General features: G+C 32.4%; 1 protein-coding gene across 3 annotated transcripts; it reads right to left on the minus strand.

Annotated features, from left to right (window-relative positions):
- Positions 1-5,758: 5,758 nt before the first annotated feature.
- LOC127719989 (17-beta-hydroxysteroid dehydrogenase type 6-like) lies at positions 5,759-51,791 on the minus strand. Of its 3 annotated transcripts, XM_052226376.1 has the most exons (7): positions 51,752-51,791; positions 50,535-50,587; positions 45,958-46,085; positions 12,713-13,031; positions 11,470-11,728; positions 10,194-10,357; positions 5,759-6,379 (listed from the first exon to the last, which is right to left on the minus strand). In XM_052226376.1, exons 4-7 carry the CDS (start codon positions 13,029-13,031, stop codon positions 6,153-6,155), a joined length of 969 nt encoding a protein of 322 aa, XP_052082336.1. In that variant the 5' UTR covers positions 45,958-46,085; positions 50,535-50,587; positions 51,752-51,791; the 3' UTR covers positions 5,759-6,152. The 3 variants fall into 3 exon arrangements, with proteins under 3 accessions (XP_052082336.1, XP_052082338.1, XP_052082337.1); XM_052226378.1 differs by lacking the exon at positions 45,958-46,085; XM_052226377.1 differs by lacking the exons at positions 45,958-46,085; positions 50,535-50,587 and having other exon boundaries at positions 51,752-51,786.
- Positions 51,792-64,481: the final 12,690 nt, after the last annotated feature.

Below are 64,481 nucleotides of genomic sequence, written 5' to 3' on the forward strand. Positions count from 1 at the left end.
TATAGCAAATACCGAATTCCCTCACAAAATCTTGTCACACACTATTGTTGAAAATTAAAATGTATGAAATATGGTATTATATCCAGGTGTGCTTATCAGAATCTACGCATATCGAACTGAATTCAGTGGCCCGAATTCAGCAGCGATATTCAACAAACTATTCCTTTCCACAAAACAAATAAAACTTCGAACTTGAACAAGTCAGAAAGATATAGATATCCTCATTCAGCCAGAACAATTTTTTCATTGGAAATATAATTAGATTTATGTTTTCCTGATGCACTGAGTCCTGATGTTTGAGGGTCTAGATGAGATATACAGAATACAGAATAATGGGCCAACGCTATTGTGATAGTCAATATTGTCAAAAAAATATAGAACAGATATAAATAGACAAAAAATAGAGAATAATGTATGCGGTTAAAATGTAAAGAATAGAGAAAAACGGGCAAAATTTACAAAAAATAAAGAGAAAAATGGCTTAAAAGTCAGAATTGAAGGATCCTATTCAGACACTCGTGTTTCTCCTACCAATTGCTAATTTTTTTAGGCAGATAATTGATTATTTTCAAGCATTTAAAAAAAAATTTTTTTTTAAAAATCGTACCACAAAGAAAACAAAATTGAATCTTAAGGTTTTACTCCGTTCCTATTTATTTTTTATATGTCTGTTCTATCGATGCAAGCAAAATCTAGGTACGTGTATAGTTTTTGTTTAAGACAATAGAGTTCAAGGTCATCAGTGGAGTTTCAGGCAAGCCATTTGTTTTTATATCCGCAACAAGGTGGAAAACAAATTTTATTAATCATATTTTCTGTTTATAATTTTTTTTAATTTATCAAAAATATAAAGGAGATATGAAATCTTTCATAATTATGTAGTCAAATATACATAAAAAATTTAGTCCGAACCTCCATTCTCTGCTCATGTGATCTGATGATATAAAAGTGTTCGCAGCTCCTATGACCATTGCTAATTACATGTAAACAAGATATTTTGAAATGATAAGATGTGTTATTGTCTTTTTGTTGATTTAATGCTCGCGTCTACAGCTGCCTCCAAATTTTAACAAGAATAGGTCCTTGCTTGATGTGTACATCATACTTTGAAATTTATAACTTGAAAAATTTATTATGATAATTTATATATACGTAACAGTTCAACTTTCTAATTTAGAAATAATTCATTCAGATCAATTTCTGATTGGGATTGATTATTAAGCATTTAAACTTGGCTATGCTTTGATGAATAGTATTTTTTCACACTTCAATAACTTTGTCAAAATTTCATGGAATTTTACGAAACTTGGCCAGCAGCTTCTTTATGATCAACAGACAGTTTTCAGAGTACATTTTTAAAATATTAAAGAAATAGCATCAGAAGAAACAATTTTATTTTTGATTTTTCTGTAGTTAACCGATAAATTGACTTCATTTTTTAACTGTCAAAATTATACTTTATACTGACAGCAGGCATCACAGACGAGAGACATGTTTCTGTGGAACCCTTTACGAATTTTAAACCCTAAAGTTGGTTAAAGTTTGCGGGATTTTTACTAACTTCGTGGTCTTTTCTACTGCGTAATTGTTAGCATCGTTTCTTTCGTATTGATTTCAAATTGCTTCCATGCCTGAATTCTTAATAAGCGAATTTCTATTGTCTATTTATTTGTAGAAAAATGATATTTTATTGCAAATTGTTTTATATATAAAAATAAGAAGATGTGGTATGATTGCCTATGATACAAATCTCCACAAGAGACAAAATGACACAGAAAATAACAACTGTAGGTCACCGCATAGTCAGCTATAAAAGATCATAAAAGGTCCCGAAGTATGCACACTGCGATTCCCAGTCGGCTTAAATACAAGACATTATATTAGATGAAATAATGAGTTTACAAACAGCCGTGGTATCAGTGATGATAATTGTTCTGTTCAATGTATTGTTGTTTGATAATTTTGTTCTATTTTGTAAACACTTGTAAGTATATGTTCATTTGTAATTGTCATTTGATGATAGTCCAATGTCTGGACTTTATTTCAATAAAAATTACTTATTATGAATTATGCATGGTATAATATTGTAAATGTCTTTTCATTTATGGGGAATTTGACCTAGTTTGATCGGTTTCTCTTTAACTGAAATGATAAACGAACTAAAGTGGAACTTAGGTGTATTCTTGAAACTTACTTTAAAGAGATATTTATTGCTCAATTTATATAGAAAATTCCGCCAATCTACACATCTTGAACTCTTGCGCTTGGGTTATCGTTCTTTGGAAATATTAATCTTTTGACTTTTTATTATTGGAAATTAGGAATGTATGTGCTCGTTTAAAGTTGTATAAAATTATTTCTGAATTGCATGATAAGGTAATATTCTATGATGAAACTGAAAGAAGGTATTATAGTTTTACTTTGTTTTCAAGGCTATTAATTCCGCGAAACAATTTGCATAGCGGGAAACGGGGCGTGATTTACGCATCTGGTGCAGCAAATTGGTACCGTTAATGTTATTACTACCACTGGGTCGATGCCTCTGCTGGTGGACTGATAGTCCCCGAAGGTATCACTAGCAGTAGCCAGTACTTCGGTACTGGCATGCAAATACGGATTTTGTGTTATTGAAAATATTTTAAATTAAAGAATATATATCTCCCTCATGCAAAGCTCTGATTCCTTGCCCGGCTTTGGCTATACTTTTTTGTCTTTTTTGGTTAATAGCTCTTCATCTATTTAATAAGCTTTGAATTTTCAAATGTTTTGGCCTCGAGCCTCACTAAAGAGACATTGATTGTCGAAATGCGCATCTGGTACAGCAAATATCGTACCGTTTATGTTATTACGTTGTCAATCAATGGATGAAAAACAAAACGGTAAGAAGAGTTTAGATTGCCCAGAGCTCGGACGTTAAACTTTGAGCATTTCACCATTTTGGAAAATTGGGTTAAATATAAGATAAAGAAATAATATAAGGTAAATATTTTTAGTAAATAATTATTTCCTATATTCTTATATATTTTTAAGTCATAAAGCGATGAAGTTCGCGACTTGAAAATAAACAGAATCTAGGTTTTATATTGAAAGTAATTTTACAGTCCGGGAATTTGTCCTCAGCTAAAATTGTTATTACTGTTATTTATATATAGTTAATATTTAATACCGGGTTGGGCAAAATTCACTGACACACATGTTGATTATTTTGTATTTTGTATTTTGTCAGCTGTACTAATTTATTGTTTAATATTCGTAAATATCCATGTAAATAAATTATATTGATTTTGTACTTTGATTTCGTGAATAATTTGCCATCATATTCTTTTCTTAACGTATTCAAACCGCTCGGAAGCAAAATTTCACCACAGTGGTTGCAACGATGGGATATTTGGTAAGGGATATGACAATATTGGAGCTTTACACAAGACATTTTTCAGATTTTCAAAAGCAGTCTGACATTCTGTATTTCATACAAAAGGAACATCTTTTCTAGTGAGTCTGCTGAATAGAGATGCAACCTCACTAAATTTTAATTTAAAATGAATTGTCTGTAGTAATTACAAAGGCCAATAAACTGCTGAACCTTCTTTATATTGCTTGGGGTCTTCCAATTTTTAACAGATTCTACAATTTTGGGATTAGAATGGACCCCATTCTTGGACATGAAATGTACTAAGTAAAGAACCTCATTTTTCAAAAAATCACATTTAGATGGTTTCAATTTTAACCCTGAGTTTTCTAATCTTGACAGAACTTCATCAAGTCGCCAAAAGTGCTACGTTGGAACTATAGATAATAATGTCATCTAGATAAATGAGCAATGTTTTCCACTGAAGCCCTAAAAAAATCAACTCCATACACCTTTGAAATGTACTAGGAGCATTGCAAAGACCAAAGGCCATTTTAATATACTCATACAATCCGTACATGTTATAAAAGCAGTTTTATTACGATCTTCCTCCGCCCTACGAAGCTGCCAATAACCTGACTGAAGATCACAGACTGAAAATTAACTTGCGTTTGCTAGACAATTAAGGCACATAGATATTTTTGGAAGTGGGTACGCATCCCGTACACTAAACTGATTTAATTTCCGGTAATCAACACACCAGCGAACTTAGCCGTCTTTCTTCCTAACGAGAATCATCCCTGATGCCCAAGCTGATTTTGAAAATCTGATAAATGCCTTGTGTAAAGCTCCATTATTGTCATATCCTTTACCAACTATCCCATCGCTACCACCACTGTCGTGAAGTTTGCCTCCGAGCGGTTTGAATACTTTGAGAAAAGAATCTGATAGCAAATTATTCACAATATCAAAATACAAAATCAATATACAATCAATATAATATGGATATTCACGAATATTAAACAAATAAATTAGTGCAGCTGACAAAATACAAAATAAAAATATTTAACCTGTGTGTCAGTGAATTTTGCTTAACCCGGTATTAAATATAAACTATATATAAATAACAGTAATAACAATTTTAGCTAAGGACAAATTCCCGGACTCTAAAATAACTTTCAATATAAAACCTAGATTCCGTTTATTTTCAAGTCGCGAACTTCATCGCTTTATATGACTTAAAAATATAGAAGAATATAGGAAATGATTATTTACTAAAACTGTTAACCTTATATTAATTCTTTTATCTATTAATTAACCCAATTTTCCAAAATGGTGAAATGCTCAAAGTTTAACGTCCGAGCTCTGGGCAATCTAAACTCTTCTTACCGTTTTGTTTTTCATCCGTTGATTGACAACGTAATAACATAAACGGTACCAATTTTGCTGTACAAGATGCGCATTTTGACAATCAATGTCTCTTCAGTAATGCTCGAGGCCAAATCATTTGAAAATCGAAAGCTTATTAAATAGATGAAGAGCTGTTAACCAAAAAATTGATGAGCTCAAAATTTAAACTCCGAGCTCTGGGCAATCTAAACTCTTCTTACCGTTTTGTTTTTCATCCGTTGATTGACAACGTAAAAACAAAGTAAAACAATAATAACATCTTTAAATTTCATCATAGGATATTACCATATCATGCAATTCAGAAATAATTAAATACAACTTTACAACGAGCATATACATTCCAATAATAAAAGGTCAAGCGATAATGTTTCAAAGAACGATAACTCAAGCGTAAGAGTTCAAGATGTAGATTGGCGGAATTTTCAACACGAACATGAAACTATGTAAATTGAGTAATAAATATCCCTTTAAACTAAGTTTCAAGAATACACCTAAGTTCCACTTTATTTCGTTTATCATGTCAGTTAAAGAGAAACCGATCAAACTAGTTCAAGTGATTAATATTGTGCAAATTCCCCATAAATGAAAAGACTCGCGTCAATTTTACAACACATGGTATTGGGAGCTTTACTGACGGGTTGACATTACCACCCCTTTTGTTTGTTTCACAAAAAAAAAATCTTACAACTAAAACTGATCGTCAGTATACTGTGCTGTTCATGACTTACGATCAATTTTAGTTGTCAGATATTTTTGTGAAACGAGGACCAAAGCTTACAGAAAAAAATAGATTGAAGTGAAACATGTTTAGAAATTTTTTAATAAAATCATGGCATGCCTAAAATTATAGCACAGACTGAACTGCGTACATTGAAGTTACACTAATTTAATTGTTACAATTCAAAGTATTTTAATGATATGTTCAGGTTGCTAAGCTTACTCAGATTTAATTTCTAGTCATTTTAGCTTCACTTTTTTACATATAATTATAACAATATCAATAATAAATTCTTTATTTTCTGAAATTAACACAGATAACACAGGTATACGGTTACTTGTGGTATACATTTTGTTTCCGGATATGGGTAATTTGTCAAATAGAGTCAGAAATAATCCGAATTATTCCGAGTCTCTGAGTTTATCGAGGGAAAACAAAACAATGACAGTATGTCGTATCGATGCTGTATTTTCGGCTACCATCTTGACATGTATTTAAGAAAATTAACCAGTCTTTGGTGGCCTTGGGCTGTTTTCTGCTCTTTGACACATTCCCCGTTTCCATTCTCAATTTCATTTAAATATTCAGAGAAAGTGAAGTCACAATAGTTATAAAAGGATAATAAAAACGTACTGACAGATTAATTCAGCCCAAAGTTGTGTATTATGATAGTGATCAGAGGTCTTGTTCTGCCTGTGGTATTTTAACCTTTCTTGTAAGTATGTAGTCCGAAGCCCATTCTGGTAGATTCCACAGAAGTCTGAAGGTAAACTTGGCATCTTTGCCAACTATGTAACGATATTTTGGATATTTAGATGTCAGTGCGTGGACATAAGCATCAACGACTAAATTCGTGTGGGGTGATACAATCCTTTGTAAAAAGTCTTTAATTTCATCTTTAACTGAAAGAAAAAAAGTTTATATATATCCGTTGTTCGACCTGTTAGTCAAATACGTTTTGTTTAAATATACTTTTTCACTTTTTTGGTATTTTGGAAAATGTTGTTTGTGCTGTACAAACCCCTCTACCAAGAAATTTGTTTTTCATGCACACTTATTAAACTTGCTGTTTTTATCCAACGCAATCATAGGTTTGAACGTTGTTTTCAATTTAGACTTATTCATATATATATATATATATATACATATATATATTACATCTGGTGATCAATTTATTTGGCAATCGCCAATGGCAGTCAGCAGGGTTTAAAAACATCCGTTGTTCAACCTGTTAGTCAAATGCGTTTTGTTAAAATATACTTTTTCACTTTTTTTGGTCTTTTGGAAAATGTTGTTTGTGCTGTATTTAGACCTCTCTACCTAGAAATTTGTTTTACATGCACACGTATAAAAATTGCGGTTTTTATCCGACGCAATCATAGGTTTGAACATTGTTTTCAATTTAGACTTGTACATATGAAGAGACATTAATTGTCGAAATCCGGATATGGTGTACACATTTTTGTACCTCATGTTTGTGGTATACCATCTTTTCCACAAATTTATTGTTTTCTGTTTGGTATTAAATTAACATTAATATCCATTTTGTACTGGTGATCAATTTATTTGGCAATGGCAGCATATAGATATATATAGGTGTTGTTGTGTACACTTTTTAGGCGTTTATATATATATATATATATATATATATATATATGAGTCTAAAAGATTGTGTAACAATACCGATAAATAGATGGAAAACAAAACACTAATAAGTGTTGAATATCATCGCACAAAGATGGAAAAACTGAACAGATGATATAAATTATACAATAATAGCAAATATTTCGGCTCAACAAATGGCCTACCTCAGTGTTAAAAGATTTAACAATACTGATGTATAATGTATAAGGTGTAAACATAGATCAGTAATAATACAGGTAAGTTTTGGTCGATTGATTTTAATCCAAAATCCTGAATATCATAATATAAACATTAGACTGTAAATTTAATTATTTCTTTCTATTGATTCCATCTGGATGGAGGACACCCAGTGTTTTTATCCAAAACTTCTCCCGATTCTCTCTTTGCCTATTTTGCCATGTACAATCCTGTTCGATCACAAGGATCTTCATGTGATCAAAATCTTTCAGATTGTGATCTGGTAACCTGAAATGTTGGCTGACAGGAATATACGGTTTTTTTGTGAGGTCACTCCTGTGGCCATTAAGGCGTTTGTGAAATGGCTGCATAGATTCACCAACATATTGGAGACCACATATAGGACACTCAAGAACGTAACTCACGTTTGAGCTTTTGCAGTTGACATTGCAGAAGATCTTGTATGTCTTTTCTGTGGTCTTACTGTGAAATGTTGATGAATGCTGAAATTTGTTGCAACATTTGCAGCGCTTATCCCTACAAGGCTGGCAATTACCTACAGTATGGTTAGGTTTGGAAAGGTCAGCACGGACAAGTATATTTCTCAGGCTGTTAGGTTGTTTGAAGGCAATCAATAAACCTACAGATACTCATCAATACTTGTCGCCTGAAAGTTGCCATCCTCCACACTGCACGAAGAGCATTCCATACAGCCAAGCTCTCAGAATAAGGCGAATCTGCTCCTCTGAAGACACTGCAAAACAACGTCTGGGGCAGTTCAAAGGACATTTGAAAAGAAGGGGATATAAACACAAAAACATCAAAAATAGTTTTCGAAAAGCAGAATCCATCCCCAGAAGCAGTCTGCTAACTTACAAAGAAAAACAGAAAAGTAAAAGAATCCCATGTGTGCTCACCTTCCATCCATGCCTGAGAAATAGTTTCAAGACCATTCGTGATAATTGGACAGCAATCGAGAAACATTCTAAGCTATCCAAAATCTTTCCTGAGCCTCCCATGATTGCCTTCAAACAACCTAACAGCCTGAGAAATATACTTGTCCGTGCTGACCTTTCCAAACCTAACCATACTGTAGGTAATTGCCAGCCTTGTGGGGATAAGCGCTGCAAATGTTGCAACCAATTGCAGCATTCATCAACATTTCACAGTAAGACCACAGAAAAGACATACAAGATCTTCTGCAATGTCAACTGCAAAGCTCAAACGTGATTTACGTTCTTGAGTGTCCTATATGTGGTCTCCAATATGTTGGTGAATCTATGCAGCCATTTCACAAACGCCTTAATGGCCACAGGAGTGACCTCACAAAAAAAAAAACGTATATTCCTGTCAGCCAACACTTCATGGTTACCAGATCACAATCTGAAATATTTTGATCACATGAAGATCCTTGTGATCGAACAGGATTGTACATGGCAAAATAAGCAAAGAGAGAATCGGGAGAAGTTTTGGATAAAAACACTGGGTGTCCTCCATCCAGATGGAATCAATAGAAAGAAATAAATAAATTTACAGTCCAATGTTTATATTATGATATTCAGGATTTTGGATTAAAATCAATCGACCAAAACTTACCTGTATTATTACTGATCTATGTTTACACCTTATACATTATATATCAGTATTGTTAAAAGTTTTAACACTGAGGAAGGCCATTTGTTGAGCCGAAATATTTGCTATTATTGTATAATTTATATCATCTGTTCAGTTTTTCCATCTTTGTGCGATGATATTCAACACTTTTTAGTGTTTTGTTTTCCATCTATTTATCGGTATTGTTACACAATCTTTAGACTCATATAATTTTCTCTGTTTGTGTAGTATTGTCAATTTTGATGATCCAATACCTATTAAGTTTACTGGTTGGTAGATTCTTATAGACTCTATATATATGATATGTATATTATAAATAACAGGTATTTCCAAAAAAATGGACAGGTGAAAATAGACTACCAACAACCAATTACTTCGAGGAAATAGACAAAAATTAACGCATTGATAATGACAAAAAACAACAAACCCTTTGTCCAGACAGCTTGACTTGGTACAGGCTCAAAATGCGGTGTGGTAAAACCAGCTGTACATGCGCACAACTCTGATTTGTACATTTAAGTCATATGTGTTCTTGTTATCCTTTATACAGCAAATGCAACTGGTCTTCGTCATATCTTGAGTTACAATTAGGGTCAGTTGAGAACACACTATCATAACTAAAGAGATGGTTTCAATTTGTCCATTGTGAACTTCCCTTTTTATGTAGGAACATTTCAACAGAATGGCATAAACAAATCCAAGTTGACACGATGTTTCAGGCTATGTGTTACTTTAATGATTACTTTTATAAAGGGTTACTATTTACTAGCGAGGAAGCCAAGGAATTCTAATGGTAAAGATGGAGTCTTAATATTTAAAAGCTTGATTTGGTTGACCATTAAGGAAAAGATGACCACTGGTACATTCTGCTTGTCATAATCACAATCATATCCCCAATTCCTCTCGTTTGAGGTATTTTCTATTTTTTAATCAAATGTTTTTAAAGAAGAGTACTACTGAAAGCACATCTGGAATGTATGGTTACATGCAGGAAGACTTTTGTTTGGTTTGAAAATATTGCACAATGTAAAATATTGATTGCCAATGAGACAATATCCAACAGGGTCCAAATGACGTGAATTTAAGCATCATATTTAGGTCATTGTACGGGTCTTCAACAATGAGAAAAGCCCACATCGCATAGTCAGTTATAAAAGGCCCTGAAATGACCAAATGTGAAACAATTCAAACGGGGGAAAACAACGGTCTGATTATGACAAAAGAATAAACAACGACTATAATGTATTTTAGACACTATCAAATGAATAAAGGAATACGTACTGGTATTTAGATAGCTCTCTCCATAATATTTTTGCATTTCTCCAGATGTTTTTCTGAATGTACCGTCGACAGATTTACATGCAGTTTCAATATCTGTTATACTAGTCCGGAAAAAACCTGGTTCTAAAATATGCACTGAAACACCCCTCTTATATAGTTCACGTCTACAATAAGAATAGAAATGGTACATTTTATTATTTTTTTTTAATGTATGAAAGTTATGTGGACTTGTAGATTTATTTACAGGTCTCTATGTGTTTGTGATAAATAAATCTTTTATGCAAATAATTCAGTGGCGGATCCAGAACTGTTTGTAAGGGGGGCCTGACTGACCTAAAAGGGGGGGGGGGCGCGCCAGTCACGCTTCAGTGATTCCCTATATAATCAACCAAATTTTTCCCCCTCCCCTGGATCCGCCTATGGCAATTGTCTTTTTAATGATACCAAACATGCTTATGTTCATATATACCATTACAATCTGTGAATTAACCATGGCGTCCCGTGTCCAAACTGTTACACAAAATCATAATAAATCAAATGCTTAACATATATGTATGTTAATTTATTGATAACATATATGAAATTAATAAATTCCATATTTGTTTCAGTGAAAAGTTTTAAAATCGGAAGGTCAAGAAATCTAGTACAATATGAATATTAAAAAAGTCTAAATGGTATTTTAGATTTTTTCATAATTTTCTGTTCTTTATCTCGAAATGCTACTTTGTGCTAAACGCCGTTGTCGAAATCAATTTTGATATATACCTTATTTCAAACTAACAGGTTATTGTATTAATTTTAAAACGTAGAAATTCATAAACAAAAGCTAACTAGTTTGTGTCTTAGCGGTAATGCACATTTTACAGCAGAAATAACTAGAGTCCCGTCTATCCTTGTTTTAAGGAGATGGATTCAGTTTTAAAAATCTGCTAAAATTTATCATAGTTTAAGTCTTCTGTAATCTTTTTAATAATACCTTCAGAATTACGAAATAATGTACTTCGAAGCTCATATCACACACATGATGAAAACAATGGATTTAAATAGTTTTTTGCATTTTTTCGAAAAAAAATAGTCTCTTATGTTAAAAAAAACATAAAGTCTTTTGCTTGTTACTTTCAGTGATGAACTTTAAAATAAATATTATATTACTTTATGTATCATAACAAGCAGTTTTCTAATTGAACAATGTAAATAACCTATTCTTCAATATGAAAAAAGTCCTTTTTATCTGAGTTCTGTTTTTCTATATTTGATTAAGGCTTGTTATACCTACCTTAAAACATCTAAATATCCCTCTGCTGCAAATTTGGACACGACGTAAGTCGAATTAGCCGCTGCAATTCTACCCATCATGCTTGTAATATTTACTATTCTGCCCTTTTCTTTTAATACTAGGGGAAGAAATATTCGTGTAGTTTCAACAATACCTAAAGTATTGATTTCAAACGTGGACCTATAGTCTTCTCTCGTTAACCATTGCACAGGTCCTATGGTACCGACTATTCCTGCATTGTTGACAATACTCCACAAACCTGTGACATAGTAAACAGCTCTTTTGTTTATGAATTTGTTTGCTAATTAACAGATAATCGTTTGGAATATAATAATAATAATTATCTTTATTGTCGTAAAGCTTACAGCTTATGACAAACAACATACAAAATATCATCAATAAACAAATAAAGTAAAAGTAAATTGGATACATAACTTCTTCATCCGCTTTGTATTAAGCCTCTCTCTCTCTCTCTCTCTCTCTCTCTCTCTCTCTCTCTCTCAAAAATCCGTCCGTTCGGAACAAATCTTAACTTAAGTAGTTTTATGCAAATCAGCCCTGTAGAACAGAGGGCATACTTAAGTTAATTTATGAGTCTTGAATTATCTAGTAAATGAATCAAATGAACATTATTAACTCGTCACTGACACATGACTAATGTATAAGTTGTAAAGCGGTTAACATTCGGTATGTGCCTGTCCCAATTCAGAACCCTGGAATTCAACGAGATTGTCGTTGGTTGCTGACTTTCATATCTGTTTTTGTTTATTGTTTTAGCATAAAGTAGGTCGTTGGTTCCCTCTTTTGACTTTCTTCAAGGCTTGTCATGTCGAGGCCTTAAGAGCGTACTACATGTTAAGAGGCTTTACTCATTTTCGAAGGCCCTACGGTGATTTACAGTTTCTTAATATGCAAACACCCACCTTCATTTGGTCTCTGATTGAGCGGTATATCATTGGCAATCAAATCACATCTACTTATTTTTATTTTTCTAAGGATTCAAAATGTTTAAAAATTAATTTCATCCTTCTTATCACCTACACTATCACAAGTTCAAGTGTCCAAATTTAGGTATATAAAATCCCCAAAATTGCAAATGTTCCAGGCATAAACAAATATTTTTCGTTACCGATCTTTATTGAAGACTGCTTTTAAATTTTCTTAATAAAAATTGAACGAAACTGTCCTCGATATAAAAATTATAGCTGTTTGACAAATGTACTATTATATCTTCGGTAAATACCTGTATCATTAGGCAGTAACGATTTTACTGTATCAAATGCTTTCTGAATACTTTCCGTCTTGGAAACATCGATTGGTATGACTTTTACCCTGTCGGTTGTTTGACGCTTCAATTGTTCTTTTCCAGATTGTGTTAAACATCCTGCAAAAACATTAAATCCCAGTTCATCTAGTCTCTTTGCTAACATATTACCGAAACCAGAATCGCAACCTGTTATAAATATGTATCGATTATGGAAATTATCGATACTTTTGGTATTTCGAAACCATCGATACGTCAACCAAGCAACAAACAAGGATACAACAATTAGTAACATCATCTGAAAAGAGATACATTTATTATATTTTAGAACAATGAACTTTTCCTTTCAAAAATTTTTGACTCGAATTCTCATATTTTATTTATAACATATAAAAATGTTTATCCAAATACAATAAATCTGAAACAAACAATTAACAAAGCATTGGCTCGATAATATTTATCATCATTTCGTGTGTATTTTAGTCTAGACGCCATCTAATTAACTATCGAGATGACCTCCGAAGACTGCCGACGGTCACATAACCCGATATAAACATAAACATAACTAACAAAAGATAGCGACCTCGTGCAGTTGGGCTTTTCTAGGTCTGTTTGATTTCTTGTTATAGGTTAAAAATAAGTTAATCATCGTTTTTACCTGTGTAAGAACGATTTTTTGTGGATCGAATCAGTCAACGAAATGTTACACCTTTGTTTCACTTTCAATGTTGACATTCTTTTCCTATTAATGGCGGAACACGACTTATACATGCGTAACCAATCTCTAGCTAATGGGTTAAATTGAAGGTCAAATGAATACGGTTTCAATGAGGTAGAATTATTCACTTGCATTGACAAAATTTAACTAAACTGGCTGCTAAAAGCGATTTATTATTTCACTTTCACTTTCATTAATGATTGAACCAAAAAAAATCATATTTTAATTTTTTTCATATCTCGAAGGTAATGCCCCTTTAAGGGTGGATATTATCTTGTTCTAACTACAGCATGGTGGGTAAGTTTGTCCGGCGAGAGAATCTTTTGTTCTGGTGATTTGGGCATGATCGGTGTTGGTTATATTTGAAAATATGTAAACGAAGACGAAATTTTACTTTTGGTCGACTCGTTTTCTCGATTAACAGATGAAAAGAGATAGTTTTGATGTTTTAATGTTGTTTCTTATTGAGCGAAAGGCAAGCAATTACAAAATTGGACGGTCCATTATGCTTTTTCAGTATGCGTAGCACAAAAGTAATCTGTTTAAGAACTCGAACGGAAAAGTAAAAACTAAAAAATGCTCGTGCAGTCTGCATTTCTATACCGCAATCCGAATGACATAGTTATTTTTGTGAAAAACGTAGCAACTTATCAAAATTGTGCATTTCTCAGTTAAGACATGCATAATACGGCGCATGTGATTTTAGACAAGACGTTAGTTATAGATAGAATTAGGAAATTAATGTTTTCTATCGGATTTGCAATTCCTATTTTAAATTCGAGCATCCATTTGAGTCGTTTGGTCCATTTAACTGTATAGTATAGCTAGAAAACAAAATTTCATATAACTTCAAACGGCGCATCAGTTCATGTCAATATCAGACGAAATCACATTTAATTAGAAAAGTGTTATTAAAGCAATTAAATGCACATAAAATGGTTATGTTCATCAACATCTAACAAAAACACATTTTGCATTAGTGTAAGCGACAATTTAACAGCAATTCTATGTAACTACCAACCAAGTTGCGGCACGCATAGTCTCAAAGTTTCTTGAAATTTTGTTTGTGGGTAGCTATTGACAAACATATAAGAAATATATTGGCAAAACGTGTGTCTATGTCCCCTTGCCATGGTCACGGGTCCCCTTGGATTTTGGCTCAAAATTGCATTTTCTAAGGTAGAAAAATACGATTTTCAGGCAGTTATCATGCACATACTAGTATTTCAATCATGAATATTGTAACATTTGTTCATTAAAATATAACATTTAATTAGGTAGATAAAAGATAAAAAAATCTAATGAAAATGGGAGAAGGTGGCAACATTGATTAAAATAAGGGAGTTTTCATTGTATTCAAGAAGGCAAATTATAGGCATTTAGCATGAACTAATTACACACTTTTGCATCCACACCCATGTACATTGAAGTTATTAATGTAAACTAACACTTTTGCGTAGTAATAATTTGTAACTAAAAGATTGAGATTCATGTTGCTAGGGTGGTTGCTAAGGGAACCTAAAAGTGAAATTGTTGTTATTTTGTAATTTTTTTAACCTTGTTCTTAAAATATCTCATTAACTATGACAGGTATAGGATGAAAATCAGTTGAATAATGTTGCACATTCAATGACCTTAAGTTTGAACCCAAAGGTAAAAGGTTATTGATGACCTTGATTTTGTGTCTTTTTATTAAATTTTGTCAAAAATGGTTACAAATATACCCATACCTTGAATAGAAAAAATGTTCAGAACGATTATTGCTTTTATTTGGTAACAAGGTTAAATGCCAGAGGTCAAGGTCATGTCAAAAGTTCTTATCAACGACCCTTACTTGATATAAAAGTACCTAGCAACCATACATATTTGGGTTCAGACTAATATTAACTGTTATATAGATCTTTAGTGAAAGCTGTGGGGTCAAAATCGTTATCTAAGACTTAAGTAGCCATCCTCGTGTAGTTGGAAAATGCCTAGCAATCATCAATGTTTTGATCCCTTGTGACAAAATTCCGAAATTTTGAAACTAAAAATGTAATTTTTTCTTTCAACTATAATATCAAATTCCTTTTAAGAACAGAAGTAATTTACTGACATGATTTAACTCATGTGTATTTCAGTTAATCATCAGCCACGTTGTCTCCTGTTCGGTTAGGACTTAAAACATGATTGTTATTTTTGATTGTATTTAGTGTTCATGAAACTTTAAATCATTCGAAATAAGTACTAAGGCTGTTTTCCCAGGCATATACTTATATAGGTTTACAACAAGAGGGTAAGTGGTCAATATCGTCACAGTTGTCTATAGTAGCCATTCCCATATCGTGGAAAATGCTAGCAATCATCATTTTTTTTAATGTTGAGGACAAACTGTAAAACAAATCTTACTGATCATGATTCAAAGATCTTTACTTAAAACTCACCTGACTCTTAAAAGAGCTGTATGATATTATACAAACACTGGGCGTTCGTCATCGTCATCATTTTGTACATTGTCTGTCTAAAATATTTCCCTTTGAAACTGCGTAATCAAATATTATTAAACTTAACAGTCATAATGCAAAGCATATATTCTGTAAAAAGCCCATATTATGTTGCCACATGATAAAAATCATGGTTGGTACAGGTAAAAATAAAACACTGAAGTTAAAACGATAGTTCTTGGCTTTATTTACCGGTATATTATGGTCGGTACGTGTTGATCTATCTTAAAATTTTCAGAACAGAAATTTAATGTCAGCTTTTAGCAAATTTTACAGTTATTTTAATTGAAAACTATTTTAGATAGAACATCACAAAAATACTTCAAATGACTTTAAACGACTATTTTTACCCATTTTTTTTGTTGGCCTGGCGTACAGGACTGGTTCTCTGAAATTAATGGGCAAATTGGAACCAAAACTTATCATTCTTATGATAATTAAATAAAATAAAAGGAAAATAACTGAAGGGACATAAATACACTACAATAAAGAATAAAGAACACTGTTGAATAAAAATTTGATTTTGCGTTTTTGCTTGAAATTTTATGACATTGATTCAATACTATCACACCAGGTTAATTGATTATTTTATTGTATCAATTTTACGCAAACATACCAGGTGAATCATACAGCACCCTTGGGACCTCGGATAGAAGGTAACATACCAGGTGAATCAAACAGCACCCTTGGGACCTCGGATAGAAGGTAACATACCAGGTGAATCATACAGCACCCTTGTGACCTCGGATAGAAGGTAATTTAGCATACTAGTATCTAAGTTATTTGTATTGAAAACTTTTATAGATAGATGGAAAATTTAATATCAAAAATTTCCATCATGACCGAAATTGTCTATTGACTCCATATTCATGCGCATTATGCGCGTGGGATTTTCTCGCTGTGTTTAAGACCCATTGGTGGCCTTGGGCTGTTTTCTGCTCTTTGGTTGGGTTGTTGTCTCTTTGACACATTCCCCATTTCCATTCTCAATTTTATTATGCTCTTAAATGACGACTGTTACTCTAAGTCTAACTAAAGGTAATCTTGAAACTGCAATGAATCGAGAAAAACCTGTATACAACAAGCATTCTGTGAGTATTGCATGGCAATACATAGTCCCCTACCGGTTAAAAGTTCATTGTAATGGAGCAAACCTACCACTAAATTCTTGAAATAATTTACCAAAGAAAAGGAAAAAATACAAAATATCATTTATCTTAAGTTAATACAATGTCTTTTACAAATCTTTTTAAAAAAAATGAGTTTTTCCCTTTGAACAGAAATCTAGTAATTAATAAGTATTTCATCAAAAATTTAATTCTAGGGAAAGTTAAAAAATGAGTTAATTCCCTTTGAACAGAAATCTAGTATATAATAAGTATTTCATCAAAAATTTAATTCTAGGGAAAGGGCTTTAACTGAACAAGGAGAAAAGCTAAAATCGTGAAAATCGAATTTGACCTGTAACTTGTCATGATAAAACAATACACCAAATATCAGATCAATATCTTCAAGCATGAAGAAAAAAAGTCTGGAAAACTCATTTGCCGGACTGACGGATGGACAGACGGACGGACGGACGGACAGACAGACGGACAGAGTGCAAACCTAAAGTTCCCTTCGACTTCGTCGGTAGGGGACTAATAAAAATACTTGGCCAGAAAAGATCTACAAGAAAGTCAAATCTGTCATGATGAATCTTCAGTCAACTTCCACACTTCTAATGCTGACTGTATCCTTTGTGTTTTGCTAAAACTTATGATCGATAAAGAGAAACTGTACACAGCTAAAACATTCAGCAAAAACAAGATGTTGAAAAACTATAAAACACAGAGAGAATTCAAGCTATACACATCAAAGTCGGTCAGCAATATAAGATCTACAGACATGTCAACATACTAGTCAAATTTTTTGCTCTCAATTTCTTTAATTTAGAAAAACAAATTAAAAACCAATTGTTCAGAGAACAATTGAAGGTCTTTCCACCCGAAACGATATATTTTGATGTGAAAAATATTAAACCTCGGTTGGAAATGTAATTTTAAGCGCCAAATGATAGCTTATTATACGCTGAATTAAAAATATATGGTTTCTATACATTTTTGTTTGAAATAAGGGAGATAAGTTGTTACTTCCGGTTTGAAAAAGGTCACTTCCATATCATTTGATAGTTTACTTGACACTGATTCTAAAAATATATGGTTCTATGTACTTTTACATTAAATATGGACAAGAAATAGCTACTTCCGGTTTACAAAAGGTCATTTCCGGTTGTTTTTTTCAAGGTCATATGGCTTGCAACTTAATGCACAAAGTACCATAGCTTTATCAGGCATACATTAAAAGTTAAAGCAAAGGTCAAAATCTAGAACGTCAAATCAAACTTTGACCTTGACCCCAATTTCAAGGTCATGAAACAATGGCCTCAAATCAAAACACTCTAGGTCTCTACTATATATTGTTTATGAGTTATATTACCATACAGCTAATATTAGATATAAAACGGGCGAAAACTTCCATTAAATGTCTACGTACCCTTTCAACTAAAATTTACGTGTTACGACATGTCGCAACTAACAATTCTGTAAAAATATTTTGTCGATATCTTATACAATCTCTGAAAATAAGTGATAACAAGCCAAAATCAAAATTTAGAATATGACCTTGACCTTTGACCTTGACCTTATTTTCTGTTTTTTGGACCGAGGACCTCAAATCAAAAGACCTCAGGTCTCTATAAGTTATGGTTTTTCAGTTACAAATGCACATCACTTATATCAAATGCATAAGGGGAAATAACTCTCATATGGAGTCTCCGGATAGCTTCGGTCAAAATTAATCAAATCATCCTGAGGATATAACGAGCAATTTGGTAAAATAAATTAGTCGGTTTCTTATGCGGTTGCGCCGTATAAGTAATAACAAGAAAAACAGTGTTCGGAGAGATAACTCTTACATCGAAAAGTTTTTGGTTACGCGGTGTCAGTTTCAAAAGCGTATTAACTGTTTGATATCATATACCATATGTCTAAGCGACATCTTGCGAAACAAAAAAACAGCGAAGGAAAAAAAATTAGATGGAAGAAAAAAAATTATAATCAGAACAAAACCAATAGGTCTTTCCACGGAAAAGTGGAAAGACCTAATTATGGAATCGTATAAAATGCTCGGGCGGCAAATGTAAAAAAATGACATTGATTCAATACTATCACATCCGGTTATTTATTTCTATTCCGTTATATTTGGATTTTCCCTTTTCGATTTCTATCTTTAGTAACTTTGGAACTAGTTTGTAGAACTAGTTTGATTAGTATCTAATTATAAGTCTTTGGTTAGTACTGCACGGGTATTTCTTAAGCGGTAATACGGCTGGGGTTCTATAATCATATAATTCCGATACTTGAATAGTACGTATCGAGGTGCTCACAGTAACTTCTAAGTACAACACGTTCTGCATAGTATATAATTTACATTATATTATATTGATTTAGTGTAGAATAGCTAGATGTGTGTTTGTTTGGAGATGTTTGTAATGTTTTTCTTATCTTTAAATAAAATGCTCCGCTGGGGCGCAGCTTGATACGACCGCAGAGGTCGAACCCTGAACAGTTGGGGCAAGTATGGACACAACATTCAAGCTTGATACAGCACTGAATTTGGATTGTAATTAAATATTTGACACAGCATAGGTTTCTCACACAGAATGAAAGTGGTCTAAGAACTTAAAAAATTTTAATTTACCTATTCAAACCATATCATTATTGTTTGCTTTTATATATAAATCAGAAATAACCAATTTAAAATGGAAAATTTTAAAGAAAAAAAAGGAAAAAAAAATCCCCCCCCAATTTTTTGAACCCCCTTATGATTCATCACCCCCAAACTCAATCCCAGCTTTCCCTTTGTTGTATGGTACCTTGCAGTACAATTTCAGAGAGATCCATACACTTGAACACAAGTTATTGTCTGGAAACTAGAAAAAAGCTTGTTTTTGGCCCCTTTTTGGCCCCAAATTCCTAAACGTTTAAGGCAATTACCCCCAAACTCAAACCCAGCTTTCCTTTTGTGATATGAAACCTTGTAGTACAATTTCATAAAGATCCATACACTTACACACAAGTTATTGTCCTGAAACTAGACAAATGCTTGTTTTTTGCCCTTTTATGGCCCCTAATTACTAACATTTTGAGGGAATTACCCCCAAAATCAATCCCAGCCTTCCCTTTTTGGTATGGTAACTTGCAGTACAATTTCAGAGAGATCCATACACTTGAACACAAGTTATTGTCTGGTAACTAGAAAAAATGCTTATTTTTGGCCCCTTTTTGGCCCCTTATTCCTAAACTTTTTGGGCAATTACCCCCAAACTCAATTCCAGCCTTCCCTTTGTGATATTGCACCTTGTAGTACAATTTCATAAAGATCCATACACTTACACACAAGTTATTGTCATGAAACTAGAAAAATGCTTGTTTTTTGCCCCTTTTTGGCCACTACTTCCTAAAATTTGGAAGCAACTACCCCCAAAATCAATCCTAGCATTCCCTTTGTGATATTGAACCTTGTGGTACAATGTCAGAGAGGTCCATACACTTACACACAAGTTATGTCTGGAAGTTACAAAAATGCTTATTTTTGGCCCCTAATTCCTTAACTGTGGATACCATAACCCCCAAAATCAATCCCCACCTTCCTTTTGTGGTATTGAACCTTATGGTAAAATTTCATTGAGATCCATTCACTTAAACTAAAGTTAGAGTGCGAAAACTAAAGTGTCTTCGGACGACGACGACGACGACGACAACGACGCCGCCAACGTCATACCAATATACGACCACAAAAATTTTTTTGCGGTCGTATAAAAGTGTTTCACGGCACAGAAAATACTAAGTTACTGCGAGCAAACCAAGCACACATTTTGACTTGCCTCTCATTTAGCCATGTAGATAGATTAGAAATGTTTTAAATTCGGACGAATTTATGAGGGAGAATTCAAAAATTTTACTCCGAGTTGATTAGCACTGAGGGTTGGGACGAAAATAGCGCAGAAAAACTTATCGGATGTATTGACGGGAACCTGACGGACAATGCTAGACAAAATATAGAACTAACAAATTGACGTTGATTAATTAACAAAGACAGTTAAAATCTTTAGAAAGATAAGTCTCCGGGAAGGGATGGGATTATATCGGAATATTATCAAATATACTGGGACCTTATCAAAACGGATTTCACTGAAGTAGTTAAGGAAGAATTTGACGAAAATGAACTCAGTAAATCGCAATACCAGGGAATGTTAACTTTACTACATAAGGGAGGGGAACGAAAATTATTAAAAAAAAAAAAAAAAAAAAAAATGGAGGCCATTAAGCTTGATGAATACGGATTATAAAATTATATCAAAGATACTGGCAGAGCGTCTAAAACCGTTGTTAAAAAAATCAAAAATCAATTGTTCAAAGAACAATTGAAGGTCTTTCCACTTCTAAAGATTTATTTTGATATGAAAATATTAAAATTCGGTTTAAAATATCATTACCAGTGTCAAATGATAGCTTATTGTTTGCTGATTCCAAAAATATATGATTTCTATACAATTTTGTTTGAAATAACGGAGGTAATTGAATACTTCCTGTCTGAAAAATGTCATTTCCGGTATTATTTGATAGTTTATTTGTAATTGCTTTCAAAAATATATTGTTCTATATACTTTTACATGAAATAAGTACAAAAAAATAGCCACTTTCGGTATACACAAGGTCACTTATGTTTGCTTTTTCAAAGTCATATCGCTTGTAACCTAATGCACAAAGTCCTATGGCTTTATGATGTATAAATATGAATTTAAAGCAAAGGTCAAAATCTAGAACGTCAAATTTACCTATGACCTTGACCTCAATTTCAAGGTCATAAACCAAGGACCTCAAATCAAAAGACACTATGTCTTTATTATATATGGTTAATAAGTTATATCATCATACGTGTAATTTTAAATATAATAGGGGAGAAAACTCACATTTAATGTCAGCGTACCCTTTCAACCAAAATGTATGTGTTACGACATGTCGCAACAATCTAGTAAAAATACGTTGTCGATATCTTATATGGTTTTTGAAAAGAAGTGAAAAGAAGAAAAAATCAAAATTTGGAATATGACCTAGACCTTTGACCTTGACCTAATTTTTTTTTTGGACCAAGGACCTCAAATCAAAAGACCCTAGGTCTCTATCACTTATGGTTTACCAGTAAGAAATGCATATCACTTATAATAAATGCATAAGGGGAAATAACTCTCATATGGAGTCTCCAGATAGCTTCGGTCCAAATGGTCATCCTAATCCTAAAGATGTAACGAGCAATTTAGTAAAATAAATTTGTCGCATCTTTTACGGTTACGAAGGAGATCTCGGAACAATTAAAAGTCAAAATTTAGAACATGACAGTGACCTATGACCTTGACCTCACGTTTAATTTTATGAACCCAGGACCTCAAATACACATACCTTAGGTCTGTATTACTTACCATTCATGTGATACATTGACATATCATTATGTCAAATTCAAAAGGGTAAATAACTGTCAAATGGAGTCTACGAATTGATTCGGTTAAAATTTGACAACTCATCCTGAGTATATAACGAGCAATTTAGTAAAATAAATTTTTCGCTTTCTTTTACGGTTACGGAGGAGATCTTACCACAAAGAAAACAGTGTTTGGGGAGATAACTCTTACTATAAAAATTCTTCGACTAAACAGTGTCAGTCTCAAAAGCGCAATAACTGTTCAATATTATATGCAAAAAATCTAAGCGACATCTTGCGAAACCACAAAACAAATAAAAAACAAAATAATCAGAACAAATACAATAGGTCTTTCTACAAAATAGTGGAAAGACCTAATTATTCACGATTCAAAAAGGGTTTGTAAAGGGGAGAAATATAAGTGAGGGAAATAGACTTTTACAGGATATTATTGAATATGTAGAAAATGAGGATATAGAGGGATTAAAATAATATTTCTAGACCAGCAGAAAGCCTTTGATAAAATCGAATGGGGATGGGTAATAAAGGTTATGGAGGGCTTCAATTTTGGAAATAATTTTTGTAGCTGGACAAAAAATGAAAACGCTTGTATTAAAACAAATAGGTTTCTGTCTAAATCCTTTTCAATAAGCAGATAAAAAAAGACAAGGATTTCCTATAGCCCCATTTTAATTCATAATACAAGCGGAACCAATGGCATGTGGAAATACAGGGAATCAAAATACCAACGGAAAACGGCCATATTGAAACTAAATTATCAATGTTTGCGGACGATACGCAACTTATAAAAAGTCTTGGAAATATTGGAAATATATCAAAAAGCCTCCGGTTCCAAAATTAACTTCGAAAAAACAAAAGGCTTGTTTATTTGGACGCTAAAGGTAAAAAAAAACTAAGGTTAAAAAAAATATCCTGGATCAAGGATAACATAAAAGCTTTAGGGTGCACCATGGTTATAACATTAAGAAAGTAAAATATGGGATTTTATAATTGGCAAGATAAAAAGCTGTATTAACGTATGGAAAACAAGAAATTTAACTTACAGAGGTAAAGTATTGATTATATAAAACCAATTTCTTTCTTTATTACTTTGAACAATACAGTTCATCAATTAATACCTATTTTGGGATACGAGGTTGAGATGAGGGGTATACCTAATGAGTGTGAAAAAGAAATAAACTCACTTTTCTGAGATTTTGTTTGGGGCTCTGAAGTCAGCCTTGTCGACAGAAAATTATTTTGTCTAGAAAAGCTTGGGGGGGGTTCAAAATGATCAGTTTGGAAAGTTTAATAAAAAGCAAACATATGTAAAATTAATCTAAAGAATTTTAAAAAGTCCAACACAAAGATGGAATGCAATTGCCAAATACTGGCTATAACACTTTGTAGTAATAAAATATTATTTGATAAACTAATAGATAAACGTAATTGGATATGAGAATACAAACTTATAAAGAAATCAATCCCTGCTAATTGGAATAACGAACTAAGAAGAGCCATTAGGTGTCAGACCACCAATTCAACCAAATTTTGCAAATTTCGTAGCTTTCTTAATATTCAACATTAAGTTTAACTTCATAGAAACCAGGTATATCCTGAATTGTACATGTATCATCTTTCTACATTCCAATTTTCAACCTATGTTTAAAGTCTTGTAAGGATATACTAACGTTCGGAACACAAGTACTGTTAACATTACCCCTGGTTTTCTGGAAATCTTAATTAAGTTTACTATGGAGCACATTAATCCTCAATTTTTAATGCAAACTCATGGACAAGTAAATTTTAGCTCAAAATGGTCTACAAATATTTCTCTTTCAACAAAAGTTTCATTTCTGCATATTTATTGGTTAGTTTAAAGTAAACAATGACACCAAAAGCACTATTTTTTGTCAGGAAAGGACTACTTTTACGTTCTAAATTGGAGTGAGTGAATTGGTGGTCTGACACCATTAGTAATTCAACTAATTTAAAGCACATAAAAATCTAGAATGACAACATATAAAAAATTACGATATGGAAAGAAAATTTATTTCCCCAGAAAAAAAATCAATTAAAATCATTACAAAAAATACTAAATAAATGTACTAGCGCAAAATGTGAAATTAAATGGAATAGAACATTTAATACGGAACTAGACTGCCAATCATATTGTAAAAAGCTTCTCTAGCTGCCTGTATCAAACAATATTTTTTTCAATTCCAATGGAAATCACTACATAATATACAATATGCTGAATTTACATTGTATCAAATGCAAAAGTCTGATGGCCTATGTAACTTATGTGGCAAATGTTTTGAAACCCAAGAGCATTTATTCTATCATTGTTATAAAAATCAAAACATCATTGAGAAATAAAATGATTGCTATTTTTGTGCATAGACATAACGCTTAGCTTTGATGTCCAAAACATGATTATTGGATAAAATGCAAATACATATTGGAAATTTTATAATGTTTTCGGAAAAATTTAGTATTTGGAAAGGTCGGAACGACATGAAATTCAACAAAACAGCATTTAATGAAACATATATCCTCCGTATTTTAAGAAAGATATGAATGATTTTATCAAAATGATCGTTAAATCAAACAAACAAAAATAACACTTATTCGGAATAGACAAATTGACCGTTCATCTCAAATATTGTAAATACTATTAATAGTCGTATTTGCTTATTCTTTGCTCATTTTGAAGATATATATACATTTGTATGAAATAACTTGTGCCTCGGTATTATAGTTATAGTTATCATATGCCGAATACAACAGGCACACTTTGAACTAGTGTATTGTTTCCCCTTTCATTTACCAACAATCGTCATTATTAGTATAAGGTATAGAACCACTAATTCTGGCCCGATCTGAAAGAACATACAAGAAAGTAGTACATATTTCATACAAAATAGTTTCTACGCATAGCTGTAACTTTTGAAATTTGTTAAATATTGGGTAATTTTGGTATCAAATGAAAGCTGAATGACTGGGGATCATTGTAAAACCTTTGTCGAACCAGTGCGGTCTTTTAGGTGTCAGACCACCAATTCAACAACTCCAATTTAGAACGTAAAAGTAGCCCTTCCCTGACAAAAAATATTGCTTTTGATGTCATTGTTTACTTAAACTAACCAATAAATATGCAGAAATGAAACTTTTGCTGAAAGAGAAATATATGTAGACCATTTTGAGCTAAAATTTACTTGTCCATGAGTTTGCATTAAAAATTGGGGACTAATGCGCTCCATAGACTAGTACACTTATTTAAGATTTCCAGAAAACCAGGGGTTATTTTTATCAGTACTTGTCTTCCGAACGTAAGAATTTCCTTACAAGACTTTAAACATAGGTTAAAAATTGGCATGTAGAAAGATGATACATGTATATTCCAGGATATACCTAGTTTCTATGAAGTTATAGTAAACTTAAGGTAAAATATTTAAAAAGCTGTGAAAGGATAAGGTACAATAAGGGTCACTTTTGGCCTCCTCTTCAAATGAATTGAATTTTATCATTGCAATAGACTAGGTATAAAAATTTAAAACAAAAACATTTTTTTTGTTATCATTTTTTGGTTGCCTAGCAACAGATTTGAAACCTGCCATTAATATACTATTATAAACCTTATTTATAAAAAAAAAGAATGCGCCTTTTCCGTATAAATCAAAATGTATCATATATTGAAATCTCAAACAGTTACGTTTTATTTATTTATATTATTTAAACGAGTATATATCAACACCTTAACCACCAGAATGACCCTTAGCAACAATACCTTTTACAAAGCAACCACAATCTTTTGTATCTGCTCAAGGTTTATGTAATCAATAATGTGTAAACCAAAGCTATGTTTTTGTTATAGGTACTTAAACAGTAGTTGTACAAATCTTACATTTTGTTATCCTGTTGTATGCTTAGAAACTACCTAGCGACCGTACGCACTGCATAGGAACGATCGTTTTCGTGTATGATTTACGTTGATCATGTTAATATAGTACTTTTCTGATGTATTTTGTCATCTACAGTATTGATCTTTTGTAGATTTATCTCTATCCGACTAAAGATGGGAGTCACTTTGTGTTCACTTAAAGTAAAAGGCACCCCCTCCCCCCCTTTTCCAATATAAACCGGACTGACGAAAAAGTTTCTACTAAAAAAAACGAAATTATAGTGACCTTAATGCGGACCTACTGACCTCATAAGCAATATGTTTCTTCCTGATATCATAATAATAGCGACAATATATTATCAGTAGGATTTCTGAGTATTTATTCTAGCTTCCGAGAATCAAAACACCTGCCCCATAGCAGTTGTGCTAAAAAACAGATACATAACTTGAACTATTGTTTAATTCTTTTATCAAACAATTATATGAACTATAATGACTGAATAGTTTGACTTGCATTAAATCTAAAAATGGGTTCACAGACATCCGTGTTCTTTAAAATATTACATAACAGTTTTAAGATTATTTAAACAAAATTCTTTGGGGTCTATACTTTGAAATATTTAATTTAATTTCAATATTATACATGTATACGTATAAAACGACTTCAGTAAAATCAAGACAAAACTCTGGTCTGAACAGTGTTTCAAACTGGTACGAGTTGTCTTTGAAAGTGGTCCGAGTTGTCTCTAAATTTGTCCGAGATGTCTTGGTCCGATTTGTCTTTGGTCCGGCAATCTTACTGAAAGGTATTAAAATGATGTATTTACATCTACTGCATTTCATAGACTTGTGACTTTTCTCCACTTTTTCTATTTGTTTACAAAGAAATCTGGGACTGAGACAAACTAACTTGCAAAAAATGTTTATTTTACATGTTTACTAATCCAAATCTGACGTTAATATTAAACAAAACAATTAGTTTTTGGCGGTTGTCTTTTTCTCAAAGTCGTCTGCAACCGGTCCGGTATTTTGTCCCGAACTTTTACATATTCTGGATATATTTTACTTGAAAAGAAAATAATTTAATTATCAAAACTATTCGTTCCTTTAATTAATTAGGTGACTAAACCGGAGGGACAATTGCAAAATGGCTGTTTATCGTGTATGCCAAGTGCATATGTTTTCACCATGTTAGGTGTTGATCGAAATCGATAAAAAAAAGTCCACCTTGATAAAAAGATAAAAAGTACAACTTGAAGTATGATGGCAAAATGTATAAAATAAAAAATTAAAAACCTCACCTATTGAAGTATTCAGTTAAGGGTGTCTTGTAGTCACAGCCAAATGCGGATATTTTCAGCCCTTGGCGAAAGTTGTTTTTTTGGAGAGATTTTTTTTTTAAGTTTTGAGTGCCTCCGCCAACGTGAGCCAATAATTTCTTTTCTTAGTCGGCAAACCCCGTTTGTATGCCATCTTAATCACTAATTTCTACAGTGATTGACGTTTGCAGACCCTTCTAGAACGAAGGACTTCAGTCCAAAAATCAGCATTTTTCTATCGTTTGGCGTATCCAAAGCACTTTAAGCAACTCAAAATCAGGATTCTGCTTTACTAAAAGATAAAATACGCATGTGCTACTGAAGAACAGATATATGCAAATCTTTTCCTATGCTGAGTTCATTTATCTCATGAAAATGATTTTGCGACAAAGTAAGGGGCCAAATACGGCCCTTAGCGTACCTTGTTCTTTGCAAAATTTGGTTGAATAGATAGAGATTTTGAATTTGTTGTCTGACACCTTTGAATGCAATTAAGTAAAGGTTACTATGATGATTTTTCCATCAAGGGTAACCAGAAAGTATTTAAATTGGAATGGGTGTCACTTCATTTCAACTTAAGACAAAAGAGCTATGAAAGCTTGAAATTGAGGAATTTAACATAGAAAGCAATGGGACTATTAATTAGTGGTTTTATACCATAAGTTTATTTTATAGTTTATATTTTATACATATTTACATTTTGTACATTACATACTATATAATTGTATTATTTATTTTTTTTGGAGATTATAGTATTTTACTCACCACAGATTGTGTTTCTTTAAAAGTGCACATGTATTTATTTCACAAATAATCCTTCATCGAAAATTTTAAAGTGTTTGAAGCACGTGTCCTGTCGATGTCAATATCTAACATATAAATCACTCCCGTTTATTTCTTTTAATAACACATAAAAGACTTTTATTCGCGTAGTATCGAAATACAATTAGCATTTTAATAAGATAATTGTTTCCTTAAAAATAAAATTAGCTAGTAATCTTTGATATTAAAAAAAAATGGAGAGACTGTATTATTCATGTAAGTCACACGTGCGACAAATTGTCATTAAATAAATAAATGAATAAATAAACTGTACAAGCAAACAAAAAAAGAAACTTCACTTTGTAAAGGCATAGAATAGGCTGAGTAAAGCTATTGTTATAGAAACTACATTGTAAAAAATGAGTTATGCTATTTTTTTTAGAAGCTTTACTTAATAATGGCTATTGTATAAATTGCCAATGAAAAATAAATACACCGGGGTAAAAAGTAACATGTTTATGATTATTTTTTAGCTGTTTTTTATTTCTTGAATAGTTTCTGGAGAAATTTTTTCTAGATAATGATGTAAAAGGCCTTGAAAATATATCAGATAAATGCCAAGAAATCTTATTATGTTATGTAAAAATCTTTATAATATTATATGCAGATGACACAGTTATTTTATCTGAGTGAGAGGAGGATCTGCAACATGCATTGACAGTTTTTGTGCAATATTGTAATGAATGGAAACTCACAGTTAATACAAGTAAAACTAAAATTGTAATGTTCAGTAAAAAGAAATACAAGGTTAAATCAGAATTTAAAATTAATGGTAAAAATATTGATGTCTTAGACTCATATACTTATCTGGGTATTGTATTTAATTATAATGGCTCTTTTTGTTCAGCTAGAAAAAAATTATTGGAACAGTCCAATAAAGCATTGTATGCACTATATAGAAAGATAAGAAATATTGCAATTCCCGTAGATATACAGCTAAAGTTATTTGATTGTCTTATTCTACCTATAATGTTTTACTCTAGTGAAGTATGGGGATTTGAAAATAAACAGGGACTGGAACGGATGCACTTGCAGTTTTGTAAAAATATTCTGCACGAGAGAAAAAGGACTCCAAATTTTACTTGGTCGTTATCCCATTGATATTACTATTAAACTACGCATGGTTATATTTTAGAATGATATGCTCTCAAATGAGAATAAATTATCTAATATTTTATATAGACTTATGTTACAACTTCACCAGAGTAAACCCAAACATTTTAAATGGGTTGCGTACATCAAATCCATTCTTGATGAAAGTGGTCTTACTTTTATATGGAATGATCAGATACCTATGAATAGAGAAATGTTGAAATCTCTTGTCAAACAAAAACTTGTTGATCAGTTTATACAACAATGGTTTTCTGTAATTAATAATTCTTCAAGAGGAGAATTCTATGGTAAATTCAAAAATATATTTGAATTAGAACCCTATCTACTACGATTGGGAAATACTGATAGATTGTATATGGCTAAATTTAGATGCTCAAATCTTAAATTCCCAATTGAAACGGGAAGATGGAAAAATATTTTAAAAGAAAATAGGATATGTCATCTATGTAATCAAAATATTGGCGACGAATATCATTATATGTGTGTTTGTTCACATCCTAGTGTGTCACTTCTTAGACAAAATCTCGTACCTTATTATTACTTACAATATCCTTCAAGGCAGAAATTAATCGGTTTACTTTCATTGTGCAACATAAAGGTTTATAGGAAAGTATGTACTTTTCTTAGAAAGATTACTTATTTGTTGTAGATACAATTTTTATACACATATATGTATAGGTACTCACAATCACTGAATAAATAGGAAGATATCTGTACAAATGTAATCCTTTAAACTTAATAGGTAATATATAATGTATATATCTCAATGTCATGAAAATCACGTACTATTATACATTACTCTGCTGTCGATTTATGTGTATACTTTATCATGTTTTGACCTCTTGTACACGTTTGTGTCTGAGGAAATAAAATATTGTGTCTTTTGAATAAAATGTTCGAGGAAATAGATCAGCCATATACGATCAATGTATTAGTGTGTTCGCACACAGGATGGTGATATGCGTCTAGAGTGGTGAGGTCGTAGACTTAACACCCACCATCAGCTAGTCCACTTTGTGGATGAAAAGAGAGCCGAGTGCGTCAGTCTCTCCTGCTGGTACAAAGCCTCTACACCATCAAGACTCTTGCAATGCCTCCTCGCGGCAATACACGGATACTGGGGTCCAGTATCTCAGGGTAAATTGCAAAGGATCTCAGAGCAGCAAGGGCCCTAGAGATGCAGAGTGCAGGCCCGCCGGCGAGTGGATACGCCCTGGCTCTCATCAACCTTGCCCCAGCTATGGGTCAAATGCCCCACTGCCTTGTGGGTGACTTGGGAATAGTCAAAGGCTATGGAAGTTAATCCAAACAGAAAATCCGGGTAGATGGAACTCGTTAGCAACAGCAATCGTCTAAGGGATGGAAAACTCCTACAGAACAACCCGACCCTTCACGTAGAAGGTTTAGCTTAGGGCCAACACCCCTAACTTGTAAAAAAATTACGTTACAGAAACGACTACAGAAGAAAACCCTCTTACTCGTCAACGGCTTGAGATTGAGGTAAACACAAAAACAAAACCACGAGGACAACATATGACGCGAAGGCCGATGAAGTTGTTCTCACCTAAGTATCCAACCAAAATTGGGACTTGGAATGTACGAACACTGTATCAAAGTGGAAAGAGCTTGCAGACAGCCAAAGAAATGGACAGATACAGTATTGAAATTTTAGGACTCAGTGAAGTAAGATGGAATACATCTGGCATGACAACGCTAAACACTGGTCGTACCATCATCTATTCGGGTAACACAAATGCCACTGATGCTCATGATAAAGGTGTTGGATTCATGCTTACTAAAAAGGCAAAGCAGTCTCTCTTAGAATGGAACCCTGTGTCATCTAGAATAATCACTGCCAGGTTTGACACAAAATTTAAAAAAACAACCATAATCCAGGTTTACTCACCAACAAATAATGCAGATGAAGAAGAGAAAGATGACTTTTACAACTCTCTGCAAACCACTGTAAATTCTGTGCCAAAACGAGACATCCTCATGATAATAGGAGACCTCAATGCAAAAGTGGGTAAGGACAGGACAGGGAGAGAAAGAGAAATGGGACCAAATAGAATTGGTGAAACGAATGAGAACGGTGAAATCTTTGCTGATTTCTGTGCTGTAAATAGTTTAGTAATAGGTGGTACACTTTTCCCCCATAAAAACTGCCACAAAGTTACTTGGGTTTCGCCAAATGGAGTGACAGAAAATCAAATAGACCATATCGCTATATCGCAAAGATGGAGGTCATCTCTACAAGATGTGCGAAACAAGAGAGGAGCCGACATAGCATCAGATCACCACCTAATCATTGCAAAGATACAACTAAAACTACTTTCAACAAAAAAAAACAAAGTCTAGAAGAAAGAAGTTTAATGTGGATCTATTCAAAGACCCTAAAGTTGTTCAAGACTATCAAATTCTGCTCCAAAACAAATTTAGTGTACTTGAAAACCTACATGATGACGAAACTAACATCAACACAGCATGGGAAATGACCAGAGATTCTATTGTTCAATCGTGTGAAGAAACTGTCGGTTATCTCCAACAAAACCGCAAGCAATGGATGTCAGAAAATACATGGAAAATTGTCAACGAAAGACGACACGTGAAAGAAAAAGTTCTGACTGCTTTAACTAGACAGCAGAAAAAACAGACACAAGAACAATATAGCAATAAAGATAAAGAGGTGAAGAAAAGCTGCAAACAAGATAAAAGGAACTTCGTAGAACAACTAGCCAAAGAAGCCGAAGCCGCCTGTAGCAAGGGAGACATCAAAACCCTATACAACATTACAAAGCAATTAAGTGGTAAACCACCAACCTCAAATACACCAATCAAAGATAAAGACAACAAGACCCTCACTCAACTGGAAGAACAACTTGAAAGGTGGAAAGAGCATTTCGAGCAGGTTCTTAACCGACCCCCACCTACAGATCCACCTGAACTACAAAATGGTCCAACATTAAACATCAAAACCAGCAAAATAACAAAAGCTGAAGTTACCAAAGCTATCAAAAGTCTAAAAAATGGGAAAGCAGGCGGCATTGATAACATACCACCAGAAGCTATAAAAGTCTTGGATGATACCTCTGTCCTTAGCTTGTTACAACTACTTAATAAGATCTGGGAAGAAGAAGAAATACCAGATGATTGGAGTAAAGGACTTTTAGTGAAAATCCCCAAAAAAGGTAACAAGTCACTTTGCAACAACTGGAGAGGTATCATTTTATTGTCCATACCGAGCAAACTGCTCTGTAGCACCATCCTTAGCAGAATGAAAAATGAAGTCGATAAGATATTAAGAGATGAACAAGCTGGCTTCAGACAAGAAAGATCATGTGTAGACCAAATAGCCACATTGAGAATTATTATATACAGACAATAGAATGGCAGACAACACTTTACCTAAATTTTGTGGATTTCCAGAGAGCTTTTGATAGCATTGACCATCAGGTCCTCTGGAACATTCTGGGACACTATGGAATTCCGTAAAAGATCATCAAAATGATAAAATTGCTATACGACCAATTTTCCTGTCAAGTTATACACGGTGGAACTATGACCGAACCATTCCCCGTTACAACTGGGATACGTCAAGGTTGTATTCTCTCTCCGCTCCTTTTCCTAATAGTAGTTGACTGGGTTGGTAAATCAGCCTACAAAGATCCGAAAGGCATTGGATGGACTCTCACAACACGTCTTGAAGACCTAGAATTTGCCGATGACATTTGTACACTATCCCATCGCTTCCAAGATGCACAACATCAGACCAAAAGTCTTGAAACAGTAGCAAAACAAACAGGCCTATACATCAACACACAGAAAACTAAATCAATGAGGCTAAATACAAACCAGCAAGATTGTCTTAAGATCGACGACTCTACTGTTGAAGATGTACAACAATTCACTTACCTTGGAAGTATTGTCAGTACATCAGGAGGCACAGACGAAGACATATCGGCAAGAAAAAAGAAAGCACAACAGGTATTTTCCATGCTTAAACCCGTTTGGAGGAGTAATGCTTTAAGAACTAGCACAAAGTTAAGGATACTTACCACCAATGTCAAATCTGTACTCTTATACGGATCAGAAACCTGGAGAGAAACAGCTGCATCTATCAAATCAATCCAAACTTTTGTCAATAAATGTTTGAGAAACATCCTCAACATCAGATGGCCAAACAAAATATCCAACAATGAGTTATGGAGAAGAACCAAACAACAGCCAACAACTCAGATAATAAGAACAAGAAAGTGGAAGTGGATCGGGCATACCCTCAGAAAAAAAGACACAAATATCACCAAGCAAGCTCTAGAATGGAACCCCCAAGGACATCGAAAAAGGGGGAGGCCAAAAAACACCTGGCGCAGGGGACTAACAACAGAGCTGAGTAAAATTGGGAAGACCTGGAAAGAAACAAAACGAACAGCCATGGACAGGAAGAAATGGAGAGAAACTGTAGTCGCCCTATGTCCCCCTTGGGACGAAGTGGATTAAGTCAAGTCATACGATCAACAAAAAAGTTAAGATAACTTAATTGGAAATGAACTCCTTAACATTTGTTGTCCTTAAATAATGATTTTTCTTAAGAACTATAATAAATAGAGATATCTTTTCAGAAAAACAGAGTTAAAATACGTTGAAATAACTGAAATTGTCATTTATGTTTTTGCCGTTTTTGAAAATTTTAATATGTGAAGAGGCAATATACAGCTTAAGGATGTTCGCTACTCTGTTTCAAAATAACAAGCTTTTTAAAAGACTGTTATAAATTGATAGAATATGAATAAAGGAACTAAAAAAGCAGAAAAAAATGAAGGGACCCCAAGTGTGCTTGTTTTCGAGATATAAGTCATTGAAAATTTGGTGGGAAATAATTTTCTCTAGACTTTTCATACATTTAACATTGACAACCTTTTTCTTTGAAAAATTATGAGAAAATAACAAGGATTTTATAGCATTTTCAAATATGGCTTTTTAAACTATATGTAATAAAATGCTTCGCTGGGGCGCAGCTTGATACGACCGCAGAGGTCGAACCCTGAACATTTGGGGCAAGTATGGACACAACATTCAAGCTTGATACAGCTCTGAATTTGGATTGTTATTAAATATTTGACACAGCATAGGTTTCTGACACAGAAAGAATGTGGTCTAAGAACTTGAATTTTTTTAATTTACCTATTATGGTCCAATGTCCAAAATCAAAATACATGGTTAGATTCAGCATATCAAAGAACCCCATATATTCAATTTTTGTTAAAATCAAACAAAGTTTAATTTTGGACCCCAACTTGGACAAACTTAAAAACTGGGCCCATAATCAAAAATCTAAACACATGTTTAGATTCAGCATATCAAAGAACCCCAAGAATTCAATTTTTGCTAAAATCAAACTAAGTTTAATTTTGGACCCTTTGGACCTTAATGTAGACCAATTTAAAAAACGGGACTTAAAATTAAAAATCTAAATACACGGTTAGATTTGGAATATCAAAGAACCCCAATAATTCAATTTTTGATGAAATCAAACAAAGTTTAATTTTGGACCCTTTTGACCTCAATATGAAGCAATTTGATAGCGGGGCCCACAAATAAAAAATCTAAATTCATGGTTAGATTCAGCATATCAAAGAACCCCATATATTCAATTTTTGTTGAAATCAAAAAAAGTTTAATTTTGGACCCCAACTTGGACCAACTTGAAAACTGGGCCCATAATCAAAAATCTAAACACATGTTTAGATTCAGCATATCAAAGAACCCCAAGAATTCAATTTTTGTTAAAATCAAACTAAGTTTAATTTTGGACCCTTTGGACCTCAATGAAGACCAATTTAAAAAACGGGACCCAAATTAAAAATACGGTTAGATTTGGCATATCAAAGAACCCCAATAATTCAATTTTCGATGAAATCAAACAAAGTTTAATTTTGGACCCTTTTGACCTCAATATGAACCAATTTGATAGCGGGGCCTACAAATAAAAAATCTAAATACATGGTTAGATTCAGCATATCAAAGAACCTCATATATTCAATTTTTGTTGAAATCAAACAAAGTTTAATTTTGGACCCCAATTTTGACCAAATTGAAAACTGGGCCCATAATCAAAAATCTAAATACATGTTTAGATTCAGCATATCAAAGAACCCCATATATTCAATTTTTGTTGAAATCAAACAAAGTTTAAATACTGGACCCTATCTTGGACCAACTTGAAAACTGGGCCCATAATCAAAAATCTAAACACATGTTTAGATTCAGCAAATCAAAGAACCCCAAGAATTCAATTTTTGTCAAAATCAAACTAAGTTTAATTTTGGACCCTTTGGACCTCAATATAGACCAATTTAAAAAACAGGACCCAAAATTAAAAACCTAAATACACGGTTAGATTTGGAATATCAAAGAACCCCAATAATTCAATTTTAGATGAAATCAAACAAAATTTAATTTTGGACCCTTTTGACCTCAAAATGAACCAATTAGATAACGGGGTCCACAAATAAAAAATCTAAATACATGGTTAGATTCAGCATATCAAAGAACCCCATATATTCAATTTTTGTTGAAATCAAACAAAGTTTAATTTTGGACCCCAATTTGGACCAACTTGAAAACTGGGCCCAAAATCAAAAATCTAAATACATGTTTAGATTCAGCATATCAAAGAACCTCATATATTCAATTTTTGCTAAAATCAAACAAAGTTTAATTTTGGACCCTTTGGACATTAATGTAGACCAATTTGAAAACTGGACCCAAAATTAAAAATCTAAATACACTGTTAGATTCGGCATAACAAATAAATAAATGTGATCAAAGATTTTACAAATCTAATGCGCCATACTGTGCAATTAAAGATTACTTCTTGAAATTTTTCAATATTTGAAATTTGAAAAAAAAATAATATTTGAAGAATAATTCTTTTTAATTTCTGAAATCTGAAATGAGAAAAAATTGGCCCCCCACAATTTCTTTTTATCCCCCCCCTTTTTCCCCCAAAAAAATTCTTTCCCTCAAGATATGGTCATAATCTCAATTCAAATTTCCAATGGAGTTGGCAACCATAATTACCCATTTAAATTTACCATAGTGCTAACTTAATCTATTTTATAATAGAATTAATAAAAATATAGTGTCAAATCTTTCATATGGATTTTTTTGTAAAAAAAAAAGATGAAAACATTTGCAGATATTTTTACTGGTCTTCCTTTATAAATATGCATTTCTTTAAACATAATTTAAAAGCAGTGTAAGGGAAGTAACCAAAACGTTGTATTTGGATTACCTCCCTTACACTGTTTTAGATTATCTTTATTGTTCATTAACCATTACTTTATACATAATTTAAAAGCAGTGTAAAGGAGATAATTTCAATGATGTATTTGATTTACCTCCCTTACACTGCTTTAAATTATGTTTTGTACTAAAGTATTTGTCCATTAACCAGGACAACCTTGTTTTTCCCCCTTTTTTGCCCCTAATTCCTAAACGGTTTGAGCCATAACCCCCTAAAGCAAATCCTAACCGTCCCTTTGTGGTATGGAAACTTGTAGTATAATTTCAGAGAGATCCATACACCGTTCCACAGTTATTGTCTGGAAACTAGAAAATGCTCATTTTTGGCCCCTTTTTGGCCCCTAATTCCTTAACTGTTGGTACCATAACCCCCAAAATCAATCCCAACCTTCCTTTTGTGGTATTTAACCTTATGGTCAAATTTCAAAAAGATCCATTCACTTAAACTAAAGTTAGAGTGCGAAAACCAATATGTATTCGGACGACGACGCCGGACGACGACGACGACGCCGACGCCAGACGACGACGACGACGACGCCAACGTCATACCAATATACGACCACAAAATTTTTTTGCGGTCGTATAATAAAATTATGAAAAGAAAAGTTGGAGTTAGCAGGGAAATTGTTTTAATGGCAGTACATGGATAAAACCAGAGGATTCCGAATATCTGGCAAAAATTCAAAAACAAGAGGAGCGAACATCCTTAAATGAGCTTAAAGATAAAATTTAGCAATGGGTTAATATTCCTTAAATATTGAATCAATTGTCTTTAGCAGTTATTGCCCGAAAAGAATTTTTTTATCTAAGTTTTCAGCTTTTACAATTAGCTTAAAAACTACAATATATCATATACATAATATAAACAAGTCTAAATTGAAAACAACGTTCAAACCTATGATTGCGTTGGATAAAAACCGCAATTTTTATACGTGTGCATGCAAAACAAATTTCTTGGTAGAGGGGTCTAAATACAGCACAAACAACATTTTCCAAAAGACCAAATGAGTGAAAAAGTATATTTTAACAAAACGCATTTGACTAGCAGGTCGAACAACTGATGTTCTTAAACCCTGCTGACTGCCATTGGCGATTGCCAAATAAACGGATCACAAGATGAAATAAAATGCTCCGCTGGGGCGCAGCTTGATACGACCGCAGAGGTCGAACCCTGAACAGTTGGGGCAAGTATAGACGCAACATTCAAGCTTGATACAGCACTGAATTTGGATTGTAATTAAATATTTGACACATCATAGGTTTCTGACACAGAATGAATGTGGTCTAAGAACTTAAAAATTTGTAATTTACCTATTCAAACCATATCATTATTATTTGCTTTTATATATAAATCAGAAATAACCAATTTAAAATGGAAAATTTTAAAGAAAAAAAAGGAAAAGAAAGCCCCCCCCCCCCCCCCCAATTTTTTGAACCCTTTTATGATTCATCACCCCCAAACTCAATCCCAGCCTTCCCTTTGTATTAGTGTACCTTGCAGTACAATTTCAGAGAGATCCATACACTTGATCACAAGTTATTGTCTGGAAACTAGAAAAACGCTTGTTTTTTGGCCCTTTTTTGGCCTCAAATTCCTAAACTTTTAGGGCAATTGCCCCCCAACTCAAACCCAGCTTTCCCTTTGTGATATGGAAACTTGCAGTACAATTTCATAAAGATCCATACACTTACACACAAGTTATTGTCCTGAAACTAGAAAAATGCTTGTTTTTTTCCCCTTTATAGCCCCTAATTCCTAAAATTTTGAGGGAATTACCCCCAAAATCAATCCCAGCCTTCCCTTTGTGGTATGGTACCTTGCAGTACAATTTCAGAGAGATCCATACACTTGAACACAAGTTATTGTCTGGAAACTAGAAAAATGCTTATTTTTGGCCCCTTTTTGGCCCCAAATTCCTAAACGTTTTGGGCAATTACCCCCATACTCAATTCCAGCTTTCCCTTTGTGATATGGAACCTTGTAGTACAATTTCATAGAGATCCATACACTTACACACAAGTTATTGTCATGAAACTAGAAACATGCTTGTTTTTTTCCCCTTTTTGGCCCCTAATTCCTAAAATTTGGAGGCAATTACCCCCAAAATCAATCCCAGCATTCCCTTTGTGATATGGAACCTTGTGGTACAATGTCAAAGAGATCCATACACTTACACACAAGTTATTGTCATGAAACTAGAAAAATGCTTGTTTTTTGCCCCTTTTTGGCCCCTAATTCCTAAAATTTGGAGGCAATTACCCCCAACATCAATCCCAGCATTCCCTTTGTGATATGGAACCTTGTGGTACAATGTCAGAGAGATCCATACACTAACACACAAGTTATGTCTGGAATGTACAAAAATGCTTATTTTTGGCCCCTTTTTGGTCCCTAATTCCTTAACTGTTGGTACCATAACCCCTAAAATCAATCCCCACCTTCCTTTTGTGGTATTGAACCTTATGGTTAAATTTCATAGAGATCCATTCACTTAAACTAAAGTTAGAGTGCGAAAACCAATGTGGCTTCGGACGACGACGACGACGCCAACGTCATACCAATATACGACCGCAAAATTTTTTTGCGGTCGTATAACAAAAGAGATCTTATTATTAATTTATTACCAAACAGAAAACAATAAACTTGCGGAAAAGATGGTATACCGCAAACATGAGGTGCAAAAATGTGTACACCATATCCGGATTTCGACAATTAATGTCTCTTCAGTGATGTTAGGAATCGAAATGGTATTTGGAAGGCCATATAATTTACCTCAATTTAGGATAGACTCTTGAATTTTGAAAGAGTCAAAATAGGATGAACGGATCATATAAACCCGAAGGCAAATATAATACAAGCCCAAACGAAAAAATACAAACAAGTCTAAATTGAAAACAACGTCCAAACCTATGATTACGTTGGATAAAAACCGCAATTTTTATACGTGTGCATGCAAAACAAATTTCTTGGTAGAGGGGTCTAAATACAGCACAAACAACATTTTCCAAAAGACCAAATGAGTGAAAAAGTATATTTTAACAAAACGCATTTGACTAGCAGGTCGAACAACTGATGTTCTTAAACCCTGCTGACTGCCATTGGCGATTGCCAAATAAACGGATCACAAGATGTAACAAAAGAGAGCTTATCATTAATTTATTACCAAACAGAAAACAATAAACTTGCGGAAAAGATGGTATACCGCAAACATGAGGTGCAAACAAAATTTGTACACCATATCCGAATTTCGACAATTAATGTCTCTTCAGTGATGTTAGGAATCGAAATGGTATTTGGAAGGCCATATAATTTACCTCAATTTAGGATAGACTCTTGAATTTTGAAAGAGTCAAAATAGGATGAACGGATCATATAAACCCGAAGGCAAATATAATACAAGCCCAAACGAAAAAATACAAACAAGTCTAAATTGAAAACAACGTCCAAACCTATGATTACGTTGGATAAAAACCGCAATTTTTATACGTGTGCATGCAAAACAAATTTCTTGGTAGAGGGGTCTAAATACAGCACAAACAACATTTTCCAAAAGACCAAATGAGTGAAAAAGTATATTTTAACAAAACGCATTTGACTAGCAGGTCGAACAACTGATGTTCTTAAACCCTGCTGACTGCCATTGGCGATTGCCAAATAAACGGATCACAAGATGTAACAAAAGAGAGCTTATCATTAATTTATTACCAAACAGAAAACAATAAACTTGCGGAAAAGATGGTATACCGCAAACATGAGGTGCAAAAAAAATTTGTACACCATATCCGAATTTCGACATTTAATGTCTCTTCAGTGATGTTAGGAATCGAAACGGTATTTGGAAGGCCATATAATTTACCTCAATTTAGGATAGACTCTTGAATTTTGAAAGAGTCAAAATAGGATGAACGGATCATATAAACCCGAAGGCAAATATAATACAAGCCCAAACGAAAAAATATAAACAAGTCTAAATGGAAAACAACGTCCAAACCTATGATTGCGTTGGATAAAAACCGCAATTTTTATACGTGTGCATGCAAAACAAATTTCTTGGTAGAGGGGTCTAAATACAGCACAAACAACATTTTCCAAAAGACCAAATGAGTGAAAAAGTATATTTTAACATAATATACATTCAGATGCACATACAATTTGAAAAAAGAAATAGGTGTGTACACAATGGAAAATAATTTTTTCGTCGAAAAAAAATGAAATAAGTAGTCCAGCCTGATAACGGATGAAAACAATTATTCTGTCCACGCAAAATCTCTTGCTCAAAAGCCTAACCCTTACCAAAGAAATAAATTGGTCGTCCTCTTAGCAATTTTGATCGTTTTGTCTTGTTTTTTGTAGATTTAAAGGACTTGTCTTAAATATAAACCCTTTGGGCTCTTGCAGAGAGTTGTATCATTAGCAATCATACCACATCTTCTTATTTTTCCACGCCCTTCTTAAGACGGGACGTATTATAGTATACCGTTGTCCGTCCGTCCGTTTGTTCGTCCGTCCGTCCGTCCGTCCGTCGTCAACACTCCGGACACTACCTCAAAATTGCTTTCACCAATGTTCATGAAACTTTAATGGATTGTTTATATCTATTGATGTAATCACCCTTTCGATTTTGATAAATTCAAGATTTACGTTTCCGAGTATTTGGATTTCATTCATAAAAAAGAGGTGATTTTCATGTTTTCTAACTATAACGCAAAAATGCTTTGAGCAATTTTCATGAAACTTTGGTGAATTGTTTATATATATATATATTGAAATAAGGTCACTTTTGATTTTTATAAAATTCTGACTTTACGTTTTGAAGTATTGGGACTTCATTCATAATGAATAGAGGGGTCTGTTTGGGTCAATGGGTACAACTGTGTGTGTGCACGTCTTTTTTTTTTTTTTTTTTTTGGGGGGGGGGGGGTATTTGAGCAATGCTCGCAGTATTTCTAGTTGATCATATAAATTCATTTAAAGCTTAAAAGGGCGACGAGCGTATCATGGTGCAGCTCTTCATTGTATTTGGATTTGCGTGCAAACCCTTATTTTTTTCAACCTTGAAATTAACTATTCTGGATTATTCATGTGTACAAAAATCAAGTCCGTGTAATTAAACAATTCGGTACATACACTATGTGTTCCTAAAAGGTATTACTAATTTAAAGAAAACTGCATGTTTAATATCAATTCCTGATTTTTGTCGCAATGAAACCGAAAATATATTGTTGCTATGCTCTTTTCTAATATAAATTATTGGTTGCTAGGCACTTTTTCAATACAAATGAATGGTTGCTATGCACTTTTCCAACACTATAAATGAATGGTTTCTAAGGACTAGTGTGATAACATTCACATCTGGCCTTTTATGTAGGGTATTTGTAATACATGTAATCTATATAGTCCTGAATTAAAATACGTATGGTTACTAGGTACTTTTGTATTAAAAAAGGGTGGTTGTTAAGTACTTTTTATATGACATTGACCTCTTTCTGTTTACCTGTAAACAAAATAGAGGCTTTAATCATGCTGACCATTTTCCTCATGTTTTGTTTGCTTCTTTCTATTATATTGTCTACAAAATCCAATTAATATACGTAAGGTCAAAGGTCAAGGTCATCCATTACCTTTGAGATTTGGTCAAATTGAAGGTCATTTAATGCTGAATACTAGTAATTTTCACATCATAGTCATTAAATAGTAATTACAGTTTTCATGCTATCTAAAAAAATATAGTTGAAGTTCTGAAGAATATACAAAAATGACATATTTTGGTTTTCATAGCAATAATCATAGCACCCTTAATCCCACACATTTTGTTGTTAATTATTGATTAGAAATATTAATACTTGATATTCATAAGTACAACTTAAGGATGTACACCTCTGAGGAGCCAAACATTCTAGATTTCTAGATTTAAACTTTTTTTCTTAACCTGATTTTTGGGTTTATATGACTGTAAAAAATAATTGGTGAAGAAAAAAATCTTATGGTGGTGCACTTCTTTTTTTTGCTACGGTCCTTTGAAAGTACCCAATTTTGATGATTTTCCCATTTTTCATCAATTTTTACCTATTTTGGGGCTATTATCGTGAAAAAAATCACAGTTCCACAATTAAACTTTTTTTCATACTTTCAATAAAGATGAAGTGGACCAATCTGAATAAATTTAACTAAAAAAAACTATAGGTAGGTGTTAACATAAGAAAGTTTTATCATATTTTGATGCTTTTTTTTGGTCAAATTTACCATGCTGTCAATTTTGTAAATTTGTGATTTTTCTCAGTTTTAAGAACAAAATGCATATTATTTCAACTTTTTTTTTATAAATGATTGAAAAAATACACATCTAAGAAATTTGAAAAGAAAATAATATGGGATGTACATGATTCTGGTAAAATCATTTTTTGTACCCCTCACCTATTTTCTCAACTTTTTGGCTAAAAAGACTGACTTGATTGGTCGTTAAATTTGAAAAATTGATTACATAAAAAACTACTCATTGTAAATACACAATTTTTTTCACAGAGTTAAGTTTAATTATAACATTTTTAAAATTCATTGATATTTTCCACTTGTATCATATGTTTTGGAAATAATTCCAGAACGAGATTACAACGAGACTGAAACGTCAGAAGAAGACATCCTTAAATGGAGATGGATGCAAAACTGTATAATTTGTTCATGCAAAATGTGTATAATTTGCCTTCACAAATACAATGAAAATGACCCCTGCTCCTGCGGATATGACAATATTCAGCCGAAATTTTTTTATATATGACATTGCTGTCATGTTTCTGAAAAATATTAACAAATATCATTAAAAAAAATGTTTTGCTTCAGAATTCATGCAAAGTAGTTGTTTTTTCAATGTTAAAATCACCAAAATGTACGGGAAAACTCTTTGACTTGGTTGCCATGGCAACCGTGACCTAGCAGCATTTTGAAAAGCATTTTTTTTTACCTTTTCACCTGATTATATGGTCAGGTTAAGTTTCATTAAAATCGATGACTTAGCGTGCTGACTCTCTATATGAAATGGTTGGTGGTTAAAGAAAATTGCTTTTAACGTCTTTGATTTTTCTCTCTTTTCCTTTCATATATGTCTACTCTCACAAGGTAATTTTTCTTTCTGAGGCTTGGTGTCATATCTGTCGTTACCAGAAGTGAAGGATAAGCTATCGAACCGATGTCGCTCCATGTGCAATGATGCGTTTGATTGGTCTATTACAAACGGATTTAAGAATTAAGATAATCTTGCTCCTGTATTTTTAATTTTCCTTAATATATACGTTGTCTCTAAGTTCCCCCTTAATACATGTATACGTTATTTCTAATAAATTACTACAGGAAAAAAATCCGACCCAGACTTGTTTTTTTTCATATCTATACTACTAAAGGAAGAGACCGATTTCATTGAGCCGCAACTCCTCTGAAACCATACAAAGTCGGAAATATTTGTGATATGACGTATAAATGTAGTGTTTTGTACTTTCTAAATTTGTCTTTGAAACAATATTAAAATTTTGTCCACAGAAAACGCCGATTTTTGAGAAAATATCCAAATTCGGAGACCGTTATCGATCCGTGTCTTATACGCTTTTGCGAATGCTCAGCTGACGTACTGCCCGACAACTCGGCCCACGGCCAACTCGCACCACTAATTATCACAACTTGCATCACTTTATCAAACTCGCACCACTCAAAAAAAAATATAACAAACTCGAAGAAATGTGTTTAATCATTAAATTGTTTTCTTCTTCTCTTAGTAAATTCCTCCTTTCTCAGAGCACCCGTGTCACACAGAGACAGAACTCGCACCACTCGAAAAAAAATATTACAAACTCGCACCACTGAAGAATGTTTTATACCATCAGAGAGTTCTAGATTGACTTCTTCTTCTCTGAGTTATTTCCTCCGTTCTTGGAGCACGCATATATCACACAGAGACAGAACTTGACTCGCACCTTTCAAAAAAAAAAAAAGAAATACTACAAACTACATAAGTGTTCTAAGTTGTCTTCTTCTTCTCTGAGTTATTTCCTCCGTTCTATGAGCACCTGTGTAACACCGAGACAGATGCTACTAATTGGACATTCAAACTCCCATGGAAGAAGAATTGACAAACTAATAAAAACTATCAACATAATGCATCAATGCATAAAAACAGTTTGAGAAACACGAACCCAAGCTGTGTACCACCATAAACATTTCAAGTAGTCTTCAAACCTCGCTCGCGCGGGTTTTTTCTAGCCTGACTAATATATACATGTATGTGAAGGACAGATCAACGCATAGCCTTCAGCAATGAACAAAAACCATACTGTATAAAATGTTACGAAAGTCCCCGGTATAAACAATTTGAAAAAGATTCAAAAAGAAGACCCTCTACAACAATGAACGAAAAACAAATGTAGCAGACAGCAACCAACGCCAACCACTGGCTGGAAGCACATGTAACAGTGTTAAACATGTTTGTGAGCGCTTATTTTTTTTATTTTCTCACTGACGAATACGATGCGCATTCTGAATTACATGTATATTTTGTGTTATTCCTGTTTAATAAGGTTAAAGGCAAAATAAACACCAAACGTGTGAACCCGACTATAACATGTATAAACTTCAAATGTATACATATTTTACCTTTGTAATGAGACAATAGACTTGGAATGCACCTAGCCCCTTCTATCGAGGTAATATTTATCCTTACTTTATGTAAATGTATTTTTGGTGAGAGAATGTTAATTTAGACGCTGTGGTTAGTACACTGTAGTTTAAGATATTACGTGTAAATGTACGTGTTACACACGTTACTCATCGTGCATGTATCGTTCACCGTACATTCACTGTCCATTCTCCGTGCGTGTATCGTGTGTGTGATCACTTTGAAATGTGAAGGGTCTGTAAATGGATCAAGTTTAAAACGACAGATAAACAGACGAGTGCTACAAAATATGGACTTGTTGTTTGCTGATCAGCAACATATTCTGAAAGGTCTTTGATATTTATGCAAACTACACACACATATTGATATAAATCTTACCTTAATAAATTCGGGTGTTTCTGATAAGATTACATTAATCAGGTGACATTTAAACCTACACTGTCAGCTGATTAAGTGTTTGCTCTTCTATTTTTGGCGAAATGTTCCTTAAAATAACCGCCCTTTTGCTATAAAACAGAAGAATACTACACGGGAGTAATTTTTTCTTGTCAGGACACAGTGAAATTGAGTCAAGAAGGCTTTATGATGATTGAAGTGTTAACAAAAATATGTTTTTGTATTAATTTCATTAAATATTAATAATTATTATTAGTTAATAGCCCTAAAATAACTTTATTCTTTTATTAGACCGTTGAAATATATTGCCATAAAGACGTATGAAATTGTTGATACTGTAACGTGTCGGGGGTTCGTACCCGAGTTGATTCTCGAGATCTGAGACTTGTGTATATATTTTCTTTTGTTTATAATTCCTCTTTAACTCTCTCGGCTCATTAAAGCTCCTCCAGCTCAATTATTATTCAGCCCAACTGGCTTACTGACTATATGTCAAATAAATAGCAAGATCTACTTGCTCACTAGCTCTGTAGCTCCTAGCTCAACAGACTCACTAGCGCTGTAGCTCCACTGGCTCACAATATTTCTATTTCAAATAGTTGCCTCAACAGGCTCGCAATATTGTTGCTCTTTCCGCTATATCTTTATCTTACTCAACGAATCTCTTCTAGTTCTATAGCTCTTCCGCTTTTCTCGATGCAGCTCACTTTATATAGCTTAAGACAATTCTTCTGCTAAGTTTCAGTTATTAGAAAGACTTGAGCAGTCGATCCAATGTTTGGAACAATAAGCAGGTATTTATCTTATCACTTATACGTGTGATCTGATCGTAATACCGACCCTGACTACTACTACTACTAAATAGAGTTTAATGGCGACTACCCTTGCGGGTATTGCGCCAGATTATCTTATATAAAAACATTTCAAATAAATGTTTTAAAATTTATTATTATTTAGGAATTAACCCGTATTATATATTCATATATATAGTAAATTGTGAGTTTTTTTTTTTTTTTTTTTTTTTTTCCTTAAGTTTAATCTTGATATTTAAATCTGAACTATGGTGTGTATTTTAATTATCTTAATTATCTTGTGGTTAACTTATAGTGAGAAGAAAAATTTATGTGAGCTTATTATTCTGTTATTTGTAACTTAGCCTGCTTTGTTTATAAATATTAAATGATTTGGTAAGTAGGTGTGTTTGTTGTTTATACATGAAAACTGTAAGTATCAAATACTCTTGGATAGACATATTGTTATTCTAAACTGTTTCCCAAAATTGATCGCCCTGAAGATCATAAAAAACAGTTTATTAAAATAAAGTATGTCAATAAAGGTTTTGATTTTGTAAATATTGCCGGTATTTTTAACGACCATTCTGTTAAAGAACAAATTCCGGGATATTTTGATAATACTGAGCTCCCTCTTATTTGTTATATTTACAAGAAATCTACCCGGAAATTTGTGTTTAATTATAGCCAATTGTGTAAAGATGTTAATATCAGTGAAAATACACCTCCTTCATGTAATTGCAGTAATTCCGAATACATTTATGGACCCATTTCCCATGTTATAACAGGAGATCTTAACATCGTCCAAGACCGAGAGTTAAACTCAGTCCTCAGTAAAGGACCTAAATATCGTCCCCCGTTAATTATTAATTGGAATGAGTGTCGTAATATCATCCACGACTCACTCCATACTTACTGTTTGAAATGGATAAAACGGGAAAAAGCTGACAAAAAATCTTTGGACTCTTTTTTTAAATCAGTAATGAACATAGTTGATATACGTATTCAACATTTTAAAGAACATTTTACTCTTAACAATAACCACAATAAACCTATTTCTCGTATCAAACATAAACTAAAAGAACTAGCCAAGGAATTTGTTTTTGTCCCGGCCGATAATGCTGCTAATAATATTATTATTGTTTGACGTAAATTTTACATTGAGGTTCTGAAAAAAGAAATCACCAATTCACCAACATTCCAACTGACTCCATTTTCAGAAAACGACATCTGTAACAAACATAAACTTTTAGCTACCGCTTTACAAGCAGAACCAAATACAATGAAAGTCCCAACTATGTATTGGCTTCCGAAGCTACACAAAACACCTTACAAATATAAATTCATTTCGTCTTCAAGCCATTGTTCCACTACTAAATTGTCTATTCTTCTTACCAGTACACTTGGTACAATCAAAAATCTGATAATAAATTGTTCAAATAAGGCCTTCGAAAATAGTGGAATTAATTACTTTTGGAGTGTCAAGAACTCGTTGGAAGTACTTGATAAATTGCATCCATATATTGGTGATTTTGAATCTGTTCAAAGTTTTGATTTCTCTACCCTATATACCACATTGCCTCACATTCTCATTAAGAAAAAATTCACACACCTAATTAAATGGGCATTTAAAAAGTCAGAATGTGAATATATATGTTCAAACTCTTTTAGGTCATTTTTTAGTAGCAATAAACAAAAAAAACTATGCCAATTGGACATGCTTTGATACTATATATGCCCTTGAATTTTTACTAGATAACATTTTTGTTCGCTTTGGAGATTCCGTATATCGTCAGGTTATCGGAATTCCAATGGGGACTAACTGTGCACCACTTATTGCGGACCTTTTCTTGTATTGCTATGAGTTACAATTTATGACAAAAATCAGCAAAGACCCATCGAAACAACATCTGATACACAAATTTAATAATACTTTTAGATATTTGGATGATATTTTGGCTCTCAATAATGACGACTTCAGTATGTATACTAAAGAAATTTATCCTGTTGAACTTACTTTAAATAAAGCTAATACCAACAATGACCACTGCCCTTTCCTCGATCTTGATATCTATATCATTAACGGAAAGCTTAATACTAAAATATATGATAAAAGAGATGATTTTTCATTTCCTATCGTTAATTATCCATTTTTAGATGGTGACGTTCCCTTGTCACCATCTTACGGTGTTTATATATCTCAACTTGTACGATTCGCTCGTGTATGTAACAATGTTTTAGATTTTAACGAGAGAAATTTATGTATTACTGAAAAATTATTACACCAGGGTTTTCGATATCACAAACTAGTCAAAACATTTACTAAATTTTATCATCGGTATAAGGACATCATTCGTAAATATAGCTCAACATGCAGACTTCTTATACGTTCAGGTATTTCACATCCAATTTTTTATGGAAATATTCTTTATAAAGCACAAAAATGTCAGTATTCACCTCTGAAGCTAACAAAACCTTTAAATAGACTTATTAAGAAGGGATATAGTTACGATACTGTTGTCAGGTCATTAAAGATTGCATATTTTGGCGTTAATATTGATTCACTTATAGGGTCTTTGCATCGGCGCTAAACACATTTATTTAAAAACCAGTTGTTGGCATGACACGGGTTATGTTCTTCTCATATATGTTATGATGGTATGATACTAAACCCCTAACGGGAAGGATTGTGCCTGATATTCATATGATGAAGACATAATCTTTCAATCAGTTTAATTGAAGTCTGGAGCTGGCATGTCAGTTAACTGCTAGTGGTCTGTTGTTATTTATGTATTATTGTCATTTTGTTTATTTTCTTTGGTTACATCTTCTGACATCAGACTCGGACTTCTCTTGAACTGAATTTTAATGTGCGTATTGTTATGCGTTTACTTTTCTACATTGGCTAGAGGTATAGGGGGAGGGTTGAGATCTCATAAACATGTTTAACCCCGCCGCATTTTTGCGCCTGTCCCAAGTCAGGAGCCTCTAGCCTTTGTCAGTCTTGTATTATTTTTAATTTTAGTTTCTTGTGTACAATTTGGAGTTTAGTATGGCGTTCATTGTCACTGAACTAGTATATATATTTGTTTAGGGGCCAGCTGAAGGACGCCTCCGGGTGCGGGAATTTCTCGCTGCATTGAAGACCTGTTGGTGACCTTCGGCTGTTGTCTGTTCTATGGTCGGGTTGTTGTCTCTTTGACACATTCCCCATTTCCATTCTCAATTTTATATCTGACTTTTCCAAATATGCAAATCCTAGAAGGGGTCTGACATATTCCCGTACATGGTATATACATTAATACAATTATACCGCGGCTCGTACGTCCTTGGTAAATTGTGATTCTCTGTATATTGAATTTGACTAAAGATAGCACCTTCACTTATATTATAAAAGATTCTTAAACTTACGTTCTAGAAGAAAAATATATATAGTATTACCGTGTATGTATAATTAGGATCTATAAGATTAATGTATTGTTTTGACATTTTTGTGTGTAATAAATTGTAAGTGTTCATGTTTTGCAGTTATGTACAGTATAGATACCAGAGAGTGCTATCTTGGTAGTACTTGATTTAGTGTACTACTTTAAAAAAAAAAAACTTTCGTAAAAGTTTTACTGTATATTGTCAAATTCAACGGGGTTATGTTTCTAATATTTAGAAATCATAAACTGATAAATGATACCTTCCAGCTCTGTTACAACTATTAAAAAGCCAATATTTAGAAATGAAAAAAACTAAAAAAGGTAAATAATATATATCTACCAAATTATTTGTTTTTGGTGTCGCCCGTTTAGACTGGAGTTGTTTCCCTTGCACTGTAAAGAAATAAATTGTATGTAAATACTTGCAGACGTGAAGCTACCACGTGGTAACCATGTGCTGTAAGCAGACACGGCGAGGAGGCTGTGAACAAACATTTTCCAGTCCAAACGGATCATTTGGACTGACTGCTGACGGCTGCTTATATACCCCTGGATGATTGGGATATACCACTATGGGACAATACCATTACCCTATATTCCCTAGTAACAAGGGTGTTTCAACCCTGAACGAGTCCACCTTTATTGGACTGTGCCATATTGAGCATAGCATAGTAACAAGGGGTAGACAATAGCATATAGTAACAAGTGCAGTCAAGATGTCTACAAATCTGAAATGGCAAAGCAGATGGACAATTGGTGAAACAGGAAGACACCTATATGATCTGGTACCTATTGTTGGAATAATAGTTCAACTAGACCTCCCTAACACTCAAATTGGACGAATACTATCGGAAATAAGAACAGGCTACAACAGACTAAACAAATACAGAAACCAATTAGGTCAATCCCTCACGCCATATTGTGAATGCGGAGAAGAAGAAACAACAGAACACTATTTGATATACTGTCCTAGATACCACCAAGAAAGAGAGGACTTAAAAAGACAACTGGAAATAGTTAACATTCCACTGGACATTCAATCACTACTTTCACCATCAAAGAGAGAAACATATGAAAAAACTGCACAAATTATAGGGGAATATATATCTAAATCAGGGCGTTTTCAAGAACTAGCAAGTCCTGATACCCGATCCTGCGCCTAAACTAACTTTTCAAAGTACTACATGAGAAATTACCAGGAGAAATGGTGCACCGTATGAGGAATATTCTGTACAAGAGAGACAAGTCGTGTCAATTTTTGACCTTAGGATCAGGATCAGGATGTCAAGTAATTAAACGATAATATCTTATCTCAAGGAAGATATTATGGTACTCGATGACCATAAAAATACTAATTATATTGTTATTGCACTCATTTGCCAGTTTATAAAATAATCAGAGATATGCATAAGTACTCAAATTGAAAAGTAGAATATAGTCGGAAATAATGCAAGTTATCAAATGATTAACCTCACTGTAACTTTAATAAAATGTAACTTATTAATACGATGAAGTTTAAGGTAAGTGTTAAGTCAGATAAAGAAATTGTAACTGTACCTTTTAATTCCAATGTTTCGCTGTTTAGGGTTTAAATACGAAAGGGGACAGTAACTACTGACTTCGCCCTTTTTAATGCATAGTCGTCCCAAAGCCATTCGTCACAATACATAATAAATGAAGTCGTGTACGAATAATTTACAATTCTATAAAGTATATATATTTTTTTATTTTATACATGAAATCAGAAGAAGTCTTTGAAATTCCACTTTAACATGTATATAAAAATAATGGGATGTGGTACGATTGACAATGAGACAACTATCCACCCACATTCAAATGAAGTGGGTGTGAGCAATTATAGGCAACTGTACGGCCTTCAACATAAAGAAAAACCAATACCGTATAGTCGGTCATAAAAAGCCCCGACATGAAAAATATGACACAATTCAATATAGAAAACTAACAGCCTAATTTATAAGCTAATTCTAAAGGTAAATAATTACTATTTACTTGCTGCTATTAGTCAACAATTAATTGTAAACATTTCAAAAGTTTGAGTCAAGGTTTTTCAACTTTGTACTATTTTATTTGAGTGATGAGTCTTTTGTAGACGAAACACGCATCTAGCAACAAAATGATAAGTCTAGCTGGTATAATCTGATGAGTGTTCTTGTATAGATTTCTTACTTCTAATATTTTTTGAAAATGATATGGGATGTACATATGTTTGGTAAAATCATTTCTTTGTACCCTCACCTATTTTCTCAACATTTTGGCTGATGACACTAACCAGATTGGTTATAAAATTTCAAAAACTACTTATTGTAAGTACATGTATTTTCCAACTTGCATGTTTAACTTCCTAATATTCTTAACACTGCAGTATTACTTTTTATTATATCTTAAATGTCCAACATTTTAAGTACCAATTACTAGAACTATTTTTCTATTTACACATATAGTTCGGAATCTTGTCAGCTTGTATAACTACCAAATGCTGGTGAACTGCTATAGACAGACAAAGGCGTCAACATTCCAACAATTCTTAAATTGTAAGGATGTAACTCCGTAATTTCAAAATTTCAATTTTGGGATTCTTAATTTGTAACAGTACATGTACTAGTGCGAATCAGTATATAAAAGTCCGAGAATTGCAACTCTTAACAGCTTTTTTGGTGTGGTTCGTGTTGATCTGTCTTTGGCTTTCTTTGTTGTGTTTTGTAAACCGTTTTTTTTTCTTTTTTGCCATGGCATTCTCAGCTTGTTTTCAACATATGAGTTTGAATATCCCTTTGGTATCTTTCGCCTCTCTATTTTAACTTGCAACTCTAAAACTTTGTAATTCGACTAGCATTGATGTTCCATACTTGCAACAAGTGTATTATTTAGCGGAATACTTGTAAATCTATAATTTACTGACGCGAATCGGATTATTTCTGAAATTCTTGCATATGGTATATGCATAAGTTACCATTTAAGAATTGCAATTCTCACACTTTTATTTACCTAGGTACACTATTGCAAATTAAAAATTGAAAAGTTGAATTTCGAACTTACTGAGTTATATACTCACAATTTAAGATTTGCAATGATTGTATTTTAACCCCTTTGGCTTTCTGGTAAACTGCAGCTTCTCTATAGTAACACAATAGTCATAATATCACATGATATTGGAAATTGATTTTTTCTCTTGACACCAGCATACATATAAGTTGAGGGAGGGCTAAGAAGTTAAACCTTGCCAGATTTTAATGTGCCTCGTAAGTACTTGTCGTATCTCATACACATATGTACCTTTTGGATAAAATGAGTGTACACTTTCATTCAAATATAAAAAGGATCTGACAAACAATGAAAATACTAGCATGACGAAAATACAAAGCTGATGATGGACGGACAAACTGAGTCACTAATGGACGGACAAACAATGAAAGTACTAACATGACGAGAATACAATGATGATGGACGGACAAACTGAGTCACTGATGGACGGACAAACAATGAAAATACTAGCATGACGAGAACACAATGATGATGGACGGACAAACTGAGTCACTGATGGACGGACATACAATGCAAATACTAGCATGACGAGAATACAATGATGATGGACGGACAAACTGAGTCACTGATGAACGGACAAACAATAAAAAAATACTAGCATGACGAGAATACAATGATGATGGACGGACAAACTGAGTCACTGATGAACGGACAAACAATGAAAATACTAGCATGACGAGAATACAATGCTGATGATGGACAGACAAACTGAGTCACTGATGAACGGACAAACAATGAAAATACTAGCATGACGAGAATACAATGCTGATGATGGACAGACAAACTGAGTCACTGATGAACGGACAAACAATGAAAATACTAGCATGACGAGAATATAATGCTGATGATGGACAGACAAACTGAGTCACTGATGGACGGACAAACAATGAAAATACAAGCATGACGAGAATACATTGCTGATGATGGACGGACACACTGAGTCACTGATGGACGGACAAACAATGAAAATACTAGCATGACGAGAATACAATGATGATGGACGGACAAACTGAGTCACTGTTGGACGGACAATCAATGAAAATACTAGCATGACGAGAATACAATGCTGATGATGGACGGACAAACTGAGTCACTGATGGACGGACAAACAATGAAAATACTAGCATGACGAGAATACAATGATGATGGACGGACAAACTGAGTCACTGATGGACGGACAAACAATGAAAATACTAGCATGACGAGACTACAATGATGATGGACGGACAAACTAAGTCACTGATAGACGGACAAACTGAGTCACTGATGGACAGAATGAAAACATTATATATTTACTACTCCGTTACATGGGGTATATAACGAAGAAAACTGACAAAGCTGCTGCCTTAAGACAAACATTTGGTTGGCTCTTCAGGGAAAATCAGCTACATATTTATATTTATTAGTAGTAGTCTTATACACGTTCTGGGACAGGAGTTATTAGGAGTAATTAGGAGGAAACAGGATGAGGTCAACCAAAGTTCAAATAAGTGACATTCCAACAATTATCAAAATGATGTCAGCAGGAATGTTGTAACCTTGACCATAGGAATGTGTGGAATGTGTGTATTTTGATTTTACATATATACAGTAAACATTGGTATACCTTATATAGTATTGAAACTAATATGTTGTTTTGATAGCTTGTAAATGGCTTGGAAAAAGAAAAGATTATTAAAACAGATTAACATTTATTCACAGCTAACATATGTGTTTCAAGTGTCTTAATTATTTTTTAAGTAAACATCATGTTCTCAATAAACTATATATATATACATATATATATATTAAAAGACTTAACCTGAGCATCTATTCATTATTGTTGTAAAAACAATATATGAAACATAAATATATATAACTTGATACATTGTTTAAAAATGTGTTACCTGAGATCTTGTTTTTGATAATTGAAATATATGACTTGAGATAATTATGCAATGTATTGTTGTAATGCATCAATATATAAAAACATATAACCTGATATATCTTTAAAAAAATATGTTACCTGAGATAGTTTTGATTAAAAGAAATACATCAGTCAAGGACAATTTTGTGAATGCTATTATGAAATAATGACTTGAGGAAAATTATGCAATGAATACAACAATGTATTTACACTATATTTTGGCACTTTAATATGACATGATGTAACAGAAGACTATAAAAAACAACCTCAACAATATACATACATATGATTAAATCTTTAACACCATGTAAAAAAGATCAGCAAATTGAAAATAACTATGTGGCCTGAGAGAAAATATATTGAGCTCACTTAAATGAATATATATTAAACTTTGAACTAATATCAAGTATAAAATAAGTTGCCTCCATTTTTTTTCTTGCAAAAAAGTTTCTAAATAAAGTAAAATAGACTATAAAAAAACAACATCAACAATATACAAACATACATATGATCAAATCTTCAACACTATGTAAAAAAAGATCAATTAATTGAAAAATAACTATGTGACCTGAGAGATAATATATTGAGCTCACTTTATAAATGAATATATAAAACTTTGAACTAATAAACACCATCTATCATAATTATAATACCCGTCCATGTAGTTAACCTATGTCGAGAGTGAAGGTGTGACATGTCACTTAAAATTGATATATGTAAAAAAAACACGACACATACACAAATTTCATATGAAAAAAAAGACCGCGAAAACTTTCTTTTAGAACTGGCACGAATATATGTGGAATACAAGTTTTTTTTTATGTATTGATAGTTAAGCTTTAACTTTACTTGTTAAGTATGTTAAGGTATCTATCATATAAAAATCAGTTATTTTAAAAAATAAAACAATATATTTAGAAAATAATTGACATAAATAATTGTTTAAAGATGGGAACTTTTGAAACTTAATGATTTTATATGTATTGGTAAAACCAGATTTTTAACATTAAGGAACTCTCAAAAAGAATCAATAAGATTGATAAACAAACTTCACATACAAAATTTACACATACAAAAAACTTGACTACAAGTTTAGTCTTATAACTGTTTTTATTTGTCTTTGAGAACAAAGTAAAATCAGAAAAAATACTGAACTCCGAGGAAAATTCAAAAAGGAGAGTCCCTAATCAAATGGCAAAATCAAAAGCTCAAACACATCAAACGAATTGATAACAACTGTCATATTCCTGACTTGGTACAGGCATTTTCTTATGTAGAAAATGGTGGTTTGAACCTGGTTTTATAGCTAGATAAACCTCTCTTTTGTATGACAGTCGCATCAAATTCCAATCGACCTTTTCTGTAGTGGCATTACATTGACATCTGGTATTGGTTGACTCTGAAGGGGAAATTTGTTGATTATGAGCAAGTAATGGAGCCATGGGTTGGTCCTGAGCTGCCTGTGGTTGATCATCTTGTTGTACAGCAGGGTTTTCTAGGCGGTCAAGTAAATTTTGAAGTCTTTGTCTAAATTTTATGATAATTTCTATCATACCCACAACAATCATCACCACAGCCAATATATATTCTGTAAAAATATTACTATCTACTAAATATTACATCTGATGTTTCATCTGTTGATATTTCATCTTCATTTTCACTTCTATCCAATTGAAATTGTTCCATTTGAAATTGTTCAAATGATAACTGTGCTTTTCTTTTGATATTTAATTATAAATAATGTTGAAGTGCTCAAAAGGATTTTTCAAACTGAAAAATAAGAAGAATGTCCAAATGTCATGACTCGCACATTTCAATTATTTGTTTTTTCTACCACAAGAAATAAATTATGAATACAAGTTTTTTTGAAGGCACAGTAGAACATAGATCCAAATGCTATAACAAGAACCACTGAAAACGGGGAAAAATAAAGATAGTTATTTTAAACTTACTTTTCTTCTCAGTGTTTTTATTTTTTAATTATATTTTCCTTCTCTGTATTTTTTTTCTTTAATTGTATTTTATTTTGTTTAAATTGTATTTGTTTTTTATTAATATTATTTGTTTTTTTTTTTTGCTAAATGTATTTATCATCACATGTCAACAATTCCGTTTAACACATATAATACCTACTTTCTGAATTTCTTAGTGCTTGTGTATGATTTTTTTTTATTGGTGAATTTTTATGAACATTTACTTCAGATATATATATCCTACCAAACTTACCACATAAAGTTGAGTAAAGAGTAAATAAAACCTATACATCATAATCCATACCAAGCTATGGAAATACAGTGTTTTGAGGTGTTAGTTTTATGGTCATAGGTACACGAAGTACATGAATTTTACGTAGATTTTATTAAACAAATCTTATACCCATTATCGGTAATGATTACATAATAAACCGAATGTCTCCTTACACCATTAAATAATAAATGATAGATACACTTAACGTTGTTTTTTTTAAAGTAGCTTTATATAAAAATTCTAATCAAAATATGTTCAATATAATTGTCGGAATTAAGATATTAAAACAAAAAGTTAACGTGAAAAAAACTTGTTTTGTTATATCAAACATGCATGTCAAATGAAATATTATTTCATACAAAAAAATATTTATATGGGCAGATGAGGTCAGTCTGAAACATAAAATTGTAAAACATTGGAATTTCATGGTTAAAAAACAGTTCACTGAACTTGAATTGGTTGACTTTTGCACTACCAACACTAATATTAATAAAAACATGTTTGTTGATACAGTCATGTCAAGAATGTTTGATAAATATATTGATGAATGGAAAAGCATTGTTAATTCATCCTCTTACAGACAGGGAAATGGGCGTAATAAGTTGAGAACTATTTTTTAAGCAGGATTATGTCGTTGAAAACTACTGCAAACTGTTGATGCCTTTTGGTGAAAGAAGTGCCTTTGCACAATACAGATGTGGGGTGGCTCTTATTAGGCTGGAAACTGGAAAGTATGAAAACTTGTCACTGGAAGAGAGATGTTGTTTTAATTGTTTTAATACTGTTGAAGATGAATATCATGTTGTTTTACATTGTCCTGTTTAGAATGATCTAAGACAAGTTCTTTTTTTACTGAATCTCTTAAAATTGATGAATATTTTAATAGTTTTGCAAATTATCAGAAAATGGTATTTTTATTTTCGAATCAATATATTATAAGATTATGTGCCAAAACCTGTAATTTTATTCTGAAAAGACGCCGAGAAGTTTTATATTGTAAATGATAATTGAATAATTATGCTGTATAATTTTACCACTCGTGTTTAAAATCTATTAAATTGTACATGCATATTGTTTTAGGTGTTATCGTCACTCATAAACCTGTACAGATTGGCTTATGTATTCTCAATGTATCTTTTACAAATGAATTGTGTAATTTTATACATAAGATGAGACGTAAATATAATATTGAATTTAATTGAATTGAATCAAACATGCATGTCAAATGAAATACTATTTCATACAAAAAAACATCTAAAGGTGTTGATTAAAGCCCCATTTTAATTAATGATTTTTGAAGACCTTGCTTTATTTTTTACATCAATAGAATGCATGTTAAATGTGTGTAAAACATTTTTCTTAGTTTAATATGTTTCTTTCTTTCTGTTAAATATTCAATTTTGATGCAAAACCAAACCATGATCTCATTGACAAGTAATCCGAATGATTTTTTTTTAACATTCCAAGTATTGAAGAAGATGCTTTATCCGTTTCACAGATGATATCGGATATGTTCCTTATGTGGTAACTACAATCCCGGTTCCTTTTCACGAATATGACCTACCGAATTCGACTATTTACCGGGTTTGTAATAACATAAGCAACACGACGGTTGCCACATTTGGAGCAGTATCTGCTTATCTTTCCGGAGCACCTGAGATCACTCCCAGTTTTTGGTGGGGTTCGTGTTGCTTAGTCTTTGGTTTTCTTTGTTGTGTCTTGTGTAGTTTTATTTGTCTGTTTGACTTTTTTTCTTTTTCAGCCATGGCGTTGTCCGTTTGTTTTTGATCTGTGAGTTTGAACGTCCCTCTGGTATCTTTCACCACTCTTTTATGTATATATATATATGTTTTTATATAAATGTTTATGTTGAAATACATTAACAAGAAATCAATATGTTATTTTTTTTTTACATTCCAAGTATTCAAGAAGGTGCTCTATGGTGTATATACGTTTTTATATAAATGTTAATGTTTATGGTAAATATCAATTATACAAACAAAAAAAAGTTCATATCAGAAAAGTAAGCAATAAAATAAAATAAAATTTCATAGTAAAAGTTCTCTGTGATTCCTTTTTTTTCTCCGTTAAACATTCATTTCCAACAAAGCAAGATCTCATCTACAAGAAATCCAAATGTTTTGCTTTTTAAGAAGATGTCTTATGATGTATATATTATATATATATATTTTTTTATAAATGTTTTTTGTTGAAATAAAAGAATAGATAGTAGTTTGTATAAGTTTTATGTAGATTGAAGGTGTGTGAATATCCTAGATACTGCCTTGTCGATTGTCAAATCAAATACCGTAATATATTACCTAGAGGTTTATTAGACATTATTTTAAAATATTTTTTTGTTTGAAAGTTTTCTTTTTTTCTAAATCTAATCAGCCAAAACCTGATTTTTTGTTTATAATGGTTACTGTTTACTTTTATCTTTTAGCTTGCCTGATCTTACTGTACACGTAAGTTATTGCTATAAGTGGTCATAAACTTTTTTTAAATCATCTCTTTTAAATCCACTGGTTAGTTCTAATTTCAACCAAATTTTAACTGAAAGATCCTTAGAATATCTGAAAGAGAAGAAAATATGTTATATTTTGTTCCTGTCTAATGAAAATAACAATAACTGAACATTTTATTTTGCTCAAATTTTATAGTTAAAGTTTTCTGTTTTGTTTTTTTGTCTGTTAAACATTCATTTTTGTTCAACAAAGCAAGATCTCATTTACAAGAAATCCAAATGTTTTACATTTTTACATTGTAAGTATTTAAAAAGGTGCTTGTTTTATGATGCATGTATGTATATATTTTTATAAATGTTTATGTTGAATTAAGAATTGTGGTAAAAACAATTACTAACAAAATAGTTCATAAGTTAACAGAAAAGAAATTTGAGAACTTTGGAGTGATTAATAATTAATTATTTATTTTCGAATAATGTTTTACTTTAAGTATGAAAAAAATAAAGATTATAACATTAAATGGAGTTAACTCATTTATGGTTATATTTTTTGTGATGAATTTTTATTCTCTATTAAATATTCATTTTCATGTAAGAATCTTTGAGGCTTTTTCTTTCTTTCTGAACTTACTGATTTTAAGAAGATGTCTTAAAATGTATATATTATATATTTTATTTTATAAATGTTTTTTTGTTGACATAAAAAAATAGATAGCAGTTTCTGTAGGTTTTATGTAGATTGAAGATAAGTGAATATCCTGGGTATTGCTTTGTCGATTGCCAAATCAAATACCGTAATATAATGCCTTAGTAACATTAGGGTTTATTAGACATTAGTTTTCCATTAATGTTTTGTTTAAAAGTTTTCTTTTTTTTCTAAATTTAATCAGCCAAAACCTGATTTCTTTTTATAGTGGTTACTGTTTACTTTTATCTTTTAGCTTGCCTGACCATACTAGGCACGTGAGCTGTTGCTATAACTTATTGTTTGTTGAAGTGGTCATAAACTTTTTGAAATCATTTCTTCGAAATCCACTTGTCAGATCCAATTTCAACCAAATTTTGACTAAAAGATCCTTAGACTATCTGAAGGATAGAAAGCATATTTTTTGTTTGTTCCTGTCTATGAAAATAACAATAGCTGAACATTTTGTTTTGCTCATAGCTTAAGTAATATAGTTGAGGTACCAAGTTAAAATACTATCTAAACGATTTCTTATTAAAAGAAGGCATATTGGCATTCTTAATAAATGCCGAAAAGATTTAGAGCTTGACATACTATACAGATATCTAAAATATAACATAAGAAATACAATTGATCCTAAGAAATCCTTAACTTCAAAGTTCATTGGTTTTTTAATACTGGTACAACATTGCAGTCAAAAGAAGGACTATTGTCTTTTTTTTAGATAATGGAGATAACAATGTTAGTATCTGTTCAATTATAAGAAAAGAAAAATATTTTTTTGATAAATAAGTTTTAAAATGTTCTAAACATAAGCTACCATTTATTGATCACATATTCAATGTAACAATAGAAAACAGAGTGGAAAAATTATCATTTGATGTATATGATTTCTTAAAGTTATTCCAAAGTCAATTAACCTTTATGAGTCTGCACCTGAAATAAGAGTTTATCAAATAATAGAAGAAATGTAATAAAACTGAAAATAATTTGCACATATAAAAATTTATGAAGTATTTTGTTGAAAATAATCCTTCTACATATATTAAATGTACTTCAGAAAGAAAAAAAAGTACAAAATGCATATTAAATAAGTATAAAATTATCTTAAGCCTTATAACGCCGGAAATAACTGTGGGTCAATTAAAGCGATAGCACATATTTACTTATAAAAATGCATACAGATGACATAGAAGTAGAAATTTATTTTGTTCATTTTTATGCTTAGATGTCTTGATACAAGACGTCTGAATGGAAAGAACTCTGGTTTTATACTGTTCTTCCATACAATATGGTCTGAGGCAAAGTTTGTGACTTTGCAATAGATACTTGCTCAAAAGTTATTCTAAGAAAGTAATATTTGAACCGCTCGTTATCCTTCAGAAGTAAGATGTGAAATAAATCAGGCAATACAATCATTCCGAAGTTATATTTATACAGATTTTGTGAAAATTTTATGAAGAACTTCATCTTTGTATGTTCATCATTAAGCACATCACATTTAAATTGCTTGAAACACACCAGGACCAGGACCATCAATACATTTTGTTTAATGTTAATCTACTTTTCTCTGAATTCATAGTTTACAAACGATTAATAAAACTTGACATCAGCCTAGCCACATGAATATCAGAACATCAAAACATATCAGATAGAAAGTCAGCATTCTAGTTTTGGAACAAAACTTGAAATGGAAAATTGTCGAGGCTGTATTTCGGGCATATAATTCTACAATTATATACATTTCTACAATTTTCTATAAAAAAGTAGAAATCCATTATGTATTTTTTTTTTTTTTTTTTGGTTTGACAAACTGATAACGCCATGGCTGAAAAAGAAAAAAAGTCAAACAGACAATTAATACTACACAAGACACAACAAAGAAAACTAAAGACTAAGCAACACGAACCCCACCAAAAACTGGGAGTGATCTCAGGTGCTCCGGAAAGGTAAGCAGATTCTGCTCCAAATGTGGCAACCGTCGTGTTGCTTATGTTATTACAAACCCGGTAAATAGTCGAATTCGGTAGGTCATATTCGAATAAAGGGACCGGGATTGTAGTTACCACATAAGGAACATATCCGATATCATCTGTGAAACGGATAAAGCATCTTCTTCAATACTTGGAATGTAAAAAAAAATCATTCAGATTACTAGTCAATGAGATCATGGTTTGGTTTTGCATCAAAATTGAATATTTAACAGAAAGAAAGAAACATATTAAACTAAGAAAAACGTTTTACACACATTTAACATTCTATTGATGTAAAAAGTAAAGCAAGGTCTTCAAAAACCATTAATTAAAATGGAGCTTTATATGAGGGTCAAGAGGGGGTTTTATATTTTATATTTTGTTTGTCCTTTAATCAACACTTTTAGATTTTTTTTGTATGAAATAATATTTCATTTGACCTGCATGTTTGATTAAATTAAATTAAATTCAATATTATATTTACGTCTCATCTTATGTATAAAATTACACAATACATTTATGAAAGATACATTGAGAATACATAAGGCAATCTGAACAGATTTATGAGAGACGATTTTAAACACGAGTGGAAAAATTATACAACATAATTATTCAATTATAATTTACAATATAAAACTTCTCGGCGTCTTTTCAGAATAAAATTACAGGTTTTGGCACATAATCTTATAATATATTGATTCGAAAATAAAAATACCATTTTCTGATAATCTGCAAAACTATTAAAATGTTCATCAATTTTAAGAGATTCAGTATAAAGAACTTGTCTTAGATCATTATAAACAGGACAATGTAACACAACATGATATTCATCTTCAACAGTATTAAAACAATTAAAACAACATCTCACTTTCAGCGGCAGGTTTTCATACCTTCCAGTTTCCAGCCTAATAAGAGCCACCCCACATCTAAATTTTGCAAAGGCACTTCTTTCACTAAAAGGCATCAACAGTTTGCAGTAGTTTTCAACGACATAATCCTGCTTAAAAAATAGTTTATGTTCTCAACTTATCACGCTCATTTCCCCGTCAAGAAGAGGATGAATTAACAATGCTTTTCCATTCATCAATATATTTATCAAACATTCTTGACATGACTGTATCAAAAAAACATATTTTTATTAAGTGAACTGTTTTTTAACCATAAAATTCCAAATTTTTACAATTTTATGTTTCAGACTGACCTCATCTGCCCATATAAATATTTTCCCCTTCAGAGTCAACCAATACCAGATGTCAATGTAATGCCACTACAGAAAAGGTCGTTTGGAATTTGATGCGACTGTCATATAAAAGAGAGGTTTAGCTAGCTATAAAACCAGGTTCAAACCACCATTTTCTACATAAGAAAATGCCTGTACCAAGTCAGGAATATGGCAGTTGTTATCCATTCGTTTGATGTGTTTGAGCTTTTGATTTTGCCATTTGATAAGAGACTTTCCTTTTTGAATTTTCCTCGGAGTTCAGTATTTTTTCTGATTTTACTTTGTTCTCAAAGACAAATAAAAACAGTTATAAGACTAAACTTGTAGTCAAGTTTTTTGTATGTGTAAATTTTGTATGTGGAGTTTGTTTATCAATCTTATGGATTCTTTTTGAGAGTTCCTTAATGTTTCAATATGCATGTTAAAAATCTGGTTTTAATCAATACATATAAAATCATTAAGTTTCAAAAGTTCCCATCTTTAAACAATTATTTATGTCAATTGTTTTCTAAATATATTGTTTTATTTTTTAATATAACTGATTTTTTATATGAAAGATACCTTAACATACTTAACATGTAAAGTTAAAGCTTAACTATCAATACATATAAAAAACTTACCATTTCCCACTTTTATTCCACATATATTCGTGCCAGTTCTAAAAAAAGGTTTTCGCGGTCTTTTCTTTCATATGAAATTTGTGTATGTGTCGTGTTTTTACATA

This window comes from Mytilus californianus, unplaced genomic scaffold (assembly GCF_021869535.1).
Source record: "Mytilus californianus isolate M0D057914Y unplaced genomic scaffold, xbMytCali1.0.p SCAF_11, whole genome shotgun sequence".
Classification (NCBI taxonomy): Eukaryota; Metazoa; Mollusca; class Bivalvia; order Mytilida; family Mytilidae; genus Mytilus; species Mytilus californianus.

What these genes read in the sequence shown, in the direction of transcription:
- LOC127719989 (XM_052226378.1), bottom strand. Translation starts at nt 13,031, where the DNA reads ATGATGTTACTAATTGTTGTATCCTTGTTTGTTGCTTGGTTGACGTAT. An exon ending in GTTACTGCCTAATGATACAG is followed by an intron (nt 11,729 to 12,712) that starts GTATTTACCGAA and finishes ACTATGTCACAG; the next exon opens with GTTTGTGGAGTATTGTCAAC. An exon ending in AGAGAGCTATCTAAATACCA is followed by an intron (nt 6,380 to 10,193) that starts GTACGTATTCCT and finishes TTTTTCTTTCAG; the next exon opens with TTAAAGATGAAATTAAAGAC.